At 38.5% G+C, this 70,695-nt stretch overlaps 2 protein-coding genes and 1 long non-coding RNA gene across 3 annotated transcripts; 1 reads left to right on the top strand and 2 right to left on the bottom strand.

Moving 5' to 3' along the window:
• Positions 1–25,372: 25,372 nt before the first annotated feature.
• On the bottom strand, positions 25,373–25,711 carry LOC138898851 (uncharacterized). Its single transcript, XM_070184957.1, has one exon. The coding sequence runs from the start codon at positions 25,709–25,711 to the stop codon at positions 25,373–25,375; it is 339 nt and encodes a 112-aa protein (XP_070041058.1).
• A 21,414-nt stretch (positions 25,712–47,125) lies between these two features.
• LOC104093793 (uncharacterized) lies at positions 47,126–57,271 on the bottom strand. Its single transcript, XR_685713.4, has 2 exons — positions 56,229–57,271; positions 47,126–48,223 (listed from the first exon to the last, which is right to left on the bottom strand). It is a non-coding gene; the product is annotated as an uncharacterized lncRNA (long non-coding RNA).
• Positions 57,272–57,973: 702 nt separating this feature from the next.
• On the top strand, positions 57,974–58,309 carry LOC138898850 (uncharacterized). The gene has a single exon (XM_070184956.1). It carries the CDS (start codon positions 57,974–57,976, stop codon positions 58,307–58,309), a length of 336 nt encoding a protein of 111 aa, XP_070041057.1.
• Positions 58,310–70,695: the final 12,386 nt, after the last annotated feature.

The raw sequence follows: 70,695 nt of genomic DNA, 5'->3' as shown, positions 1-70,695 counted from the left end.
AAGGTTAGCCAAAAGACTTACCCTTCCTCGGGCTAGCTTAAGCCTAAAATCGCGTCAAAACCTCGTTTAACCCTCCAATCATGCAAATCCCAACCCAACATCATCCAAGAAAGTCAAAAAATGCTAGAGGAAGCGATCGAAACCATAAAGTGTCACGACCCAAAATCCAACTAGTCGTCATGGCACCTAACACAACCCGTTAGGTAAGTCAATTACCAACTATCTAATTTCAATGAAATTAACGGGGCAATTAATTAAAAAAAAATATCTAAAACCAATACTTTTCCCCAAGAACTGGTAGTACAAATCATGAGCTTCTAAGAATAGAGTATACAAAGTTGGTATGAAATAAATACATCATCTGTTTGAGAAGTACATAAACAGAGATTTATGAATCTAAGGCTACCATGAACAAGAGGCAGCTACAACCGGAACGCAGATACATCTTCAAATCCAGCTTCCATCGAACGCAGCAACATCGACAGCCAACATCTGCACGTAAGGTGCAGAAGTGTAGTATCAGTACAACCGACCTCATGTACTGAGTAAGTAACAAACCTAACCTTAGGTTGAAAGCAGTGACGAGCTTTTACCAAGGTCGGGTCCAAAACTAATAGTCCACAACAATATCCAGAAAATAAATCTCATAATAACAGAATTGAGGCAGCACAATGAATAACTCAATAATAAAGTGCTCACTTCGTTCACAGTTCCGAAAAAATAAACATTTTTCTTTTCAAATATAATAGTAAAACTCAATTATTTTCACTAAAATTACCAAAATATGAGTAAGTCTGAAAACTGTGATTTTTCCAAAATCCTTTCAATAATAAATGGGATGTTTCATTTTCTTTCCAAATAACCCGTATAAAACAATTGCATCACTATGCCCATCTGTCAACATGTGTGAGAAATCATGAATAATGTGATACCGTACAGCATGAGGAAAACACATCTCTATGCATATATGTCATGTGTGCATGTCAATGCAATGTATCTCAGAGATTGTACTCATGTACTCACACTCTCAGAGTACTCAATCTTAGTGTCTCGCATTCTCTCTCACTATGCTCAGCACACTCAATCACTCAGCGTTATACAATACCTGCTGCGGCGTGCAGCCCGATCCCTGTTTATAGTCGACTGCACTCACTGGGGATGTGTACAGACTCATGAGGGGCTCCTACAGCCCAAGCGCTATAAGCACGGACAACTCACGTGCTGCACGGATGTCTCACATGCTATAATATTATATCTGGATCTATACGGATAACTCACGTGCTGCACGGACAACTCACATGCTATAATAATATCTGGATCCGCACGGACAACTCACGTTCTGCACGGCCAACTCACGTGAAATAGTATAATATATGGATCTACACGGCCAACTCACGTGCAATAGTATGATATATATAAAGCCAACATGGCCTGCTGCAGCGTGCAACCCGATCCCAAACATATCCTCACAATCAGGCCCTCGCCCTCCCTCAGTCATAAATCTCTCCAGTCTCTCTCTCATGGGCTCACAACGTCATGAGAACAGCCCAAAATGATGATATGATGTATCAATAAATAATAACAGAGACTGAGATATGATATGTAATGACATGAATATGACTGCGTATAAATTTTTAATTTAAAATAAATAATTCACAACAATATGACCTTTGTGGGTCCCAATAATACTGTCACATAGCCTCAACATGATTTTTAATATGCTTTTCAGCTCAATTTCTTTAACTCATAAAACCGCATGGAAAATGCCAATATCATTTAACTACAAAATTCCACATAAACAACTATGTCACAATTTCTATTGTGCACGCCCACACGCCTCTCACCTAGCATGTGCGTCATCTCCCAACAATTCACGAAATACATATATTCAGGGTTCATACCCTCAACTCCAAGATTAGAAGAGTTACTTAACTCAACCCATGTAAATTCTTTATTCCGCTATGCCCTTGCCACGAGAATTGGTCTCTGAAAGCCTCGTATCTAGCCACAATTAATTCTATTCAATCAATACCAATTATTGTAATTAATTCCATAAGGAAATACTAATATTTCCAATAAAATCCGAAATTAACTCAAATATTGCATGTGGGGCCCACATCTCGAAACCCAACAAAAGTTATAAAATATGAACACCCATCAAACCACGAGTCCAACCATATAAATTTCACCAAATTCCGACATCAACTCGACCCTCAAATCTTCAATTAAAGTCATTGAAGATTTTACCATTTTCAACCCAATCTTTACCCATTTGAACTCAATAATCTTTCCATAAACCTTATTGATATGTATAAATAATACTATTACACCCAAGAATCATACTCTTAATCACCTATCTTTACCCTAACTCAAAATTGAAGACTAGGGGTTAGAACCTTACCTCTTGGGTAAAGATCTTGTGATATTTCCTTGTTGGATTTCCAAGCTTGAACAAGATCTTGATGAACAAAGCACTTGAGCTTCTTCCTCTCTATAACACTCTCCTTTCTCTCTAAAAATGTTAGTTTTTTGCTCCAAAATAAGTCCCAAAGCCTATTTATCAAAATGGGACCGGGTTATGAAAATAAAAAAATTAACCCTTCGAAAACAGGTCTGCGGTCGCATAAATGACCGCATAATGGGTATGCGGGCCGCAAAATTGATCGCAAAATCGGTACCCAGAACTGGGCTCTTCTAGTCCATTCTGCTACTAGTTTGCGGTCGCAGAAGCAGTTTTGCGATCGCATAACTGTTTTGCGATCGCATAACTGTTTTGCGATCGCATAATTGGTCGCAGAATTATATTTTTCCAGCCTTTGGTAATTTGGTCATAACTTCTTGTACAAATGTCCAAATGATGAACGGTTTAAAGAGTTAGAAACTAGACTCAAAGATCTTCCGTTTTATAGGTAATACACCATATAAAACTTCGTATCATGAGAGTTATACATATTTGAAGTTAGGTCTTGTGTGAACTCACTTGAAACTTTAGTCTTATGAAATTTCCAACTTCTACATTCGATGCCGAAACCTATCGAATCAAGTCCGATTGGCCTCAAATTTTGCACACAAGTCATAAATGACATAATGAAGCTATTCTAATTTCCATAATCAGATTTCGACCTCGATATCAAAAAGTGAACCCCCTGGTCAAACTTTTCAAAATTTAATTTTCGGCATTTCAAGCCTAATTCCACTACGGACCTCCAAATAATTTTCGGACACGCTCCTATGTCCAAAATCACCATACGGAGCTATTGGAATCATCAAAACTCCATTCTGGGGTCATTTACACATAATTCGACATCCGATCACTATTTTAACTTAAGTTTTTAATTATGAGACTAAGTGTCTCATTTCACTCTGAAATCCTTCCATACCCGAGCCAACTAACCTGATAAGTTATAAATCAATTGTAAGGCATATATTGAGCAGTAAATGGGGGAACGGGGCTATAATACTCAAAATGATCGGCCGGGTCGTTACATTCTCCCCCACTTAAATATACGTTCGTCCTCGAACGTTCCATGAGTTGTTTCCAAGCCACCTTATCACTGTTCCATCTTACTACGCACGTACCCGGGGTGTTCCACGCCACCCTATTTCATGTAAATTGTATAGGCCTGACAACACAACATAATTAAAAATTATTACTTCAACCTTAGCCCAGAAACCTTGGAATTCAATTTCCAACATTCAGAATTTCTTTTCAAGACCTGAATCTCACATCAACACGTTGTATGAGTCTGAACAAGTTGTATTGAGCCATAACCATAACCCCAGATATAATCACTTAACATACTACACAACTCGCATGCTCGCAACACTATTTTCTATCACATTAACTACTCCAAAGTAACCCGGTAATAGTATTAAACCCAATATCAAACAAAACCTCGTTCTAAAACTTTTGCACACTGCTGGTAATGAAAGAAACACGCAGAAATCTCAAGACCCCTTATCAGATCAACAAGTAATGGAGCTCTCTCGCTCCAACCAGAACCATAATCACTTCCTAAGCCGAATTTCAATATTATCTTCCCGAATATACCGTTTTAAACCCGATAGTACTCATTCTAGGTCCAATGACCTTATATTATTAAACATAACTATCCCACAGACACGCCACATCAATATAGCTCCAGCCACCACTGCGTAAACCGTGTACCCAAATATGAGAGTTTTCTCAAGGAAGAGAACCATATTGCAAGTTCAACAAGCACCACCATAACCACAATGTTACAATCAACTCCTCAAATTTTGTGAAGAGGATAACCGTAGGTGCATGTGCACAATTGTAGAGGAAGGAAATTAGAATCAGATAAATTATCATAGAAATATGGCACGGACAACTCACGTGCCAATAATATGAATCACCCGGCATGGTCACAGGCTTCTAGTCCCAGCATATCATACAGGAGCAATTAAACAATTACACTTGTATATGATAATGAAATAAGATTCTCATGCTCCTGGACTAGTAGAAATAGCACGCCATAGTGTAAGCACGTACAAAGTCTGCTATCACACTTCAAATCGGAAATAACGCATAATCAGCAACTATCCCGTTTATTTAGGGAATCATCTTCTTTATAACCTCAAGTATAGCCCAGATAGTTCTCAACAAAAGTACGAATACTAGAAACGTTATGACTTTACGCTTAACAGTCAACTTTAGGCATATAATAGCCTAAGCATTCTTCTGAGTATGAATACTTGTTCTAATGACCGCAAATGGGCTCAAACCTTACATATATGCGCACTCATAGCGCATAGCTATCACAAATAATTAACGCAACTAGTGCCTCCACCGAATTTTAAATAAAATAGTCACCTCAAATAGGTCACAACCCTGAAACAATATACTTCTGAGAACTCCCAGTCTACAAATTCATCGAACACATGAATCACCGTAACTGATCCCAACTCCAGCACTAAAATGACTAACACATCTTCCATTCACAATAATCCCATGAGGAATACTTTTATAATTCTTCCGTGCCACATAGCAATAATTTGAATATCAGCAGTTTATCAACCAGGTGAGTACTGCAATACCGATGAACATCCGTAAGTCAAAACACAACGCGCCTTCTAAAATGCGCACCCTTCTTAGGAATTACCAAGCAGTTATAACACTCATCGAAATATTTGAAACTGACCATGTTGTCCAACATTCGTTACCTTCTCTTCAAGACTGAATTGTCACCCTGTACATATAAATTCTAATCCCGCACAACACATCACATCTATTATGCCATCATGTGAAAAGCACAAGAATCTTATTATCAACTTTGAGTCACCAACAATTTACATACCCTATTAGTTAGAAACTGTTCTCTTGCTTCTTTCCAGGTGGAAATCACAACACACACCACGTTCTCCACACCGGTAGAAAAGTATCCGATTCAAACCATGGTAGAAACCATCAAGAACACTTTGAAATCCATCTGCACATAACCAAGTTATTAGAACTAAATTCCTCTAACTCGACCAAACCACGTAGGTCACCAAAACCCAAGAATATTGCCACCAAAACACTCGTAAGGCCTCATTATAAGACATCCTCACTTAGAACCACACCGCCCTAAGGATCATAAGCCGTTGTATTCCTTCTTAAGCACTATATAAGTACCACCACCGAGACACCCACTCTGAAGAGACCTCATGTGAACTTAAAATTGTTCTTTTACCTTTCTTATACTGGAATGTAGAATCCATAGTCATACAAAATTACCGCGAGTCCCGATACCATCAAACGCAAATCTCAGATTCTATCCATACACAAGTCCTAAACAAAATTTCAATTGTTATATATAAATCTCGGACCCATTAGAACCTTCTCAAGAGTCACCCACTCGGCTCAAAATTGAATTGCACCGCCCAAACGGGCCAAAAGACACATGCCCCATTAGCACAACATCACTTAAAGAAATAACCATGCCTTAACACCACTGGCCAAATTCATATTCCATGAGCACTACATTCTTCGCAATTTATAACTTAATAATTCCATGATTTTTCATATTTTCGTAAGTGCATTATATCCCGTATTCAAGAAATTTCCTTACTCGAGTCATCCTCGATCTCAGCCTCTATAGTCATAACTGCTCCACAAGTATGTCTCGGACCAAAACTTAATTTAACCTATAACCATGAAATCGAATTATCAATAGTAGGCTCCCACACTTGGCTCAAAGCCATAGATCAAGACATTCAGTAATTCACAATACCCATATTCAATTATTGCCATAACATCGTAGTGAGATTTAACTAAATTCTTCCCAAGCTCCTGCATCACAACCTATGTGGTACCTAAAATTGTCTACTAAGCTCGCCTTCATTCTCGTGACGGTCAGGTCAACTTTCTTGACTAATTCAAATTCAAATCGCAATACATCTGCCCTAATGGTAGAAAAGAAGATTCTCCACACAACATTATAAAGATCACACCTTTGTAGTTTATTTCGCAGGTGATAACCCGCATGATTAGCCTCAAACTGCATCTTTCTATACCCTTTTTTATTGCCACAACTCCTACGTAAGCACTTAACCTTCATGAGTTTGAACTCATCAACAAGACAGGAAAATTTAATTTGTTCCACAATTACACCACGTAAAATATCCTTCAACACATTCATAACTCGAGACTCTATGTCAAATCGAGACAGAAGTCAAATACCCAATAGTCCCTCTTTATATCCCTTTTTCCCGTCACTTTTAAACCATCTGAATACATCACGCGGTCACAATAAAATCATCATATGGTCACCCAGATCGAGCTACAAATTGCACTCACAGGGACACTACCGGACATATGAGTCCAGTTGTACAAGTTCACACAACTGAAACTACCGAGCCTAAGCTTCGGTCAAATCTTGGCCTCAAGTCCTCCAGACTGGCCCATCACCAAAACACAGAATACACAGTTCGAACCACATTCATGGAATAGCAAGCCGACAATGCACAACTGATACCGAGCGCCCATGTGCGCATACGAATACGTGGGAGGAATTCAAAGAGTTATACTTCAAGCTGAATCAATTCCGCACGATAAAGAAAGAAAGATGGAAAATTATCCTAAATGCCCTGTAGCCTCTCGAAGATAGGCATGGACGTCATCATACCGGTCTGCAAGACTCTACTAGACACTTGCTCATGACTTGTAGAACCTATGAACCTAGAGCTCTGATACTAAAGTGTCACGACCCAAAATCCAGCAAGTCATGATGGCACCTAATCCAACCCGTTAGGTAAGCCAATTACCAACTATTTGATTCCAATAAAATTAACGAGGCAATTAATTAAAAGAAAATATCTAAAACCAATACTTTTCCCCAAGAACTGGTAGTACAAATCAGGAGCTTCTAAGAATAAAGTATACAAAGCTGGTATGAAATAAATATATCATCTGTTTGAGAAGTACATAAACAAAGTTTTATGAATCTAAGGCTACCATGAACAAGAGGCAGCTATAACCGGAACGCAGATACATCATCAAATCCAGCTTCCATCGAACACAGCAACATCGACAGCCAACATCTACACGTAAGGTACAGAAATGTAGAATTAGTACAACCGACCCCATGTACTGAGTATGTAACAAACCTAACCTTAGGTTGAAAGCAGTGACGAGCTTTTACCAAGGTCAGGTCCAAAATCAATAGTCCACAACAATATCCAAAAAATAAATCTCATAACAACAGAATTGAGGCAGCACAATGAATAACTCAATAATAAAGTGCTCACTTCGTTCACAGTTCCGAAAAAATAAACATTTTTCTTTTCAAATATAATAGTAAAACTCAATTATTTTCACTAAAATTACCAAAATATGAGTAAGTCTGAAAACTGTGATTTTTCCAAAATCCTTTCAATAATAAATGGGATGTTTCATTTTCTTTCCAAATAACCCGTATAAAACAATTGCATCATTATGCCCATCTGTCAACATGTGTGAGAAATCATGAATAATGTGATACCGTACAGCATGAGGAAAACACATCTCTATGCATATATGTCATGTGTGCATGTCAATGCAATGTATCTCAGAGATTGTACTCATGTACTCACACTCTCAGAGTACTCAATCTTACTGTCTCGCATTCTCTCTCACTATGCTCAGCACACTCAATCACTCAGCGTTATACAATACCTGCTGTGGCGTGCAGCCCGATCCCTGTTTATAGTCGACTGCACTCACTGGGGATGTGTACAGACTCATGAGGGGCTCCTACAGCCCAAGCGCTATAAGCACGGACAACTCACGTGCTGCACAGATGTCTCACATGCTATAATATCATATCTGGATCTATACGGACAACTCACGTGCTGCACGGACAACTCACATGCTATAATAATATCTGGATCTGCACGGACAACTCACGTGCTACACGGCCAACTCACGTGAAATAGTATAATATATGGATCTACACGGCCAACTCACGTGCAATAGTATGATATATATAAAGCCAACATGGCCTGCTGCAGTGTGCAGCCCGATCCCAAACATATCCTCACAATCAGGCCCTCGCCCTCCCTCAGTCATCAATCTCTCCAGTCTCTCTCTCATGGGCTCACAACGTCATGAGAACAGCCCAAAATGATGATATGATGTATCAATAAATAATAACAGAGACTGAGATATGATATGTAATGACATGAATATGACTGCGTATAAATTTTTAATTTAAAATAAATAATTCACAACAATATGACCTTTGTGGGTCCCAATAATACTGTCACATAGCCTCAACATGATTTTTAATATGCTTTTCAGCTCAATTTCTTTAACTCATAAAACCGCATGGAAAATGCCAATATCATTTAACTACAAAATTCCATAGAAACAATTATGTCACAATTTCTATAGTGCACGCCCACACGCCTCTCACCTAGCATGTGCGTCATCTCCCAACAATTCACAAAATACATATATGCAGGGTTCATACCCTCAACTCCAAGATTAGAAGAGTTACTTAACTCAACCCATGTAAATTCTTTATTCCGCTATGCCCTTGCCACGAGAATTGGTCTCTGAAAGCCTCGTATCTAGCCACAATTAATTCTATTCAATCAATACGAATTATTGTAATTAATTCCATAAGGAAATACTAATATTTCCAATAAAATCCGAAATTAACTCAAATATTGCATGTGGGGCCCACATCTCGAAACCCAACAAAAGTTATAAAATATGAACACCCATCAAACCACGAGTCCAACCATATAAATTCCACCAAATTCCGACATCAACTCGACCCTCAAATCTTCAATTAAAGTCATTGAAGATTTTACCATTTTCAACCCAATCTTTACCCATTTGAACTCAATAATCTTTTCATAAACCTTATTGATATGTATAAATAATGCTATTACACCCAAGAATCATACTTTTAATCACACATCTCTATCCAAACTCAGAATTGAAGACTAGGGGTTAGAACCTTACCTCTGGGGTGAAGATCTTGTGATATTTCCTTGTTGGATTTCCAAGCTTGAACAAGATCTTGATGAACAAAGCACTTGAGCTTCTTCCTCTCTCTAGAACACTCTCCTTTCTTTCTAAAAATGTCAGATTTTTGCTCCAAAATGAGTCCCAAAGCCTATTTATCAAAATGGAGTTGGGTTATGAAAATTGAAAAATTAACCTTCCGAAAGCAGGTCTGCGGTCGCATAATGGACCGCAGAATGGGTATGCGGGCCGCAAAATTGATCGCAAAATCAGTGCCCAGAACTGGGCTCTTCTGGTCCATTATGCGACCAGTTTGTGGTCGCGGAAGCAGTTTTGCGATCGCATAACTGTTTTGCGATTGCATAATTGGTCGCAAAATTATATTTTCCCAGCCTTTGGTAATTTGGTCATAACTTCTTGTAAGAATGTCCAAATGACGAGCAGTTTGAAGCGTTAGAAACTAGATTCAAAGATATTTCATTTGACATGTAATAAACCATATAACACTTCGTATGATGAGAGTTATACTCATTTGAAGTTAGATTTTGTGCGAACTCACTTGAAACTTTAGTCTTATGAAATTTCCAACTTCTACATTCGATGCCGAAACCTATCGAATCAAGTCCGATTGACCTCAATTTTGCACACAAGTCATAAATGACATAATGAAGCTATTCCAATTTCCATAATCGGATTCCAACCTCGATATCAAAAAGTCAACTCTCCGGTCAAACTTCCCAAAAATTTAACTTTCGGCATTTCAGGCCTAATTCCACTACGGATCTCCAAATAATTTTTCGGACATGCTCCTAAGTCCAAAATCACCATATGGAGCTATTGGAATCATCAAAACTCCATTCTGGGGTCGCTTACACATAAGTTGACATCCGGTCACTATTTTAACTTAAGTTTTCAATTATGAGACTAAGTGTCTCATTTCACTCCTAAATCCTTTCGGACACGAACCAACTAACCCGATAAGTCATAAATCAACTGTAATACAAAAATTGAGCAGTAAATATGGAAACGGGGTTATATTACTCAAAACGACAGACCGGTTCGTTACATAAAACTTCGATCTTTGATGCATTCTGAAAAGGTCAACAAGAATTAACCCGTTCCCGCGTTACCGAAATCCAAAATCAATACCAAAATCCGATGACCCATAACCTGCCACGTCCAAATATATAATTAGTTTTCAAATTTGGGTTCAAATTGATGGTCAAAACCCCAAAATACACTATGTTTAAGTGTAGACGAAAATCCCTAAATTCCTTTTGAAAACTTCATGTTTTAGGTGTAGAAATCCGTGTAGATTCTTCTAATATAATCACAAATAGGTAGAAGTCACTTACCATCTTGCCTTGTATGAAAATCCCGATGAAAAATTGCCCCTCTCCAAGTCTAGGGCAAAAAATATGAAAGAATGGGTAAAAATCCCAAAAATAAAATCTTAAGTATTCTGCCAGAGGTACCCTTCGCGAACGCGGCATAAGCCTCGAATTCGCGAAGAACAAATGTTGCTTCCCCAAAAAATACACCACGCGATCGCATCTGAGCCCCACGATTGCGAAAGCCAAGAAACCAACACATTGTGAATGCGTTCTCAATCTCGCGAATGCGAAAGCCAACGAGCCCCTCCCCCACCCCTGCCTGCTCCGACTCTATGCAAACATGACCACTTACACGCGAACACAGAGGCTTTTCTTCCAACAATTTCGTGAATGCGAGAATACCATGCGAATGTGAAGAATAAAGCTCCAGCTTCCAAACACACTACGCGAATGCAACCCTCCCCGCGAATGCGGAGAACAATGAGCTCAACTCAAATCCTTCTCCGTGATCGCGAAGCACTACAATACACCAGCAACTCAGCTGCTCCAAAACACATAGAAGTGATCCAAAACCACCCCGGATCACTCCCAAGCCCCTCGGGACCCCATCCAATCATACAAACAAGTCCAAATACAGTATCTAAACTTTTACAAAGGCTCGAAACACCGCAAATAATACCAAAACCATGAATCAAAGATTAAAATTATTCTCTTAACTTTCAAGCGTTCCAACTTCGCCGAACGCATCTGAATCACATTTAGACATTCCGGATCACAGCCAAACTTTGGATACAAGTTACAAATAACTAAATGAACCTATCCAAGGTTTCAAAATCATAATCTAAGTACGATAACACCAAAGTCAACTTTTGGTTAAACTCATGAACTCTCTAATTTTTCAAATTACCAACTTTCAGTAAATAGAGCTAAAACCTTCTAGGAACATCAAAATTCAAATCCGAGCATAATATTTTCGATGTCATTTACTCAAAGGTCAAATCTCGGTCAACACTATCAACTTAATGCTTCCAAAATGAGATTCATTCTATCAAATCAACCCCAACCTTACGAACATCAAAACCAACCATATAAGAAAGTCATAACACATAATATTAAGCTACTCAAGGTTTCAAATATTCGAACACAATGCTAAAGGTCAAAACGACCGGTTGGGTTGTTATATTCTCCCCTACTTAAACATATATTCATCCTCAAACGTGCCAAGAGTCGTTCCAAAGCCGTCATATAACTGCATAAGCTCATCTTACATAGACCCCTAAGCATTATCATGCCACCTAAATCCATATAAGTCCATTAACACAATCTGACTGAAGATTCTTCCTTCCACCTTAGCTTAAAATTCTTAGAACCAAATTCCAACATCAGGAATTTCCTCTTAGATCTAATTCTTGCATACATACACTGTATGAACCCCGGCGAGCTATATCAACCATAAATGTACTCCCAAGGTATAACCACATGACATACCCCAAAGCTCATGTACTCATAACAATATATTCTTACCATAATAACTGCTAATTACCAAACTTGGTACCAGTATTATACTCCATATCAAACAGAACCTTGTTCCAAACCTTCGCAAAACTATTAATGATGAAAGAAACCTATAGAAACTTATAACCACCCTTCAAATCAGCAAGTCATGGAGTTCTCTCAATTGATAAGAACTACTGCCAAATTTCGAGCTGACTAATGACATCCTTCTTCCAAACAGACTTTATTCAAATTCAATTGCACTAATTCCAGGCCCAATAACCTCGTCTCAACCAGTAAAAACTTTTCGGTCGACAAGACACACCAAATTCCACCTAGAACCACATACAATGCCATTCGTGCACCAAACAAGTAACCACTAAAATATAGCCAACAATGACAAGAGAACGAAATGAGAGAACTGTCCAACAAACCAAACATATACAATCACAAAAGCGAAATGCTATGAAGATTCTTCCTTCCACCTTAGCTTAAAATCCTTAGAACCAAATTTCAACATCAGGAATTTCCTCTTAGATCTAATTCTTTCATACACACACTGTATCAACCCCGATGAGCTGTATCAACCATAAATGTACTCCCAAGGTATAACCACACGACGTACCCCAAAGCTCATGTACTCATAACAATATCATCTAACCACAATAACTGCTCATTACCAAACCTGGTACCAGTAATATACTCCATATCAAATAGAACCTTGTTCTAAACCTTCGCAAAACTATTAATGATGAAAGAAACCTATAGAAACTTATAACCACCCATCAAATCAACAAGTCAAGGAGTTCTCTCAATTGATAAGAACTACTGCCAAATTTCGAGCTAACTAATGACATCCTTCTTCCAAACATACTTTATCCAAACTCAATTGCACTAATTCCAGGCCCAATAACCTCGTCTCAACCAGTAAAAACTACCTGGTCGACAAGACACACCAAATTCCACCTAGAATCGCATGTAATCCCATCCGTGCACCAAACAAGCAACCACTAAAATATAGCCAACAATGAAAAGAGAACCAAATGAGATAACTGTCCAACAAGCCAAACAAATACAAACATACACACTGTATCAACCATAAATGTACTCCCAAGGTATAACCACACGACGTACCCCAAAGCTCATGTACTCATAACAATATCTTCTAACCATAATAACCGCTAATTACCAAACCCGGTACCAGTAATATACTCCATATCAAATAGAACCTTGTTCCAAACCTTCGCAAAACTATTAATGATGAAAGAAACCTGTAGAAACTTATAACTACCCATCAAATCAACAAGTCAAGGAGTTCTCTCAATTGATAAGAACTACTGCCAAATTCCGAGCTGACTAATGACATCCTTCTTCCAAACACACTTTATCAAAATTCAATTGCACTAATTCCAGACCTAATAACCTCGTCTCAACCAGTAAAAACTGCCTGGTCGACAAGCCATACCAAATTCCACCTAGAACAGCATACAATACCATCTGTGCAACAAACAACAAACCACTAAAATGTAGCCAACAATGAAAAGAGAACCAAATGAGAGAACTGTAAGGCCCCGTAAAAGTTTACCTAAAACTCGGGGTTTCGTGGTAACAAAGTAGACTTATGTGTTGACGATTGTAGAGATTTTTCGTAGTGAGATTTCTCACTGCGGTTCAGACTTTTTGGATTGAACATTGCATTAGAGAGTTAAAGAAAATTTTTGGAATTGCAGGGCGTTTATGCAGTCCATTCTGGGGTCGCAGAACTGATCTGCGGACCGCAGATCTATCGCAGACTAAAGCAGAAATTTATGCAAAATATTTGGACCATTATGCGGTCGCATAATCATTTCGTGGGCCGCACAATCCATCACAGATCCAATAATAAAAAAATTCCGTAGGAAAGTTCTGTGGCGCATTATGCAACCGTAGAATAGATCTACGGACTGCAGACCAGTCGCAGAGTGAGACAGGAGTGCCCAGTTCCGGAGGGCCATTATGCGGTCCATTCCATGTACAGCAAAAGCATTATGAGGTCGCATATACAACCGCAGATCTTCATCGGGGCTTCATTTTTTCTTACTTTTTAACCCGACCCTATCTCGATAATTAGACGTAAGGGACCATTTCTGAAGGGGATATCTAGTATTTTTAGAGAGAGGGAGTGCCCTAGACTGAGAGGTGAAATCCCTAAGCTAATTTTTCCTCTAAAATCTTGCTCAAGCCTTGAAATTCAATAAGAAAGCTCACAAGGTTTTCAACCAAGAGGTAAGATTCTAGCCCTAACCCTCAATTTCAAAATTTTGTTTGGGAATAGGTAATGGGGAGGAAGGTTTTGAGGATGAGGGTTGTTGTTTATGCATGCATGTACATTCATGAGTTGTGGGAAGGTAGTTGAACTCAAATGGGTAGACCTTGGGTTGTGGGGTGAAGGAAATCCTCCATATGAGCAGCTAGAAATAATAATCCCCAGCCAGTGTTTGATAAAATGCTCAAATGAGCTGGAAACATGAACTACTCCCTAATTTGTGTTCAATTTTGCCATATCTCTAAATAGATCAAAGTTACTGTTATTTTCGGAACAGTGTAGTGAATTAAGGAAAGCTCAAAGCGAGGTATGTTGGCTAAACTCCTCTTTTAGAATTGAACCCCACAATGGCCTTGTAAGTCCTGTGATGGTCATTATAAATTGATTATATCAAATAATCCTTGTGTCAAAATAAATATACGTTCAATATATATTCCAAAGATTCTTGTTATGTTGAGTTACTGTTTGAGAATGTGTTTTAAGTTTGGTTGTGTGTTCTTATGTTATGATTTAAAACGTGATTCTAATGAAAGATATCATGCCAAATTGTGTAAGAAATTACATGTGCCTAAGACCCTTAATTAGTTGCTCACATGTGTATTTAAAGTCTTGAATAAAAATATTTATTGTTGACGATCCGTGATGTTGTTTGAAAGTGAAACAGTAAATATAGAATATGAAATATGGCCAACGTGCCAACAATGACTTTATATTTGGGGCCATTAGTGCCAATGGAACAAAGAGGCGAGAACAAGATATTGAAATGAGTTGTGAATCCTTTTAAAAATAAATGCTTTGGGAGTATCGTTTAGTCACCGAGGAAGGGTAGGTCAAAATAACCTAACCCCGAAACTACACGTGCTAGTATAGGAATGATTGAGGGTTAAATCCCCGTGTTAATGTGATGAGGTTGTTTCCCCTTATATGGGATGAGAATGATGTATTGAGATGTTTCCCCTTGAATGGGATGGGATCATTTCTAATGAGATGTGATGTGATGTCGACCCACACGACATTGTGGTGAGACGGCTTAGCCGATCGGGCTGAGATCAGACGCCATGTCGCGCACATGGTGGTATTATGAGTGAATGTCTTGGTGTGAGACGGCTTAGTCGGTCGGGCTGAGATCGGACTCCGTGCTAAAATAACGGTGGTGTATCGGTGCGAAAGATCTCCCAACTTAAAATACTGAAACTCACTTGAAATTTACCTTTCCCTAACTTGACACCTTGATACTGTTTCAGTCTCTTATTGATTTCATATTTTCTTCTCTGTTTACTGTTACTCGTTCTATTGAGAGGGTGTTTAGTTTTACATACTAGTACTATTCCATATGTACTAACGTCCCTTTTGCCGGAGGTGCTGCATCTTTAATGGATGCAGGTGGTTCCATAACAGGTGGTATTGATCAGTGATAGCAGCACACCCTCTCCTCAACTGACTTGGTGAGCCCCACTTCATTTCAGGGTTATGTATCTCTTGTCCTTTGTACATAGTGTTTTGAGGTATAGGCAGGGCCTTGTTGCTAGCACGGTCGTAGCACTCTTTTGTTCCTATTAGAGGCTCCGTAGACATAGTGTGGGTTGTATCTGTTTTTGGGAAGGTGAAACTAAAAATGTTGTAATCGTATCATCTGTTCCACTTTAACTATGATTGTACAATGTACTGTTTTGGAGACTTGTTAATGACGTACTAATGGAAATGAACTGGTGTTATTCACATGACCTCTTACTGTCTAATTAACAAAATATATTCTTCTCTTTATTTATGGGTGAGTTGAGTAGACGACACTGTGCAGGCTTGCTCGACTAGGGTAACTCTGTTGAGCGCCGATCGCGCTCCTCGAGGTCTAGGTCGGGTAATGTGTACAGATGTAGTAGTTAATCTGCTCACCACGGTACAGACTTTTAGGGTTGAAGAATGCATCGAGGTGTTGGTGAAAACGTTTTGTTGAAGGGCCAGTTATGTGGTCAGATTTTTGACTGTAGATCCATTATGCGGGCCGCATACCCATCGTAGAGTTTAGCAAAAAAATGGTTGAATTTTGAAGGTCGTTTTGCGGCCCATTATGCGGTCGCATATCCATTTTACGGTCCGCACATCCATCACAGATTTTGTTTAAAGAATTTTGTTGGGTGATTATGTGGTCCATTCTGCGGCCGCATAAGTGGTCTGCGGACCGCAGACCTGTCCAGACCATTCCAATTTATGGGCATCACTTTTGCAGTCCATTTAGCGGACCGCATATCTGTTATGCGGTCCATTCTACGACCGTAGACCTGAGTTCGGAGGGTCCATTTTCCCTATTTTATAACCCGACCCCATTTTGATAAATAGCCTGTGAGGCTTATTTTAGGGCAATTATCTGATGATTTTAGAGAAAGGTAAGAGCATTTTAGAGAGAGAAGGAGGAAACCTAGCATTCTAATCACCCATTTTCCACCAATCTTCAAGAATCAAGGAAGCCAATCACTAGATTATCATCTATCCGAGTATGTCCTACTCCTAAGCTTTCACGCAATAGGTTATGAGTTCAAGTATATTGTGGGGATTGGAAATAGGCTATGCATGTGACAATAGGTTGTAGTATGTGGGATTAATAAACCATTTTGGTTAGTTTCTTGTTGAAATTGGTAGAGGGAGGAAGGGATTACCATTGTAGAGCTTTATAGTTTATTTTGCATAATAGGTGTTTGACAAAATTCCTAAGAGAGTTACACCATGTGAATCCTTCTGATTATTATCTGATTTTTGCTATCTTCCTATAGATTGTTATTGCTAGAAGTGTTGGGACGTTGTAGTAACTTAAGGAAAGCTCAAACAAGGTATGTTGGCTAAACTTCTCTTTTAGAATTAAACCCCACAATGGCCTTGTAAGTCCTGTGTTGCTCATTATAAATTGATCATTCTGAATAAGCATTGTGTCAAAAGATATATGCGTTGAATTTATATTGAGTTACTATTTGAGAAGGTGATTAAGCATGGGCTGTGTGTTAATATGTTATGATTTGAAAATATGATTCTAATGAAAACTAGCATGTCGAATTGTGTAAGAAATCACATGTGCCTAAGACCCTTAATTTGGTTAGTTGCTCAAATGTGTTTTTAAAGTCTTGAGTAGAAATGCCTTGTTGTTGATAATCTATAAGGATGCTTGAAAGTGAAAGAAGTGGGTTGGAGATATAAAGTGTGGCCAACGTGCCAGGAATGAAAGTTATACCTGTGGTCAATGGTGCCGAAGATATAAAATGATGTGAGAAAGGTTATGAAATAGGCCTTGATTCAACTGTTCCAAACTAAAGGTTATGAAATAGGCCTTGATTCAACTGTTCCAAACTGACTTTGAAAATAGAGTTTCCTAAAAGCTTATGTACCCAAGTTATGCCCAAATGTGTCTGTTTTAACTAATGTTATGCTTTGTAAGTATTTCCAATGTGTTTTGAGCTCTTATATCTTCATGAGTTGAAATTGTGTATTGCCCTTTTGGGGAAAAGTATTTCAACAATAAATTATGTGTTACTCGTTTATGATTTTAACTTGTGCTTCGATTGCCTATGATTTTAACTTGTGCTTCGATTGCCAATCATTTTACTCCATTTCTTGGAAAGAAATCCATTGTGTTTAAAGTCTTCGTTACTAATAAACCTAAAGTTGTGATTTCCAGAATATTCTATTTGTTGATATTTATGATGATTATCCATGAAAGTAAAGAAATGAAAATGCAGAATATGAAATACGACTAACGTGCCACAGATGAAGAATCATAAGTATGGCCAAGAGAGCCAAGGAAATAACGATGTTGTGAATGGTTGAAAGTACTAATGAAGATATTTATAGTGTGAAAGATAATGAAGTGAATATAACATATGTAAGGCCCCGTAAAATTTTTGCAAAAAAAATAATGTTTCGTGGTGCCGAATTGGTTTTACGTGTTAAGTATTATAGAAATTCTTGCGGCTCAGATTTTTTGGGGTTGAACAATGGACCGAAAAGTAAAGGAAAATGTTTGGCGGAAAAGTGCATTTCTGCGATAAACTATGCGACCACTGAATCACTCTGCGAACCGCATAATGGCCGCAGAGTGAGGCAGTTAATTGGGTAAGTTGGAAGCAATTATGCGGTCGACTATACGACCGCATAACTGTTATGCGGTGCACTATGCGACCGCAGAATAGTTATGCGGACCGCATAGTGACCGCAAACTCAGGCAGATTTTTGGTTATTTTGGATACCAATTATGCGGTCCGCATAACCATTATGTGGTCGCATATGCGACCGCAGAACCTGTTCCGGAGCTTCATTTTTGGATTTTTAAAACCCGACCTTACTTCGTTAAATACACGCTTTGGGCCATTTTTGAGATATAATCTGACATTTTAGAGTGAGAGAGAGTGCCCTAGAGTGAGAAAGTGTTCTTCCATAATTGTTCTTCAATTCTTGCTCAAGTGTTGAAAGATTAAGAAGGCAAGCTCATTAGGTTTTCATCCTAGAGGTAAGATTCTACACCCTAAACCCTAATTTCGAAATTATCTGAAAATGGGTAATTAGCAAGATAAATTTTGGGCATGAGAGTTGATTATTTTACATGCATGTGATATCAAGGGGTGTAGGAATATTGTTGAACTAAGCATGGTAAAGATTGGGTTGTGGGATGATGGAATCCTCCATAAAAGGACCTTGAATATTTTGCACACCTAGTGTTTGATAAAATACTCAAATGAGCTAGAACCATGATCATCATCCTAATTTTGATTCAATTTGTTATATTTCTAAAATAGATTGAAGTTGCTAAGAATTCCGGAATGTTTTAGAGTTTAAGGAAGCTCAATTGAGGTATGTTGGCTAAACTCTTCTCTTAGAATTGAATCCCACGATATTCATGTATATTATTTATGTCCCGAGTGATTCATTATAAAATTGGCTATTCCGAGTAAGATTGGGTTGAAGGATATATATTCAACAAGAATCCCAAATGCTCTATTCATGTTATGTTACCAATTGAGGATGTGTTAAAATATGGGCAGTGCATTAATAATGTTTCGACTTTAAGTCAAGTTCAAATGAAGGCTATTATGCCAAATTTTGTGAAATATCTCTATGTGCATTAGACTCTAAATTGCTTACATGTGTACTACACACTTTGATTTGAATTGTGTTTGTTGATGATGATGAGGATGATATTTGAAATTGATAAGGTGAGCATGAAATACTGAATATGGCCAACGTGCCAAGAATAATTTTATAATTATGGCCACTAGTGCTAATGAAATGAAAAGATGTGAAAGTATTATAAAATGCAATGATTGATATAAAAAGGTTGATGTCTCAAATAAGACAGCCTAGCCAATCGGGTCGTGATCGGTCTCCGTGTTAAAGACGATGGTATTGATATTGAGAGTAATTGTGGTTGATGTCTCTAATGAGATAGCCTAGCCGATCGGGTCATGATCGGACTCCGTACTGAGAATACGGTGGTACTGGTATTGTGGACAATGGTATATCGATACTAAAAATCTCCCAATGTGAGATATGGAAATTAATTTGAACACTGTCTTGATCCTAAATTGAGGTTTGATGTTAATTAAGGCTTTCATTGATATTATGATAATCTTGTTTGTATTATTTGTTATTCTATCGAGAGGGTATTTAGTTATACATACTAGTGCTATTCGACAGTACTAACGTCCCTTTTGCCGGGGGTGCTGCATCTTTCAATGGATGCAGGTGGTTCCACAGCAGGATATATTTGTCAGTGATAGCAGTGCACCTTCTTCCTAGCTGACTTGGTGAGCCCCATTTCATTCCAGGGTCATGAATCTTTTGTACTTTGTGTATTCTGTTTGAGGTAAAGCTGGGTCCTTGTTGCCGACATTATCATTGTACTCTTATTTATCTATAGAGGCTCCGTAGACATAGTGTGGGTTGTGTATTGGTGCTGGGAAAGACAAACTATGCTATGTTGTGGTTGTATTACTTGTCCATTTGAGACTTTAAAAATGGTGAAACTTATGGTAAGAAATTGGTAATTTCAGACATGACCACTTTATTGTTTAATTAAGGTTAACATATATTCTCTTTATTCATGAATGAGTTTGGGTAGAAGGAATCTAATAGGCTTGTTCGGTCGGGTTCACTCGGTTGAGCACCGGTCACGCTCCTCGGTTTTGGGGCGTGACAACATATGCTTGTACTTTTGTTTCCCTTGTGTGAAAAATAAAATGTTTTTGGGTGTATCATTAGCAAACCGAGGAAGGGTGGGTCGTAAGGCCCACACCCGAAACTACACGTGCCGGTGTAGGAGTGAATTGTGATTATTCGCCTTATTTGGGATGAGATTGAAATATTGATGTGATTGTGATTATTCCTCTTAATTGGGATGAGATTGTTGATAGCCCTGGATTTAATGTCGACCCACACGGCATATGTGGGGAGACGACCTAGCCGGTCGGGTTGTGATCGGACTCTATGTTGCGCACATGGTGGTACTACTCTTGGTAACACCTTTTTTCGTATTACATGTCAAACCATATTGTTCGTGGGGAGATGGCCTAGCCGATCGGTCGTGATCGTACTCTGTGCTAAAAATATGGTGGTATATCGGTGCTAATGATCTCCCAACCAAAAATATATATTATTTTCATATTTTAAAAATTGTTATGTTTTAACTGGGCATTTGGATATTGTTGATTGTGACTTGTTATTTCTATAGTTTTCCCTTTCTTATATTGGAATTCTATTTTGAAAGAGGGCATTTAGCTTTACATACTAGTACTATTCCTAATATCCCTTTTGTCGGGGGCACTGCATCTTCAATAGATGCAGGTGGTTCGTCACCGGGCGGTTTTGATCCTCGTTAGAAGTTACTCTCTATTCAGCAAATTTTGGTGAGCCCTACTATGTTCTGGGCTTCATGTCATTTGACGTTATACTTTATGTTTTGAGGTATAGCCGGGGCCTTGTAGCCGGCACTTCCATACTACTCTTCTGTTGTATTTAGAGGCTCCGTAAACAGGTTGTGGGTGGTGTATGATGTTCGGAATTAAACTAGTAAGTGTTGGTATTTGGGAAGACATGTTTTTCATCATATATATAAACTTGTAATATTTTGAAAATCATAAATGAATATCCTTTAGTAATGGAAAAGAATGTGGAACACTTGACTCTTCTCATGTCTATCACTTGTACTGATTCTTATATTGTTAATGGGCAATGCTGGGTAGAAGGCATCTAGCAAGCTTGCTTAACCGGGGTATCTCGGTTGAGCGACAGTCGCGCTCCCCGAGGTCGGTGTGTGAAAAATTGTCCAACAAGTCGAACAGATACAATCACAAAAGCAAAATGCTATGAATCCATCCTACAAGGTAGAAACAAACACATGGAGTACGCACCAAAAATTGTATCCAAACATAACACCGTTACAGCGTGCAACCTGATCCTATCATCATGCCCCTTCGCGTGAAAATGATTATTGAGCCAAACTCTTCATGCTCACCAGCAACATGTGCATCAACAACAAGCATGTACCATGCATAAACATAACCACGGGAAGACTGATAACATAGAGCGCTATGAAAAGGCAAGCACAACTATGGTGCAACAAATAAATTAACATCTCAAGAGCCATCTCGCTCTCATGCTGCCACAAGGCCTAAAAAGGCCACCACATGCATGTGAATAATCAAGTCATCTCACAACCCATCATAGTATAAGAGAGTAACACATGAAATAGATCAGGGTAGGAATAACATCCATTCATCTCAATAACACATCCATCCATAATTTGCGTTAAGTAAGAAAATCTAATCTAGTATAGAATACTCATATTTATTATCCCTACCAATAAGCCCCCAAACCAATTCAGATCACCTAAAATAGGTAGATAACCTCCCAAAATATGCAATGATCTCATCAATGACACATACAATCAGTTGTCTAGCCCTTAATACACTTTTACAGTCGGAATACAAAAGAATAATCTGGCTCCACAAAGATCAAATCTCTAAATCGCGAGAATACAAAAATCTCAATATCTGATCTCTATCTCTCCTGCTTAAATGACTGATATATTACGCATACACAATTGCCTCATGAGAAATACTCCCATAAACCTTCCGCACCAAGTTGCAAAAAGTCCGAACATCCACAGTTACCACCAACACGATCTCTTTAGTACTAGTCAAGTGTCATGACCAAAAATCCCAACCCACGGTTTCATGATGGCGCCTAACACCACTTGTTGGACAAGACAACACAATGCGATAAATACGAGAGAAATGAAACTAACGGTTAACAACAAAATGATCATACAGAGTAACAATAACTCAGAAGCATACATAATAGGTTTAAATATCATCACTAGCGGTCAACCATCCCAAGACGTGGAGTCACGAGTACATGAGCTACTAGAGTATACTAAATACATGGTCTTGAAAGAGATACAATATTGTCTGGCAAAAAGAAGCAGTATAGAATAAATGGAAAGATGATTCTAAGGCCTGCGAATGACATGCAGCTCTACCTCGAGTCTTCTATCGGTTATCACTAACCACCTCTCAATACTCAGCTGGTACCATTGTCTGTATTTGCACAAGAAGTGCAAAAGTGTAGTATAAGTACAACAGACCCAATGTACTCCGTAAGTGTCGAGCCTAACCATGACGAGGTAGTGATGAGGCTAAGACAAGACACCTATATAAACATGTGCAGTTAAGTAACGAGAATAACGAGATGACAATTAAAATATCAGGTTAAATGACAGGATAACAACATGTGAGAGAGTTAACAAGTACATAAGTAAAGAGATATAAAACGAGAAAATAAGAAAGGTGCTACTAAGTAAACCACCCCTCATACTTCTACAATAATTCGAAACAAATCTTTGAAAGATGATTACGAAGCAATAAGACCAAATCCTCAGTCTGAATAGAAAAATAAAGAACACAAGACCAACAAATGGCACGACATCACCCTTCGTGATTTTACTCTCATTCTTATAACATAATATAATAGCTAGCACGGAAACACCCTTTGTGCATATCCTCTCCTCCTCTCAAGCACGGTAACACCCTTCATGTTATGATATTGATATATGAAGAAAGCACGAAACACCTTTCGTGCACAATAACTCTTCCTTACAAGCACAGTAACACCCTTCGTGCAATTCACTCTTCCTCACAAAGCATCACATATAACATAGCACCAAAAAATGTGTGAAGCATAAACAACATCAAGGATATTTTTTGAACACAACTCGTCATATGGGAACTTCCAACACATTTGCACCAATAACCAAATCAATAATTCAATAGTCTTAACACACAATATCTCAATAAGCTCAACACGGATGATAAAATGGAAAAGAGAAATCAAAGAGTTTCACAATCTATCTAAAGCATGGATGGCATAATACATAAAGTTATATGGTACAAATAAAGCTAAGACTACCCACATGCTTATCCCACGGCTAACACATATACACTCGCCACCTTGAATATACACCGTCCCCTCTGAGTCCAAATATATGATTTGTTTCGAGATCCAACCTCAATTTGAGGTCTAAATCTAAAATTTATGAAGTTCTAAATTTCTACGCAAAACCCTTGTTTCTATTCTATGAAATCGTAGATTTAATAGAGAAAATCCATGAAAAAGTAATGAAATTACAAAATCAAGTTAAAATTACTACCATATGAAGTCGAGAAGAATTTTCTCTCCAAATTTTCTCTATGTGGGGTCTAGGTCTAAAAAATGGAGTAAAATGAGCTAAGTACAGAAGCCCCAACCTTTTACCCAGCTACAAATATTGCTTGTTTGCAATTGCGACGTTCACAAATGCGAATCACCGATCGCAAATACAAACAGTGTATGATCCCCTCTGATGTTGCAAATGCGACTATGCCTTCATATTTACGAAGGACCAGTCCCTCGCAAAAGCGAATAAAGCTTCGCAAATGCGAATTTGTCCCTCTACTCCTAGTGTCGCAACTGCGATATAAGGCTCGCAATTGCGAAGCCCGACCACCTCGCAAGAGAGACCAGAAATTTGCAAATGTGAGCAGCCCAATCCCTACCTAGCATCGCAAATGCGACCTAGCACTCGAAAATGCGAGGCTCGCATTTGCGAACAGACTCTCACAGATGTGAGGCCTACTGCACGAGCAATCCTATTCCTAGCGAATCAGTCAGGGAAATATTCAAAACTCACCCGAGCACCTCGAACTTCAATCTGAACATCCACGCAAGTACAATAATATTATACGAACCCGCTCGTAAGCTCAAATCATCAAAACAACATCTAAATTTAAGAATCAAACACAAAAACTCAAACAGTTTTATAGTTCAAATTAAAAAATTTAACTTTCCAAATCAAGCGCCGAAATGGCTCGGGTTACCCGAAACCCAACCAAACATGCGTACAAGTCCAAAATTATCATACAAATCATACAAATCTAAAAGAATTATCAAAATACCGATCCGTGATCATTTACCAAAAATGTTAACCGTGGTCAACTCTAGCCATTTTTAAGTTCAAAAATCAAGTTTTCTTTAAAAATTCACATTTAGACTTTTCAAAAATTAACATGGACCATGCACGCAAGTCATAAATCATCAAATGACGCTATGAAATGTCAAAAATTAAAGAAAGGGGAGCTAGTACTCAAAATGACCTACCAGGTCATTACATTCTTCACCTCTAAAAACATATTTGTCCTCGAACAGACATTGATGTGTACTTGAACTGGCAAAAGGATACATATATCTACTCCTCATGTCGGACTCGGACTCTCATGTAGCCTCCTCAGTTGGCTGACCTCTTAAACACACTTTCACATAAGGAATATCCTTTGATCTCAACTTTCGAACTTGACGATTTAGAATAGCCACCGACTCTTCATCATATATCAAATTCTCATCAAGGTGCACTGTGCTGAAGTCCAAAACATTTGACCTATCTTTATGGTACTTCCAAAGCATGAAAACATAAAATATCAGATGTACCCTTACAAATATAGGAGGCAATGCAAACCTATAAGCAACCTCCCCAACTCTCACCAAGATCTCAAACGTGCCAATAAACCTTGGGATCAACTTGCCCTTCTTCCCAAATTGCATCATGCCCTTCATAGGCGAAACTTAGAGAAGAACCTTCTCACCCTCCATGTAAGCCACATCACAAACCTTCCTATCATCATATCTCTTTTACCTGGACTGTGTTGTACGAAGTCACTCCTCAATCAATTTGACCTTCTCCAAAGCATCACAAACTAAATCTGTGCCCAACAATCTATCCTTACCGGGATCAAACCAACCAATCGGAGAATGACATTGCTTCCTATATAAGGCCTTGTATGGAGCCATCTGAATACTCGATTGATAACTGTTGCTATAGGCAAACTGTACTAGAGGTAGAAAATGGTCCCACTGACCCCCAAAATTAATAGTGCATTCCCTAAACATATCCTCCAAAATCTGAATGGTCCGCTCGGACTGTCCATCCATTTGAGGGTGAAACACGATACTCAAATCCACCTGCATGCCCAACTCACATTGCACCACTCTCCACAAGTGGAAGTGAATTGTGTGCCACAGTCTAATATGATAGAAATTGGCACACCGTGCAGGAAAATAATCTCCCTGAAGTAAATCTAAGCCAACCGCTCTGAAGAGTAGGAAGTCATCACCGGGATGAAATGTGCGGACTTGGTCAACCGGTCCACAATGACCAAATAGCAACATACTTCCTGAATGTACATGGTAAGCCTACCACAAAGTCCATAGTGAGGCGCTCCCACTTTCACTCTGGCATCACCAACTTCTGAGTCAAGCCACCCGGTTTCTAATGTTCATACATCACTTGCTTCCTAAATGTCCCAAATAGCAACATACTTCCTGAATATCCATGGTAAGCTTACCACAAAGTCCATAGTGATGCTCTCCCACTTTCACTGCGGCATCACCAACTTCTGAGTCAAGCCACTCGGTTTTTGATGTGTTCATACATCACATGCTAACAATTCAAGTACCGAGAGACATGTCCAACAATGTCTTTCTTCATCTTCCGCCACCAATAATGTTGCTTCACACGATACATCTTCGGGACACTAGGGTGAAAGGAATAATGGAGCTCTGAGCCTCATTGAGGATCAACTCTCTCGAGCCATCAATATTCGAAACACAAATCCGGCCTTGAAGCCGCATACCACCATCATCCCCAATCACAGCCTTATTGGAACCACCCCATTGCACCGTGTCTCTCAACACCTACAAGTGTAGATCATCAAACTAGTGAGCCTTAATACACTCCAACAAAGATGATTGCACCACAACACAAGCAAGAATCCTAATAGGCTCTGAAATATCCAACCTCACAAACCTGTTAGCCAAGGTCTGAACATCCATGGGCATTGGTCTCTCCACTGCCAGTATAAATGCCAAGCTACCCATGCTCTCCACATTCCTACTCAAGGCATCATCCACTACATTGGCCTTCCCCGAATGATTAAGTATGGTGATATCATAGTCGTTCAATAACTCCAACCATCTCTGCTACCTCAAATTAAAATCTTTTTTCTTGAATAGATGTTGGAGACTCCGATGATCAGGGTAGACCTCACATGGCACACCGTATAAGTAATACCTCCAAATTTTGAGCATGTGCACAATGGTTGCTAACTCCAAGTGATGCACAGGGAATTTCCTCTCATGGATCTTCAACTAACGAGACACGTAGATAATCACTCTACCATCATGCACCAATACCGCACCATGTCCAATATGCAATGCATCACAATACACTGTGTAAGACCCCAAGCCTTTGGGCAACACAAATACTAGGGATGTAATCAATGCAGTATTAAGCTTCTGAAGGCTCTCCTCACACTTGTCAGACCATTTGAAAAGAGCACCCTTCTGAGTCAACTTAGTCAATGGGGCTAAGGTAGATGAAAAACCCTCCATGAAACGGTGATAGTTGCCCGCCTAACACAAGAAGCTCTGAATCTCTGTAGCTGAAGTAGGTGTAGGCTAGTTATGAACTGCCTCTTTATTCTTGGGATCAACCTTGATACCATTAGAAGACACAACATGACCCAAGAAGGCAAGTGAGTCCAACCAGGACTCACACTTAAAAAACTTGGCATATAGCTGATGATCCTTCAAAGTCTGAAGTGCCATCCGTAAATGCTGATCATGCTCCTTCTTACTACAAGAGTAAACTAGAATACCACTAATGAAGACAATCACAAAGGAATCCAAATAAGGCTTGAACATTCGGTTCATCAAATCCATGAAGGTCGTTGATGCATTAGTCAAGCCAAATGGCATCACCAAGAACTTGTAATGACCATATCGGGACCTAAAAGTTGTCTTAGGGATATCTAATGCCCTAATCTTCACATGATGGTAGCCAGATCAAAAATCAATCTTGGAAAATACCTTGGCACCATGAAGCTGGTCGAATAGATCATCAATCATAGGCAACAAATACTTGTTCTTGATGATAACCTTGTTCAACTGCCGATACTCAATGCACATCCTTATCGATCCGTCCTTATTCTTAACAATCAACACCGGCGTACCCCAAAGTGAAACACGCTGTCTAATGAATCCCTTATCAAGAAAATCCTACAACTGCTCTTTTAGTTCCTTCAACTCGGCTAGAGCCATACGATACAGTGGAATAGTAATAGACTGAGTGCCCGAAACTAAATCAATACAAAAGTCAATATCCCTATCGGGTGACATACCGACAAATCACAAGAAACACCTTTGGAAACTCCCTCACCATTGGCACTGAATCCACCTAAGAAACCCTCATACTAGAATCCCGAATGTAAGCAAAATACGCTAAACACCCCTTCTCATTGATACGCCGAGCCTTCAAATATGAAATCACCCTGCAAGTGGAATGACTAAGGGTACCTCTCTACTCTAATCTACGCAAACACGGCATAGCTAACATCATAGTCTTGGCATGATAATCCAAGATAGCATGTGTTATACCCTATTTTGCACAGGTCAAAACAAAATATAACTCGTGGTTTCCCTGAAGGTGATAAAAGAAGAGTCGCCACCTAATCTTTAAAGGTATACTATGGTACCTATAAGTGAGAATCCCAGTAAGGGTTATAGTTATTCTAAGTGGAAGGTGATATGTACCCCTTAAAATCTACCTGAGGTAGTTCCTGAAACATAGGTTAGGTTTGGGGGGGGGGGGAGAATGTTTATATCCTAGTTGATTAATGATTAAAATTGCTAAATGTGTTTCTATGAAAGTCTTGTATAGGTGAAGAAAACATTTTTATTCATTTTGAGAAAAAGATTTGTATCCTTAGATATGGTAATATTTGTTTTCAAGACTATATAGTAGAGTTTGTAATATAAGGGAGAGGGATTATTTGAGAGAATGAATTTTATACTTACACCTTATATTTATCAAAACAAGTGTAACTTGTTTGTTTATTGGGAAGCTATTTTGCAAAACCTGTATGTTTTCCAAAGGCTACTTGGCATAGTTTTTGTAAAATGGGATTCGGCTATGTGTGGCGCAATTGCCTCTTTTGATTCAGAATTCAGATGTTAAGTTGCCTAGTCCACTTGTTTAAAACTTTTCAAAGGGGCATTATTTCTTAAGCTTATTAGAATCCTGTAACTACCTAAAACAAATAAAACTCACTAGAAAGAAAGGTATGTAAATGGAAGAAATATTAGTTTCTAAATAATTAGTTTTAAAGCGTTTAGATTCCAGAAAATGTTAAGATTTTTAAAGCGATAAACCTTTTCGATTACCTTTTATCTTATTAGGTTTGATTTACCTAAAGTCCATCCTAAATAATCAAAGTGAAAATAAATATCCAATACCAATGTTAGTTCCTCAAAAACATTTACATAAAAAAAGACAATAACAATAGTAATTATTTCAGATAAAGGGAAAGGATGCTAGACTCTCATATTGGGTTGATGAATTAGTCAGGACCAACTAGGCTCTAAACAGCAGCATGCTTCGATGGACGACACAGGAGGTACTGAACCAAACACTCTTAAGTACTGAACCTTACTCTTCTATAGAGGTTTTAGTACAAGAGAAATCTCAACCTAACAATCAACCAAAACAAGTGCCCAGGCAGTCTTACATAATCCACATGAAACAAACTAGCACAAGTACAGGAGGTCCATTATGATATCTCATGACATATTTCATAATTTCAATCATAAAGAGACACCAATAACTTAGAACAAACAAATTCAGTCTTCAGGAATGCCACTCTAAATGTTAAGACATTATGTAGTTTGCAAAAGACAATGTCACGACTCGAAATCCGAACCGCGGGATCGTGATGGCGCCTAACACCAAATGCCAGGCAAGCCAACATAACAAATAATACAAAATAAAGAAAAGAAATAAATATCTAATAACCAGTCAATGATATAACATAAACCACCCCAAAATCTGGTGTCACAAGTACATGCGGTTTCAATAGAAATACAACACTATCCGAACTAAAATGGTAATAACAGTAAAAATAGAAAAGTGACTCTAGGGTCTGCAAACAGGGTGTAGCTCTACCTTGAGTCACTGACTGATATCAGCTACGTGCCTCTCAGAACTCCGCTGGTACCAACGTCAAAATCTGCACAAAAAGTATAAAAGTGTAGTATGAGTACAATCGACCCAATGTATTCCGTAAGTGTCGAGCCTAACCCCAACGAGGTAGTGACGAGGCTAAGACAAGACACCTACTAAAAACCTGTATATATATATATATATATATATATATATATATATATATATATATATATATATATATATATATAAAATAACGGGGAGAGGTATAAAATGGGAGCAACGATCAGAAAAATAAGTGCAAAATCGCCAAGTAAGTCTCTTTCTGAAATGAGCAATGAAGCAGCCAAGTTAAATTCACAATCCAAGAATCGAGTAAAGCAATGAAATCATCAAATTACGGCATCACCCTTCGTGCTTTTACTCTCATTCTCACCATATAATATAAATATAATTGCACGACATTACCCTTCGTGCTTTCACTCTCATCCTCACATGATAATAAAGCAATCAAGTGCACGACATCACCCTTCGTGCTTTTACTCTCTTTCTCACATGATATGATATAAATATAATGGCAGGACATCACCCTTCATGCTTTATCCTCACGTTCACTCAAGCAATGATATCAATATATAAATATGGCACGACAACACCCTTCGTGCTTTTCACTCTTCCTCACAAAGAAACAATAACAATCCATGGTACCAAGCAAGGTGGGAAAAAAATTTCAACTTTCAATGTCCCAACAACTTCCAAAATTAACAATAAACATGAAATAGAACAATTAAAGAAATAGCAATCTAACTAAGGCATGGAAAGCACAATAAATGAAACAACATGGTATAATAAGACAATTTCCACGCGTATGATTTAACCCAATGACAACGCATATACACCCGTCAGCTTATCTATACACCGTCCCCACACATAATTCACGTAGCAAATAGAATAAAAAGTCCTAATTCCCTCAAGTCAAAGTTAACCACAACACTTACCTCACTCCGCAACCAAATCAACATTCAATCACGGCCTTGCCTTTCGACCAAGCCTCCAAACCAATAGAATCTAGCCAATTATCGATCAAAGAATTCAAAATAAGCTTTATAAACTACCCATGAATGAAAAAGGTTCACTTTTGATCATTTTTTAAAAAGTCAACTCTGGGTCACTTGGTCGAAATCTGAGATTCGGAACAAAACTCAATTACCCATTCACCCCCAAGCCGAGTTATGTAATTTATTTTGAAATCCATTTGACGTCTAAATCTCATTTTTATAAAATTCTTAAATTCTACCCAAAACCCCTAATTTCTACCGTAAAATTCATAGATTTGATGTTAAAAAACTCATAAAAAGTAATTGAAATTGATTGAAATCAAGTTACAGTTGCTTACCAATGAATTTGTGGAGAAAGTTCTTCAAAAATTGCCTCTAGACTATTTGGCAATTGAGAAATGGTGTAAAATAAGCTAAGTCGCGATGTTCCCCTCATTTACCCATCTACAGACGTCGCATTTCCGAATGAGTTATTCGCAAATGCGACACGTTGATCGCAAATGCGATCAGTGCATTAGGCAGTCAAACATCGCAAATGCGACAAAAATCTCACAAATGCGATTAACCATCCATCACAAATGCAGTTAAAAGCTTCGCATGTCAAAACCTACCAGAGTTCAGAAAAATGGCAAAATGTTCGCAAATGCGGACCACACCTAGTGCGCAAATGCGATGTCCCGCCCGCGGTTCCCATTTTTCAAATGCGATCATTTGACTGCAAAAGCAAGCCTGAAAATGCGAGCCAAACCTTGCAAGTGCGAGATTTGCAGACTTGCACCAGCAATTGCTGAGCGTTAACAGTTGCAAACCCATCTGTAACACTCTCAAAACTCACCCGAGCCCCTCGGGATCTAAACCGAACATGCATGCATGTAATAACATCCTACAAACTTTCTCGCTACCTCAAATCATCAAAATAACACTAGATAACAAGAATCAATCATCAAAACTCAAGAATTACAACTTTAAAACTCATTTTCACAATTTTTTATATAACACGCCGAAATGCGCTCGGGTCGCCCTAGACCCCAAGCAAACGTGTGTACAAGTCCAAAAATATCATATGAACCTATCGGAATCGTCCAAATACTGATCCGGGGTCGTTTACCAAGAATATTGACTGTCATCAACTCTAGCCTCATTTTAAGTCAAAAATTTCATTTTCTTCAAAATTTTACGTAAAAGCTTTCTGGAAAACTAATTAATAAACATCAAATGAAGTTATGGGAGGTCTCGGAATAAGAAAATTAAGGCTAGTACTCAAAACGACCTATCAGGTTGTCACAAAAAAATACATTGCATTTATTCACTGCACTTTCTCATAAGGATCCCATTAAATAGAGTTTCTTTAAATAGCTTTAGATTATTAAAGCAAGAAAGAACATGAGAACAATCTCAAAGAAGTCCCTCAACAACAAACAAACACATAGTTGTATGCCTCATTATATACTAAAGAATCCAAGCCCAAGTACCTTAACTTAAAATTGGCCTGAGGAGTCATACTAATTGTTAGAATAACTGGGACATTAAGCATGAATAAGAGGTTCAACTTCCAGTCTCACTATTTAAATCCTATAGGCATGACATCTAAACATAATAATGCACATTTGACAACATTTTGTTATACTTCTAAGCTATCAGAATCAACACTAATCAAATCATATTAGTGAAAACCTTCTGGATAGTGTCCTTAAACATCAAATGATCATGAGACAACAAGAAACACTTATGTACAGCTAGCCAAAACAAGACATGCATGTGATTGCAATTCAGGCAAACATGATCACTTTTTGAACTCTAAAGTAAAAGCAGGCCAATCTAGGTGGACAAAGTTTGGAATATTTAGATTATCATGATAAACAAATGTCTACTAACATTTACCATTTCACCTAGCTGAGCAGAACAACATAGTGCCATAACAGGACTATTAACTGGAACCACTTAATTAAACAAACAGATAAAGATGATAACATAGGCAGGACTGAGAGTCATTCCATCAATTAAACAAAAGCAACATGATACTATAAGCATGGAGATCATTTGATCAGGACAACATAATGATGAAGGCATGGAGATTTTTCAGTTAATTAAATAGGACAACATAAAAGTTTATGAACATCATTCAATCAGCTTAAGCAGATGGTAATGACTATCAACAAGGATCACTCAAAACAACACAAACATAAAACCATTCAATTGGTTAAGCAATACACCATGATAATATAGGTATGAGAAACAGAGTTCAACGACCACCATAAGATGTTGATTTAAACAACAACACATGGATAAACACAACTATTAGTAGGAAGTATTAGTTGATTAAGAAAAAAATAACACAAATATCATAACATAATAGAATGTCACATACTTGACTAATGATTATCATGAAGAAAAATAGGCAAGTGATTAACAGAATACATCAAATAAACGAGACAACATGATATCACATAAAATGACTGAATAATTAAAAGGGGAGTCAGTGGTCTACTGACCTTTTTCGGAGCAACAAACCAGGTAATCTTTCTTAGCCATTTAGGATCCAAAGTTCCCGATCAATTCTCAGTGGTTGAACTCGAGCGGAAACAAAAAGAAAGAAAGGAATACGAGAAATTCTCTAAGTATTTAAGTAGATAGCATTTTCTAGACTTCTTAAGGTAGTTTGTGTTTGGTGAGTGCATTAAAGCCCTCTATTTATAGTGGAAAATTGATCCTTAGGTTCCATTTGAATTTGAAAGAATTAATGGAAGGTGACGATGAGCACTGATCAAAGCAACATGGGAAAAGATGAGAAAAATAGAGGGAAAAATCAGAAGGAGAGTTTACTTATTCGAAATGATGAACGGGTTAGCCGTTGATGCCAAACAGACCGTCGATTAAAGAAAATGTCTAAAGATCACTGCGTTTGATCTCTGGACCATCGACCATCATGATGCGGTCTAGATTTTCACGAATCCATAGCTGCATGTAACGATTTTGAATGGGCGAAAGATGAAATGATTATATTCTTGCACTTTCATATTTTGGTCTAGGGTATCGGGGCTTGAAATTCAAAATTGGGTGATGATTATGGTAGGCTCGGCTAGATTCGCGGTTGAAAGAGTGTCATGACTCAACTCCCACCAGCTGCTGCGAAGGCGCCTAACACTACTTGCTAGGCAAGCCAACAATTCCATAATAACAGTAAATTTATATACCGAATTTAATAAACTCAACAACGGAGATATCATGAAATAACATCAAAATAACAGTAATACTTCTACAACCATCCCAATGATCTGGTGTCAACAAGTACATGTGCACTACTGAATATCAAAATACAAGGCCAAATCCTCAATGCATTATCTGAACAATAGAACAGTAATAACATAAATAAATAAAAGAGAACTTCAAGGTCTGCGGACGACATAGCAGCTACCTCGCAATCTGCCAAAGCTGGTACCAACACAACTAGCAATCACCACATCCGGAAGTACTTAGATCTGCACACAAAGTACAGAATGTAGTATGAGTACAACCGGCCCATGTACTCAATAAGTAACAAACCTAACCTTGGGCTGAAAGCTGTGATGAGCTCAGAAGAAATACTTAGAGACCAATTTTATAACCAATAACATGTCGGAACATAAAGGAAACAGTATAAGCAAACAACTTAATAATATCATGTTCAGCTCGTTCACATTTAAGGAATTTAGACATGCTTTCCAAGTATAACAGTTAAATCCCAACACGGATAAAATATTTTATTTGCTAGCTAGCATGAGAAAAGTACATCTCTATGCCTACTTATCAAATATACATATCAACTCAATATCATCACAGTGAAGCCATAAAGAATAACCACACTTAGCAAGTTCACGGTGCCTGGCCCAAGGCCTTTACCATCACACACAACAACACTTAGCACTGTAGTGTGCCTGGCATAAATTCCCCTCACCAAAGCATGTATATATATAACACTGTGCATGCGCTCACTGCTGGCATGTCAGACTTCGGAGGGGCGAATCCTGGCCCAAGTGCTAATCAAAATCACATAGCCCAATAGTGGGGCCTGGTGCACATGTAGCCTCAAAATTAGTACCACTTAGCCCAATGTGGGGCCTAGCATACACGCCACCTCAATATCAATACCAAATTAGCTATATGGCCTAAGCTAAGTTATCAACTGCTCAAGACTAAGTTAACCACATCTCACAGTGCTCCAATTCAACAGTGTTACATATACGAGGAATCAAATAAGAAGGTACGGAGACAGAGATATCATACACGGATATAGTATCATGATTGAGAGTATATGTACAATTAAGGCAAATAGCTCAGAAACAACAAGAATAGCCCTATCATATCTCAAACAAATAACACATAGCCTAGACATGATTTTTAACATGAATTAGAACTCAAATAATCATACAGGTTAAGAAAATACGGATATAACGAGGCATGATAGAAAAACAAATTCCATAATAGTCTAAAAGCCACTTCAGATCATGAATACTCCAGTGCATGCACACACGCCCCTCACCTAGCGTGTGCGTCACCCAAATATATCTCATATAACATGGATCCCAGGGATATTTACCCTCAAATCCAAGTTTAGATATGTTACTTACTTTAAAACGCGGGACTTAATACTCTAAAAAGCCCTTCCCACATGAATTGGCCTCCGAACGACTTAAATCTAGTCACAAACAACTTAATATCATCAAATAATGTCGTAGGAAACAACTCCAAATAATAAATCTGCATTTTTATCAAAATCAAAAAGTCAACCCCGGGAATGCACCTCGGAACCCGACAAAACTCAAAAATTCTGCACACCCATTAAAATACGAGTCAAACCATACTAATTTCATCCAATTATGACATCAAATCGACGTTCAAATCATCAAATTTCATTTAGAAACGTTTTTACTAAAATCACCAATTTCTTCACTTAATTTCACCAATTAAATGCTAAAAATAAGAATGGAATCATGGAACATAAAAAAATCCGAGTAAAAAATACTCCCAATCCAAATCATGAAAATCCCCTCCAAAATTGCCCAAAACCGGGTTCTCTAACTCAAAATGTGATATAATAACCAAACCCTCGAATTAGAGATGTTAAATAGTCTGCCCAGGCATACCCTTTGCAATCGCGGAAATGCCTTCGCAATCGTGAAGAACATAATCCTCCAGCTGCCAAAACCTCCTTCGTGAACGTGACATCCTAGTCACAAACACGATGACAAACTCCACCATGCCTACGCGAACGCGTACATTCTCCGGAAAACGTGAAGACTTAAGTCCCGATGCCCCCATCCGGCCTCCCTTCTACATGAACGCGTCGTCCATCATGCAATTGCGGAGGCCACTGCCTTCCAAAGCTTCGCCAACACGTTCATCAACTCGAGAACACGAAGAACAATTTGCCTTTCAACCAAGAAGCCCTCCACGAATGCGACCACTGTGTTGCGATAGCGAAGAAGAAAACACCAGACATCAGAACAACAATCCAACACATAGAGGAATGGTCCAAAACCCATCCGAAACATACCCGAGGCCCCCGAGACCCGGTCCAAATACACCAACCAATCCCAAAACACAACAAAAACCTACTCGAGGCCTCAAATCACATAAAACAATATCAAAACAACGAATCGCACCACAATTCGAGCCTAATGAACTAATGAACTTTAAACTTCCAGAACACATGCCGAACCATATCAAATCAACTCCGAATGACCTCAAATTTTGCATTCAAGTCCCAAATGACACAATTGACCTATTCCAACTCTCAACTTTCCAAAATCCTAACCCGATATCAATAAACTCAACTTTCGGTTAAACCTATCAACCTTCCAAACCTTCAACTTTCGCCAAAAAGCACCAAACCAACCTACAGACCTCCAAATTCAAAATTGGACATATGCCTAAGTCCAAAATTACCAAAGGAAGCTATTGGAACCATCAAAAATCCATTCCATAGTCTTCTATACAAAAGTTAAACTCTGATCAACTCTTTCAACTTAAACTTCCAACCTTGGGACTAAGTGTCCTAATTCATTCTGAAACTTTTCCGAAACCAAACCAACCACCCCGGCAAGTCACAAAACCTCAAATAGATAAGTAAAGCATTAAATAGGGGAAACAAATCTAATGTACATAAAATGACCGGCCTAGTTGTTACAAAGGGAGAAATGATGAAACTCTTAGTTGGATTTGAGTGACTTTGCATGATTTTGTGCTAGGTTTCAGAGATAGTAGGGCATGAGAGGATGAGAGAACAGAGCGAACAAAGGGAAATGGGGTGGCTGCATTAGGGGAAATGGTTCTAGGGTTTGGGGAGGTTGGTTAATTAAAAATGGGGAATTGTATGGGAGCCGTTAGATCATTCAGATTAACGGGTCTAGATTTTTGGAGATAAAAAAGAGAAGAAATTTTTTTGTGGGGATAAAATGGGGGCCGTTGGATCACTTTGATCCAACGGTTGAGATAAGTTGGGGGCCTTAAAAATTAAAGAGGAATTACATCTAATTCTGGACCGTTGATGATTTTGATTAATGGTCCAGATGAGTTGTGTTTGTTATGTGAGTGGTTTGGGGAGGTGACATGGCGCATTGTGATTGGTTGAGAGTGAGTGGCAAGGATCGTCAAGTAGGATAGGTGATGGGGCTGCTGGACCGGGTCAGAGGTGTTGGGCCAGTGCTTTTGCGTATTAGGCTGGATTGGGTATTTAACTCATGGCCACTCGAATTAAAAATCAATCAATTGCTATTGTAACCTTTTAAAGTTTTAACCCCCTTTTACAATTAAATTAATTAAACTTATTTAATCCCAATAAAATATAATAAAATTCCATTAAAAGATGTATTATTAATTAGCTACTGTAAGATAATTTTTATATTATCAAAATAATTGTAGTACTCGTCTATTGATTTGTAAAGGCTAATTGTTGATTAATTAAAGTAATAGAGGTAATATAATTATAATTATTTAAGACAAAATTATCATAAATTAATATTATTAACTATAATTATACTTATTATCACCTATTATATTATTTATATTTGAAAAAAATAGATGCAAATATTTTTTTAAAGTACTCCACTACATTTATTGCTAATCAATAAGCGTTAAAAATTTATTTAAAAGGGGCAGGATCAAAATTGGTTGTCAACAGTGTGATACAGGGACAACCAATTCGTACCAAGAATGACCTCAAAATCCACCATATTCAACAACAAAAGATCAACTATAATATCAAAACCATTAATAGTAACAACACAAGACTGGTACACCCGATCAACTACAATGGAATCTCCAATCGGTGTAGACACCAAAGCATGGACATCAAGAGAATCACGAGGAATACTCAAGTTTGAAGCAAAATATGATGACATATAAGAATATGTAGAAGCCGGATCAAAAAACACATAAGCATATCTATGACATACTGAGATAATACCTGTAATAACAGCATCATGCGACTCCGAAAATGCATAACAACGAGGCTGAGCCTCACCAACTTGACATGTACCTCTAGGACGACCTCATACTGACTAGCCTCCACCTTTAAATGGCTGGCCTCCACCTCTGGCTACTTGAGCCCCGCCTCTAGCTAGCTGAGCGGGTGGTGAGCAACCAGTGCCGAAATCATGGCATGAGTAACCTGTTGTGGCATACTGCTTACTGACCTAGGGTAAAACCTGGCGACCTGCCTTAGATCCCGACACACCTAGCAAGCCCTCTGCTGACGTGACTACTAAACTATAAGGACTCGTAATATAAGCAATTATATGTGAAAATGGTTTTGGAACTATTAAGGAGGTTTATATGGGGGGAGGATTTGTGTGGAACAAGTTAGATATATTTGTCACGCCCTAACCTCGTGAAGCGTGACCGACGCTCAACCGAGTGAACCCGATCGAGCAAACTTGTTAAATACTTTCTACCCAACTCACCCATGATCAAGAAAAGACATGATTTCATTAATTAGACAGTAGGAAGTTCATACATACAACAGTAACCCGTTTCATTAGTTACTACACTATTAAGTCTCAAAATACACAACATAACTTGTTTGACTTTTCTAGCACTCATGTACAACCCACATAGTGTTTGCGGAGCCTCTAAAAGATACAAAAGAGTGTTATTATAGTGCCGACAATAAGGCCCCGGCTATACCTTGAGATATGATAATAATATGAACAAAAGATACAATACGTGACCCCGTGATGAAGTGGGGCTCACCAAGTCTACTAGGAAGAGGATGTGCCACTAGCACTGATCAACACTACCTGCTATGTAACCACCTGCATCCATTTAAAGATGCAACGCCCCCGGCAAAAGGGACGTTAGTACCGTCGAATAGCACTAGTATGTATAGCTAAACACCATCTCAATAGATTGAATAATAATACAAGGGAAACAGTTAAGAATTCAATACAAGCTTCAAATAACATTAAAACACCAAGTTTAAGATCACATAAGTTTTCAAGTCAATTTCCATGTTATTAAGTTGAGTGATCTTTAGTGCCGATATTCCACAATTCACAATACCACTGTATTCTTACACGGAGTCCGATCACGACCCGATCGGCTAGGTCGTCTCACTTGATACATCAACCATAACCACAATTTCAATTATCATTTTCAGCACAGTCACCACCATGTGTGCGGCATGGTGTCCGATCACGGCCCAATCGGCTAGGCCGTCTCACCCAAGACATTACCTTTTTCAGTCAATCATCTCACGTCATTCTTCTTTCATATCCTTTCAATTTATTGGCACTAGTGGCCCCAATTATAAGGTAATTCTTGGCACTTGGCCATATTTCGTAATTCCAGTTCCCTTTTCAACATTCAAATATCATTATCATTATCAACAACAATAGGGCTTCCCCTTCAAGACATTTAAATTCACATATGAGCAATTTGGGAAATCTTAGGCACATAGAGGCTTTTCATACAATTTGGCATAACAACCATTATTTCGATCTTGACATGAAGTCTTAACATTTCCAACACATATTCCACATTTTGAGTACATCCTCAAATGGCAAGATAACATGATGAAGCATTTAGAATAAATATTGAACATACATCCTTCAACATAACCACATTAGGAATAATCAATTCAATAATGATCAAGGACTTACTCCAATTACATGAACACCAGGGGATTTGATTCTAAGAAGAAGGGGGTTTAGCCAACATACCTCAATTGAGCTTCTCAAACTCTAAAATGATCCGGAATTCTTAGCAACTTCAATCTATTTTAGAAATATAAAAAGTCGAACCAAAACATAGGAAGATGATCATGATTTTAGCTCATTTGAGCATTTTATCAAACACTAGGTGTGCATTAAGGTTCTAAGGCCCTTTTGTGAAAGATTCCATCATTTCCCAACCCATTCTCTTCCATGTTTAGCTCATAACCTTCCCACATACTTCAAGGATACATGCATGCATGACAACAACCCACACACCCAATAATTGCCTCTCTAATACTTTCTACATGCATAAAGTCTTCCTTTGTTAATCCTCAATGGTTGAGCAAGAATTAAAGAGTAATTTGATGAAGATCACTTTCTCCCTCTAGGACTCTCTCTTTCACTCTAAAGTATCAGGTTTTGCTCAAAAATGGCCCCTTACATCTATTTTAACGAAGTAGGGTCGGATTTTAAAAACCTAAAAATAAAGCTCCGGAACAGGTTCTACGGTCGCATATGCGACCGCATAATGGTTATGCGGTCCGCGAAATGACCACTAAATTGGGGTACTAAAACTGAAAAGGAACTGACCAGTTCTGCGGTCACTATGCAGCCCGCAGACCTGTTATGCGGTCGCATAATGCCAAGAGAAAAGGCCATGGTCTTATGTTTATAAATCCCCTCTTTTAGTTGTGCCAACAATGGATCGTTGTACTGTTTCTCTTTGACTTCCACAACAAGTGATGATTCAATACTATTTTGTACAATCACCCTTCATTCACTAGAGTCCGCAAGATGAACTCCCAAACTAGGCAATCGATGAACTTCCTTGGCCAATGGCCTTTGATATGTCTCCAAGTGTACTAAACTACCCATAGATTTCCGGCTAAGAGCATCCGCCATAACATTGGCTTTCCCCGGGTGATATAGAATATCGATGTCGTAATCCTTGAGTAACTCAAGCCATCTTTTCTGCCTCAGATTCAGCTCATTTTGTTTGAAAATGTATTGGAGGCTCTTATGGTTCGTGAATATATCCACATGGACCACATGGTACAAAATGTGGACATATTCACGGACCATAAGAGTTTTCAATATATTTTCAAGCAGATGGGGGTTGAATTTGAGGCAAAGGAGATGGCTTGAACTACTTAAAGACTATGACATCGACATTCTCTATCATCTAGAGAAGGCTAATGTTGTTGTGGGTGCTCTTAGCCAGAAATCTATGGGTTGTTTGGCTTACTTGGAGGCACACCAAAGGCCGATGTCACGCCCCAAAACCGAGGAGCGCGACCGGCGCTCAACCGAGTGAATCTGACTGAGCAAGCTGTTAGATTTTATTCTACCCAAATTTATTTGTGAATAAAGAGGAGATGTACTCCGTTAATCAAATACTGAAGAGATTTCATTAACCGCTTCCATTTCATTCCCATTAACAGCATCATTCAATATTTCCAAAATAGTACGAGTTTATAGATTTAATGAAACATGTTGCCAAATACCAACAGTTCTAATCCAATTCCCAACATCAAATACCACTCATAACCTGTCTACGGAGCCTCTAAGTACAACTGAAGAGTAATATGGACATGCCGGTAATAAGGTCCCGGCTATACCTCAACCACAAAGTACATGAGAAATAAAAGATACATGACCCCAAAATGAAGTGGGGCTCACCAAATCGGCTGAAAGGAGTGTACTGCTATCACTGATCAATGCCATATGCTGTAGAACCACCTGCATCCATTAAAGATGCAGTGCCCCCTGCAAAAGGGACGTTAGTACTGTCGAATAGCACTAGTATGTATAGCTAGAAATCCTCTTTCAAAATAGAATGCCCATATGATCTATACATGGAACACATAATATAATGTAATTGAAACAACCTGTACAAACAAGGACAACAAAAGGGGCACCTATTGTCTGCATTAATAATGTGTCTCATTAGACCGTCCTTAGTGTTTACATATCATATTATACACTTATGTATTTCATAGACCGTCCATAGTGTTTATTTATACCGTACATTTATACCTCTTATACACAATGCACCTATGCGTTTCATAGACCGTCCACAGGATTTCATAACACAATATACATATGCGTTCATAGACCGTCCACAGGATTTCATATAGCAATGTACCTATGCGTTCATAGACCGTCCACAGGATTTCATAACACAATATACCTATGCGTTTCATAGACCGTCCACAGGATTTCATATCGCAATGTACCTACGCGTTCATAGACCGTCCACTGAATTTCATAACACAATGTACCTATGTGTTTCATGGACCATCCATAGGGTTTCATAACACAATATACCTATGCGTTTCATAGACCGTCCATAGGGTTTCATAACACAATATACCTATACGTTTCATAGACCGTCCATAGGGTTTCATAACACATTGAAAATAAAAGTACAAATACGTACATCTCATAACATTTCACACCACATATCACCTAATCTGTACTTTCAACCACTTACAACATTATTATTTCATTGGCTCTCTTGGCCATACATATGATTCTTTATTCATGGCGCAATGGCCGTATTTCATATTCCACACTTTCATTTCTTCCCTTTCATAGATCATCATCATAATTATCAACAAGTAGAATATTTCGGAAATCACAACTTTAAATTCATTAGTAATGAAGGCTTTAAACACAATCGATTTCTTTCCAATAAATGGAGTAAAATGATTGGCAATCGAAGTACAAGTTAAAATCATACACAATTTTCACTCACGAATATGTAAGAACGCAAAACATATTGAAAATTACTTGCAAAGCATAGCATTAGCTAAAACAGCCACATATGAGCATCACTTGAGTTCATAAACTTTTAGCCGATTATATTGTCGAAGTCAATTTTGGAATAGCTGAGTCAAAGCTCATTTCATAATCTTTCTCACATTATTTTATTTCATTGGCACCATTGGTCACAAGTATAACTTTCACTATTGACACATTGGCCACACTTTATATTCCCAATTTACTGATTTCACTTCCAACCATCTTTATAGGTTATCAACAATAAGACATTCTCAATCAAGACTTTTGGTACACATATGAGCAATTAAGAGTCTTGAGAATATTGAGATTATTTCACACAATTTGGCATACTAGCTTTCATTTGAAATACGATTCAAGCCACCACATTTTAATACGCAACCCATACTTTGAAACTCACGGAAACACTATGGAATTCAATTCCAAGAGAGAAAGTTTAGTCAACATACCTCAATTGAGCTTCCTTAAACTCTAAAATATTCCGGAATTCTTAGCAACTTCAATCTATTTTAGAAATATAACAAATTGAATCAAAATTAGGAAGATGATCGTGGTTCTAGCTCATTTGAGCATTTTATCAAATACTAGGTGTGCACAAGGTTTCAAGGTCCTTTTATGGAGGATTACATCATCCCACAACCCAATCTTTACCATGCTTAGTTCAACAATCTTCCTACACCCCTTGATATCACATGCATGTAAAATAATCAACTCTCATGCCCAAATATTATCTTGCTAATTACCTATTTTCAGATGATTTCGAAATTAGGGTTTAGGGTGTAGAAAATTACCTCTAGGATGAGGACCTAATGAGTTTGCCTTCTTAATCTTCCAAAACTTGAGCAAGAATTGAAGAATCAATTATTGAGGAACACCTTCTCACTCTAGGGCACTCTCTCTCACTCTAAAATATCAGATTATCCTAAAAATTGACCCAAAGAGTGTATTTAAAAAAATAGGGTCGGGTTTAAAAACCCAAAAATGAAGCTCCGGAACAGGTTCTGCGGTCGCATAATGGTTATGCCGACCGCATATCCGCCGCATAATTGGTGTCCAAAATGACCAAAAATCTGCCTGAGTCTGCGGTCACTATGTCGTCCGCATAACTGTTCTGCGGTCGCATAGTACACCGCATAACAGTTATGCGGTCGCATAGTTGACTGCATAATTGCTTCCAACTGACCCCAATTAACTGCCTCACTCTGCGGCCATTATGCGGTCCGCAGAGTGATTCTGCGGTCGCATAATGGACCGCAGAAATGCATTTTTCCGCCAAAAATTTTCCTTTACTTAAACACGTAATCCTAGTCCGGCACCATGAAACATTATTTTCTTTGCAAAGTTTACCGGGCTTTACACTTAAGTTCTTCAAAATTTTCCGGGGTGTTACAGCCGATGGTCAAGGAAGTTCACCAGTTGGCTAATTTGGGAGTCTGACTCGAGCACTCAAGCAAAGGAAGGGCGATTTTACAACACAGAGCCAACTCATTACTGGTAATGGAAGTTAAGGAGAAACAGTATGACGATCCATTTTTGGTACAATTGAAGGAGGGAATCTATAAACACAAGACCATGGCTTTTTCTCTTGGCACGAATGATGGTATGCTAAGGTACCAAGGGAGATTGTGTGTTCAAAATATGGATGGTCTCCAGGAAAGAATCATGACCGAGGCTCGCAGTTCCAAGTATTTTGTGCACCCTGCTCTACGAAAATGTACCATGACCTCAAGGAAATCCACTAGCGGAATGACATAAAAAGGGATATAGCGCACTTTGTGGCTAGATGCCCTAATTGACAACAAGTGAAGGCCGAGCACTAAAGACCTGTCAGCTTGGCACAAAATATAGAGATTCCAATTTGAAAGTGGGAGATCAACATGGACTTTGTGGTAGGTCTACCTCGCACCCTTCGTACGTTATACTCAATTTGGGTGATTGTGGATCGACTCACGAAGTCAGCACACTTATTGCTTGTTAAGGCCACTGACACAATGCTCAGTTGTATATAAATGAGATAGATTGCACGACACTTTAGTTTTCATCATCTCATATCGAGGGGCGCAGCTCGCCGCTAACTTTAGGTAGAAATTTCAACAAGGTTTGGACCCAAGTAAATCTTAGTACGACTTTCCATCCACAGGCAGGCGGATGATACGGACTATGAATGAAAACACAGATATAGCAAAATATGCGAAATAAAAAATAAGAGCTAGACCTACAATTGATTAGAAGAACAAGAACCAATTAGAATATGAAGCCTAATTACCTCTATGAATTCAATTACTTGTATCCCGTAAGCTATGAAAACCCTTAGGAGATTGGCAACTCTTGAAAAACCCGGATAAAGTAATTAATCAATTAAGCATTCACTACTAATTGCTCACCAACTAAGACTAATTTAACACTAATGAAAGCATAAACAAAACGATAAAGGAATTGAAGGCATAAACTCATAAATGCATTAATTAAAAGATAAGGAAAGAGTGTGAGACTTGCATAGCCTTCAAGCTTATCATTCATCAAGTCTAACTCTAAATACGCTAATGCTTAGCTATTAATACCAGCGTGCTATTTAGGCTAAATAACCAAAACACCCTTAGGTAGTAAAGGAAGCTAAGTAGACCTAAATTATAAGACAAACCTAAATTGCTAAATTGCCAAAATAGTCTTCTTGATCTTGACTCCTTTAAAACACTCCAATGATATGATGTTGACTTGAAAATCATCCTCGTTAGGCATGCTCATCCGGTGTGTATCAAACTCCACCCCTACATAGACCACAAGTTTACACTCCACCAGCACAAGTACCACCAATGAGGGACAATCTCCCTCATCCACCACTAATACCACCTCAAGAGCCTGGAATGGTGAACAACTCACATTTTCAACATAATCAAGAGGACACCTTGAATGAGTTGGACAATATCAAACAAGTTTTCAATGAAAAATATAGGGAGGATGAAGTGAACCAAAGGGGAAAAGGCCAAATGAGTTTGAGAACATCCTTGAAAAATGCAAAGAGAAAAAGCAAGGATGAGAGACAAAAGATAGAGAAAAGTGAGGGAGAGAAAAGTAACAACTCTAGAATGAAAAAAGGAGAGGAAGTGTGGAGGTGAATGAGTTGTCACAAGAAAGGAGTGAAGATCTTGAATAGAAAATGAGAGAAAAGAAAGAGGGAAAACAAAAGGAGAGTGAGGATTTTCCTTATTCTAATGATGATAAGGTTGTAGTTGAGGTGCTTGTGGTGGTTGATGTTTAGTTGGGGGTTGTAGTTGGTGTTGGTAGGGTAGGTGGTCGGCAGTTTGGTGGAGGAAAATAAGTTCCCTTTGTAGTCGCTTTGGTTTGAAGCATTTGTCACACTTGTGAAGGAGAGGGTGCAGTAGAAGAATTAGTAAGCGTCATACTACTATCCCTTCCTCGATGCCTCAATTTAGATTCCCCCAATATGGAATTCAACCTTGCATTCGTTTTGTGTTGCCATATGGTAATATTGGTAACCTTCTCACTTATGTCATAAAGCATAGATACAACTTCATGCATCGGAGTCTTACTCCTTGGATCACAATTAGGACTAGAAGTTTGTTCGTACTTCATGATACCTACAAAACGAGAAAGCAGACTAGTAGTAAAGTCCTCACTAAGCTCACTCGATGTCGCTCAACCCTCGTGTATCACACTTTGCACCAATTGGCTTTTGTGTGCTTCAAGTCCTATTCACTCTTGCCTTTTTCCGCTCAAGTAGTAAATGTCAAAATTGCTAGCAAACTTAAGTTTCAAGGTTTCACAACATGTTCCAACCGTCTTCGGGGTGGAGTGGAAGTTGTGTATTCACAAGTACAGACAATTAAAAGAAAACATACTTGAACCAAGCAATTCACAACGAAAGTAAAAGATAAACGCACAAAACAATTGGCAGGAAATAAAATTAAGCACGCAAGAAACTAGATTAATACTTAATAAGAACAATTATCAAGTTTAGAGTTTAGTTTACTACAAATTGGAAAGAAAGAAAAGAAAAAAAACTACAAAACTAGATACATTTGCAAAATGTTGTCATATTCGCAAAACTGGACATATTTGTAAAACTGGTCATATTTGCAAAAGTAGACAGGTTTGTAGAGCTGCAACTTCAATTTCCAGACAACTTGCTCCAAAACTTCAATTTGCAGAAGTCAACCAACTTTTCTCTATAGTAGTAGACAGGAGTTTCAATTTCACATAAGCCTCAACACACAAGAACAACTTAGATGAAATTTCAGATGGCAGAATTTCAGTGCTCAGATTGCCACTCACAGCTGCAAGAACTTATGTTGCCCAGATTGTTTTATTGTGTCATAGCTTTAGTTTCCAGTCAAAACAGCTCCAAAACTGTGTAGGTCTTAGCTTCAAGGAACACAAACTGACTGCTAAGAACTGCAGAAAGTAACTTTCAAAAATACTACTGCAACCAAGCAAACTTGCAGCTTGAGTGTGGTCCAAAACTGGTTCAATGACTGCCAAAAAACTGCCCAATTCAGTAGCTATTTACCCCCGTTAAAATCTGAATTTTTCTGCTCGCAATCTCTTCCTAGAACAGTTCAATAGGAGCCAATTGAGGGCCAAACTGCTGAAATTTACATGGTGCAAAATACTGAGACAAAATAGGTGTAAAAACTAGTGTAAAAGTGTTGTGAAGTTGCTGCAGTTTTACTGTGGAATTGCTGCTCAAATACTGTCCAAACTGAGTCCCTTCTTTGCAGATATTGTGCAGCCAACTGCTGACAAACTGGTGGAATAATACTGAGGAGACAGGTACACAACCACAGGTTTCCAATCCCTGAAAACCAGGCAGAAACTGCAGCTGGAACTAGGCCAAAACTGCAGCTCAAAGCTGGTCAAATGCTCAAGTTTGCAGTCTAGCTTTACCCCAAACTGACTCCATTCTACCCTTCGTTCAAGTACCCCTTCAGACAATACCAATACCAACTAGGAAGCAACAACCAAATAACTGAAATCCAGTTACTAAACTGCAGAACTTGCAGTCCTACAATGCAAAAGAAAAAAAAAAAAAAAACAGCTGTGCAATCACTAGACAACTGATGCAAAAACTGCAGATTTTCAAGGCTGTTTCAACAGCTTTCAATAGCAGCCAAGGATCCAAACTTTAGCAACAATTTCAGTAGCCTAACCAGTGCAGAAAAATGCAGATTCTATGCTGCAGACAAAACACTGCAATTTAACGGCTGAAACAGTGCAAATTCTAAATTTAAACTGTGCAGTATTTACTGATAATGCAGCCTCAAGTCGAACTAGGAATGCATCTCAATCAATTTCACAGAACAGAGGTGAATTTCAGTGGTCGATTCGATTAACCAATCCCAAGTCATTAAGAAATTCAGAAATCAAAACAAGTTTAAGCTCAGAGAAATCAAAATTCAACCCCAAAAGGTTCATATTGTTAGATATACGTTTACTTTAATGATGCAAAATAACACAAATTTTATGTGCAAAAATACTCCGGAAGCAATGGAAAGGATGACTATCAAAGAATAGAGATGAAAAAGGAGGAGTAGCGGAAAATCAATCAAGGATTTGACAGCAGATTAACGGAGAATATTATAGGAAGGACCTAAATTAAAGAAAGTCAAGATTGCAGAACTATGCACTAAAGATTCCTCCATCAAAGGAAGACAGTTAAAAACCGGAATCAAGGGATCTAATTTTGATTGATAAAATAAAGGAAAGATCTACTTAGCAAAGGAAAAGTCCAATCAAGACCACAAGTCAAGGCAAATCAACAGAAGCAACACCTTATTCTTGGAAAGAATCACTCTACGATTCCTTTCAAGGATCAACTCCCTTGGGTTCGCAATCTCTCAAGATTCATATCAATCAAGAGTCAAGAAGACCTCACAGAGTATATATACATATGTACCAGTCTTGAAGCTATATACTTTGATCAAACAAACTTCGTGCTCTTTATTTTACTCTAAATAAGCATTGTAATATAAGTGAAGTTTACCATGTAATCAGTAGAGAGAAAAAGAGAGAAAAACATTGGTGAGACATTGTATCGAAAATATCACGAGCGTACTTAAATCCAAAAGTGAGTTGGTGTCCGGAGATAACATCAACACGATTGTACGAAATTATTCAAGGAACTTAGAAGAGAGAACACCCTTGCAACCCAAGGGGACTGGAGTAGGATTCACATTGAATCCGAACCAGTATAAAAATCTGGGTGTTTTTAATTCCTGCACTTTACTTCTGCTTTTAGTTATATTCTGTTTTTATTTTCAGCCGACTAATTGGTAAAATGGTCAACTACTTAGGATACAAAAAGAAAAATCGACAATTCACCCCCCTCTTGTACTTTCAATTGGTATCAGAGCAGGTCTCGCATATTTATCTTTTGCTTAACAGCTAGTGAGAAAAGATCATGTCAAACCAAGTAACTATTGGAGCACTCTTTCAAGAAGGGACATCGCAAGTAAGGCCACCATATTTCAATGGACATCACTTCTCTCATTGGAAGGTGCGCGTGGAAATATATGCAAAGTCCTATGATGTCAAACTATGACGTGTTATCAAAAAGGAAAACTATCCACTTCCAGCATCAACATAACCATCCACTGATCCTGAAGACATAGATGAGTACTCTGATGAGCAAATGGCAGTTGTTCAAGTTAACGCTAAGGCACGAAATTTGCTCTATAATGCTATAAGTGAAGAAGAATATGAGAAGATTTCAAGTTGTGATACCGCCAAAGAAATGTGGGACAAACTGGAAGTTACCTATGAATGAACTAGCCAAGTGAAAGAAACAAGGATAAATCTGTTGGTTCACGACTATGAACTCTTTCAGATAAAAGAAGGTGAAACCATTGAATAAATGTTTGCATGATTCAGCAAAATCATTGGCGATCGGAAAGCTTTTGGTAGATCGTACTCAAGTGGTGAGCAAGTTCGAAAATCCTAAGAAGTTTGCCCACCGCATAGCGGACAGAAGTAGTTGCACTTGAATCTCAACATTTTGACAAATTGTCATATGATGAACTGCATGGAGTTCTCATAGCATTTGAGAAAACACGTCTCAAGAAAACGCATCAGGAAGAGAAGAAGAAAACAGTTGTCTTCAAAACCACAACAGAAGGATCTGAGAACGATATTGATGATGACGTAGAGGCTCTTGAAGAAGAAATTTCGATGGTTTCTAGAAATATGAATGGATTGATGAGAAGATACAAAAACACAAAATAGGGAAGAACCAGACAATACAATGAACAAGACAAAAGGATGGAAAATATTTTGAATGCCGAAGATATGGTCATGTTCAAGTTGAATGCCCGGATCTTTAAAGAAAAGTCTCCAGAAGGTTCAATAAAAACAAATCCTTCGGAAGCTGGAGCAATGAAGATAGCTCAGAACATGAAGAAATAGCAAACATGTGCTTTATGACTATTCTGGGAAATGATATGAACAAATATTCTGGTTATTGGACTAATGAAGATGTATCAGACGATGATTGCAAAGAGGAAACTGAAAATTGCTTCATGGCACGAGGTGAAACAAGTGGGGTAAGACCCTATAACTGTGATATATGTAACGAATTGCTGGATATTCTTGATCTTATCCTAAAAGAGTTCAGAAAAATGCTAAATGCATTAAGGAGATTCAATAGGAAAAAGAAGGACCGGGAACTCAAACTTGAAGTTTCTGAAATCGAAAGAGATGTTTTTCAAGAAGAGGTTCAGGAATTACAATTGCAACTTAATGGCATGCGCAAATCCACTAGTCACAGTTCTGTCAAGTCTAACCAAGCGACTTACAAGTCAACTAGAAAAAGACTTGTTAGAACTGAGTCCACAAATACTGACACTAGTGGTAGATCAAAAACTGGATCAACCCCTGTGTGTCATTACTGTAACAATGCTGGGCATAAATATTCATTTTGTAGATTTCGTAAATCTAATATTTCAGGATGTATTTGGAAACCCAAAAACAGTCCTGATCCAAGTAGAACTAACCAACAACGACCCAAACAAGCTTGGGTACCTAAAAGAAGTTAATAATTCAATTTTGCAAGAACATCACAGAAAGAGTCATAAAGGGAAATGTTATTTAGATAGTGCGCGTTCCATCCACATGATGGTGACAAAAATCTGTTCAAAGAAGTCATAAAATAAATGGAGGAAATGTCAAATTTGGTGATGATTCAAAAGGAAAGATCGTTGGTACCGGCACAGTTCCATTCAGCATAACTGTGATATTACAGAAGTATACCTTGTGGACAGACTCAACTATAATCTCTTGAGCATAAGTCAACTATGTGATCCTGGGTATGATGTGAAATTCAAGAAAACAGGTTGTGCCATTGAAGATGAGTCGCGTAAAATCATTCTGCCAAGAAAAAGGTATGGAAATGTATACATTCTAGACGACATGTAAAACCTAGATGGTCATATTTGTTTAGCATCCATATCTGATGATCCATGGCTATGACATAAAAAACTTGGCCATGCAAGCATGCATTTGATTGAAAAACTTTCCAAACATGATCTAATTATTGTCCTTCCCAAACTCAATTTTTCTAGAAATCATGTTTGTGACGCATGCCAGCTTGGCAAACAAACTAGAAACTCTTTCAAAGCCAAAGACATTGTGTCCACAACCAAGCCCCTACAATTACTTCACTGGACTTGTTTGGACCTACTAGAACTGCTAGCATTGGAGGTAAACGATATACTTTTGTTATTGTTGATGATTACTCACGTTTTACATGGGTAATTTTCTTATCTCATAAAGATGAAGCCTTGAAATGTTTTGAGATTTTATGTAAAATAATTAAAAGAGAAAAGGGGTATCTCATCTCAACCTACAAAGTGATCATGGAGGAGAATTTGAAAGCAGAGCATTTGAAGAATTCTACAATGATCAAGGATATACTCACAATTTCTCGACCCCAAGATCACCCCAACAGAATCGGGTAGTTGAACGCAAGAATAGAACTCTGCAAGATATGGCCAGAACAATGATAATAGAACATTCATTGCCAAATCATTTTTGGATCAGAAGCAGTCAACACATCATGTCATATCCTCAACAGATGTCTCATAAGACCCATCCTAAAGAAGACTCCATATGAACCATGGAAAGGTAAAATGCCTAATATAGGCTACTTTCATCCGCTCGAAAGCAAATGTTTTACTCACCACAATGGTAAGGATATCATGTTCGGTGTTTGTAAATGTGTCAGGGTTCAGTCAGCTCCTAAGGAGTCACACTTAACTGCAATAAAGCGAATAATTCGCTATCTTATTGGAACCACTTCTTATGGACTATGGTACTCACGTTTTAAGAATTTTAAACTTGAAGGATTTTTTCAGATGCTAATCTTGCAGGTGACAAAGAAGACAGGAAAAGTACAAGTGGAACGTGTCAATTACTGGGAAAGGCAATTAATTTCCTGGAACAATAAGAAATAGGGAGCAATAACTCTTTCTACAACTGAGGCAGAGTACATTACAATTGGACAATGTTGTGCTCAATTACTCTGGATGTCGCATCCATTATGACTATGAAGTATCCTTTAAACCTATTGAATTTTTTTGTGAAAATTTTAGTGCTATATGTCTGTCAAAAAATCTCGTGCATCATTCTAGAGCCAAGCATATAGATATAAAGCATCATTTTATTAGAGATCATGTCCTTAAAGGAAGCATGGAATTATCGTTTTTAAGCTCTATTGATCAACTGGCGGATATTTTTACAAAACCCCTGCTCGAGGACAGATTTTGTGCATTACGAGACTCTTGGCATTATTCCTATTAATTCAAAATTTAGGACCTTTGTGGTAATTTTTTATTTTGCCGTCTCTTAATCTGCGTGTTTCCTTGTTTGGGTAAGTAGCATTAATTATGTCTCTTACTTTTATTTTTCACATCTTTTCAATAACTTTTCAGAGGGAAGTAAATCATCACGTCGAATCCCTGACACCCTTTCCTTCTGTACTCGTCCGTCAGTTTTCACTCTTTTTAATGGTTTCATCCTCCTAATTCCTTCACATTGTTTGTCTCTCCAAACCCCTGTTATTAACCCCTACAATGGCGAAAGATTCCAAAAATCCTTCTGCCTTAACTCGCAAAAGCACTCGTTCCCGAGCAAAACTCTCTTCTCAACCTCCTGAACAAGTCAATTTAGGATCAGACCACTCTGAAGATTTTGCCTCTTCTCAGGAACTCTCAGATGATGCATGTAGCCTCAATAAAAAATCTTTAGGGAAACGACCTATGGAAGATATCCTTGAAACCTTCACACCCAGAAAGCCCAAAACTGACCTCTCAAGCTCTCTCGAATCAGACCTCAATTTCGGGACACACCCAACATGGAAGCCTTCATAGCCTTCAAAGACAAACGTGTAGCCCATGGTAGAGTCATTGATCTAAAGATCATAGAGAGCCTCAACTGCAAGGTCAAGGAACTCTTCGAATTCCTGGGGTGGAAAAACTTTCTTTGCCCGCCTCCTCCAAAGGTATATGAATATCTTGTTAAATTTTCTATTCTAACTTTCGCTCTACCAAACCTGACAAATTAGAGTCCTTAGTTCTTGGCAAACGTATTGTGTTAAAGTTTACTCTATTTGACTCAATTTTTCAATGCAAGTGTTCGGGTTTCTCTATGCTGTTTAAGAATACGTCGCCTGAGGATTTTGAGATTTCTTTTGATCAAGCAAAAAGCTGTATAGCTGAGTCACCCTCTAATTCCCTTCCCAGTCAATTAGGACCTAGTGATGTCTGTTTTGAAACCTGTGTCCTAGCACACATTGTGGCAACCACTCTGCTCCCAAGAACAAGATCTTTCTCCACCTTTTCCCAACGTGATACCTTCCCGGTTTATTGTCTTTTAACTAAGCATAAGGTCAAACTATCTTCTTGGGTCATCAATTTCATGATAGAGAGTGTCGATGATCCTACGAGTCTTCCATATGGTATGGTCATTACCCATCAGTTAGAAGACCACAATATATCTCTTGCTAACTATCCCTATGTCACTGTCAATAAGTCATATAACTCCATAGCGTTCGCGAGCATGTGATACATTGTTGTAAAAGGAACTTGGGTAAAGAAGCAAGACGGTGAAGCCAGGAATGCGCCTACAGACTTAAAAGCAAAAGCCTCTGTGTCTCTTCCCAGTGCAGGTGATCCTGATCTCTTGAAAAAGTTAGCCTTCATCAATGACAAATTGACTGTCATCAAGGACTCTCTAACCTCCATGCAAAGCACAATTGAAGATGTCCATGGAGTGTCAAAGGACACAAGCTCTGATGTGTCCAACATAAGAGTGAAAATTCCCAAGAGAACAAAGAATGCAATAAAGGCTTTTAAGGAGGTACACGACATGATCGAGTGAATCTCAGTCATAATCAATGCAAGTTTTGAACGCCTTAAGGAGGCTATCTGCAATACTCTTACCTACTTTCTGTGTCATTGATGCATGGTTGTTAACAACAATTTCTTTTTGCTTCTTTTGAGACTGATGTTTCAGTCATGGGTTGTATTGTTAAGACAATTACTTACTTTTGATCCTGCATGCTGAATTAGATAGTTATAGACTGCTATAATGCTTCGCCTTATACTAACTTCTTGTTGATGCCAAAGGGGGAGAAAAGTAGTAGTTTTTTTTTGGTATTTCCTTGTGGTTGTCTTGTCTCTAGGAACTTGCAGGTAAATTACAGTTCCAAATTGAGGGGGATTCGACTACAACACCTGACATATAGGATGCCAAGCTGAGGGGGAGTCGACTAAAAACAACTGACAGGAAACACAAATGGAGGGGGAGTCAACTACAAAAATTGCAGAACTCAACTGATATACATGGAAGTAAACCGGTGTTATAACACTATTATTTTTTCATCATCAAAAGGGGGAGATTGTTAGATCTACATTTATTTTAATGATAAATAACACATCTTTTATGTGCAGAAATACTCCGGAAGCAATGGAAAGAAAGACTATCAAAGATTAGAACTTAAAAAGGAAGGAGTAGCGAAAATCCGAATGGAAAATCAATCAAGGATTTGACAGCACATTAACAGAGAACATTATAGGAAGGACCGAAATTAAAGGAATTCAAGATTGCGAAACTATGCACTGAAGTTCCTCCATCAAAGGAAGACAATTAAAAGACGGAATCAAGGGATCTAATTTTGATTGATCAAATAATGGACAGATCCGCATAGCAAAGGAAAAGTCTAATCAAGACCACAAGTCAAGGCAAATCAACGGAAGCAACACCTTATTCTTGGAAAGATTAACTCTACGATTTCTTTCAAGGATCAACTCCCTTGGGTTCACAATCTCTCAAGATTCACATCAATCAAGAGTCAAGAAGACCTCACGGAGTATATATACATATGTACCAGTCTTGACGTTATATACTTTGATCAAACCAACTTCGTACTCTTTGTTCTACTCTATACAAGCATTATAATCTAAGTGAAGTTTACTGTGTAATTAGTAGAGAGAAGAAAGAGAGAAAAACATTTGTGAGGCGTTGTATCGAAAATATCACGAGCGTACTTAGATCCAAAAGTGAGTTGGTGTTCGGAGATAACATCAACACGATTGTACGAGATTATTCAAGGATCTTTGAAGAGAGAATACCCTTGCAACCCAAGGGGACTGGAGTAGGATTCACATTGAATCCGAACCAGTATAAAAATATTGATGTCTTTAATTCCTGCACTTTACTTCTGCTTTCAGTTATATTCTGTTTTTGTTTTCAGTCGACTAATTGATAAACTTGTCAACTACTTAGGATACAAAAAGAAAACTCGACAGTTCAACACCCCCCCCCCCCCCCCGTACTTTAAATGACATTCAGTTTGAACTCAAGAAGATCAACTCAAAACTCGACCAAGCTTCCGAAAATTGTTCAATGATGTTACTTTCTTAGGTATCCAGAAATTGACTCATACAAACAAGACAAAATTTCATCTCACACAATCAAGTTCAAATTCAGAAGTACAATCTTCAATTTAGAAATCAAACCTGTGCAATCTTCAAATGATGAATCACTGAAATCAGCTAAGGCGTCGATGTGTAGGGATGTTGTGTAGGATAGAACTCAATCCTAGAATTTTGAAGAACACAACAGCAAGTTCTTCGACTGATTCAAGAAATTTTCAATCCAATCTCGTCCAAATCTTCACCAATCGAACTCAAACTTTGGATTCAACATCCAAATAACTTTAGGAACAAACCCCAGAAACCAATTTTGTTCAAGGCTCACGACATCGACAACCCTATGTCGTCTTATTCTTCAAAACCAGGTTCTATATTTCGAACCCTAAACCCTAGCAAACCAGCTTCAAACCGACTCCAAGCTCCAGATTAAGCTTCAAAATGTTTCTTTCAAATTAGAATCATGAAGATCCTATCGATTTTGAGCCCTAATTTTCGATTTGGAGCAAAACCCAAAACTCAACAGTCGACAATGGATTTTCGGGATGGAATTCAAAGTTTTAACCCAAAGTAACCAATGATTTCAACTCATATCATTCAATTTCAGAGGATTTGAACAACTTCCGAACTCAAAATTCGATAGAAACACGGTTTTTGATTTTTTTTTTCCAGTTTAGAAACTTCACTCAATGAAACATATACGGATAAACAGTAGCAATTTTTCATTTGGGAGTTTTTGATTTTTTTATTTATTTTCAGATTTTGATGATAATCAAAACATAAACAAGGAATTGGAAGAAAAACACCTTGTGCTCTGATACCAATACCAAGATGATACGGACTATGAACGAAAACAGGATATAGAAAAATACGTAGAATCAAAAATCCTCAAGAGATTAGGATATGAAGCCTAATTACCTCTATGAACTCAATCAATTATATCTCATAAGCTATAAAAACCCTCAAGAGATTGAAAACTCTTGAAACCTTCGGATAAAGTAATTAAGCAATTAAGCATTTATTACTAATTGCTCACCAACTAGACTAATTTAACACTAATGAAAGCATAAACAACACGATAAAGGAATTGAAGAAATGCATTAATTAAAAGATAAGGAAAGAGTGTGAGACTTGCATAGCCTTCAAGTTTATCATTCATCAAGTCTAACTCTAAATACACTAATGCTTAGCTATTAATACCAGCATGCTATTTAGGCTAAATAACCAAAATACCCTTAGGTAGTAAAGAAAGCTAAGTAGACCTAAATTATAAAACAAGCCTAAATAGTTAAATTTCCAAAATAGCCTTGTCGATCTTGACTCCTTTAAAGCACTCCAATGATATGATGTTAACCTAATCATACTCGTTAGGCATGCTCATCCGACGTGTATCAGCGGATAAGACAAGCGACCATACAAACACTTGTAGATATATTGCGTGCATGCGTTCTTGACTTAAAAGGTAGCTGGGATTATCATTTGCCGCTCATAGAATTTGCCTACAACAACAGCTATCATGCCAACATCCAAATGGTGTCGTTCAAAGCTCTATATAGTTGGAGATGTAGATCCCCCATCAGTTTGTCTAAAGTTGGAGAAGCAGAATTGATAGGGCCAGACCTTGTGCATCAAGCTATGAAAAAGGTCAAGGTCATCAAAAAGCGGCTGAAAATCGCTCAGAGTCACCAGAAGTCCTATTCAGATGCGCGACACAGAGATCTAGAGTTCAAAGAGGATGACTGGGCATTCTTGAAAGTTTTTCCCATGAAGGAATAATTCGATTAGGGATGAAAGGAAAACTAAGCCCAAGGTACATCAAACCTTATAGAATTATGCGGAAGGTTAGTCAAGTGGCGTATAGGCTCAAGTTACCTCCAGAGTTATCTTTAGTGCGCCCTATTTTTCACGTATCTATGTTGAAGAAACTGGTTGGGGATCCGTCATTTATTATCCCCGTGGAGACTATTGAAGTTAATGAACGCTTGACTTATGAAGAGGTTCCTATTGCCATTCTTGATAGACAAGTTCGTAAGTTGAGAAATAAGGAGATTGCCTCCGTCAAAATGCTATGGCGAAATCAACAAGTTGAAGAGTCCATCTGGGAAAAAGAGGAAGATATGAATAAAAGATATCCCCATTTGTTTGTAGAGCCAGTTGGCCATGAGTAAGAGAGGGTAGAAGTGTCTTTCATATGGACTGTGTTTTGAATTTGTAAAGTTTATGCTCTTGTGATCTTAATCGTTGTGCAATGAATATAATGCTCAGGTTGATGTTGCCCCGTGTTTGTAATTCCTTATCGAGTATGGTTGTGATGTTAGGATTGATTTATGTGTCCATCTAACATGTGGATAGGCCCAAATACAAGGGAAACTCTACCGAAATTTCTAAAAATTTGGGGAATTAGCCAAATTCGGACCCACTGAAATGAGGAGCTAAGTCATGTTCGGTGTCCATGGAGGACTCTAATCCTCATTCGAGGATGAATGATCCTAAGCGGGGGAGAACGTAAGGATACATAAAAGCCCGCAAAGGGTTTGAGGTTTTATAGTGCCAAGGTCAAGCTAATAAGTGCAGAAGGTTGCAGGATATGGGTTGCACAATGCGTCGCGAAGTGGGTAGAAGAATTGGCATGAGAGGGCGATTATGTGGTCAACTATGCATACCGTGAATCGATTTTGCTAATCGCAAAATCATCGCGGATTGGGGAAGAAACAAAAAAAAGTTTGACGGCCTTTTCGCGGTGGGTCATGTGAACCATATATCTGTTTCCCGGACCGCAGATCTATTCCGGAATCGATAGGGCCACCTAGGGAGATATTTGAGGTAGATCTTAAGGTCAAATGTGCATGTCACAGAACTATTATGTGGACCACAGATCCACCGCATACCTATCCAGTTCTAATTCAAACTTGGAGAACTATTTCGTGGTCACTTTCGTAGACCACAGAAGCATTATGCGGTCCATTTCGTGATTGTAGATCTATTTTGGATGTGTATTTTTGGGAATGTTTCTACCCGATTCTATTTTAATAAAAGGTTTTGAGGGGAGTTTTATAAGGAGAATTTTCATCTAATTGAGAGGGAGAGCATCTTAGAGATAAGAGGAGGTCCAACACTTCAACACTTTTATCTTTGCTCAATTCTTGGAGATTCGATGGGAAAAAATTACAAAGTCTTCTTCTATCAAGGTAAGGATTCATCCCAAGCTCCTTTGCAATTTTAAATAATGTAATTGTAGGTAAGGATTTGGGTATTAGAGCTTATGGGATAGTGATTGGAAGCCATAAGCTCCCATACTTGAGATTGGGTGTTGTAAAGAATAGGAAGATAGGGTTATTTGATGGAATTTTGTTGGTTGGATGTGGATGGTTGGACATGCATGTGATGCTGAGAATTATAAACTACTTAATGATGATAGTCGCATAAATGGTTGGTGAAAAAGGTTGTAGTTGGATGAACAAATGCTATGGTTAACATTTGTAGAGATATATGCCTATTAGGTATTTGATAAAGTGCCTAGATTACCTAAATTGTGGAATTTGCTACCAATATTGGCCCCATTGGATGATGTTATTGTAGATTTAAGTTGTTTAGTATGGAGGATCATCGTAGTATCATTAAGGGGAGAATTCGAGGTATGTTTGGACTCCTTCCATAGAATTGGATTCCATGAACTCCTTATAAACTCCAAGTATGGTTTGTTCAAGTTCCTATTCCTATTGTTTTGAATTACCTCAAAGATTGAATTTTCAAATGCTTATGATCTCGATTCATTTTACATTTTCCACCATTATGCCCTTCTCTTTGAAATTTATCTCAAATGTTTAAGCTTTCATGTACTCATATGTTTATAGCCATAACATTTTAAAATTTTGAATTACACAATGCTCATGAAACTCTACACGTCTTATTTGCTATTTCCATGCTCTTTTCATTGAAAATGTTTTAACTCATTCTTTCGAGTTTTCATATGCACATGAATATGAAGTTTTGGACTTCCAACAATTTGAATACACCTCTATGATTTCCAATGACACTATGCATATGGTAAAAAATGGAAGATTTTATGAAAGGCTATGAGATGAAGTATTTATACAGCAAATAGTTTTGGGAGTATCGTATGTAACCGAGAAGGTAAATGTCGTAAGAGCCTATACCCGAACCTACATGCGTCGGGGTAGAACTATGGTTACCCTGAGATTGTAAGATTAGATAGTTACCCTATAATGGGCTAATGTATTGCTAGCATCAGTCCACATTTCTACGCCGATCCACACTACATTGTGGTGAGACGGCCTAGCTGATCGGGCCAAGATCGAACGCCATGTTGTGCACATGGTAGCTCCACCTTCCTTTTTATTATATCGGTAACTACTGATCTCCCAACTAAATTTCAAAGAGGTATGTTTGAAAATTTTACTTATATCGTGTTTTCTATTACAACATGGAACTTTACATTTGCATACGTCTATTCCTCTTCTATATTTTTATTTACTTATGTTCTTGCCCCACTTCATGTGAGGGAATTCAACTGTTCATACTAGTACTATTCCATGTTACTAACGTCACTTTTATCGGGGATGCTGCATCTTTAATAGATACAGGTGGTACTACAACAGACGGTGCAAATTTCCCATAGGCGTTCCCTAACATTCCAGTAGTCCATTGGTGATCCCCATTCATCATCCGGGGTATCCGTGTTGCTACTTTTGGACTTATGTTCTATTTTAGGTATAGTTGGGGTCTTGTCACCGCCGTCTTTTTATTATAGTCTCAGAGGCTCTATAGACAGTTATGGGTGATGTTATGTATGTGATTACATTATTACTTTCATGTTCTATTATTAAACTTACGCATGGCATGTGATAGTTTTATTCCATAAACTTTGATATATTTTCTATGTAATTGAAGGCAACTATTTTAAAGCGGTTCATTTTGATGTTCCAATCATTCATGGGAACTAATGGGAAGGATATGGAATGAAGGCTTGCTTGACTAACGCAAGGGTATTTGTGCGCCGACCCCGCTCCCCAAGGTCAGGCCATGACAAGCTTGGTATCAGAGCTTAAGGTTTTAAAGTGTCCTAGGATGTTGCAGAGCCATCTTTAATAGAGTCCCTCTTACCGGTGTGTTATCGACCACATCTATATAGGGAGGATACCTAGGAATTTAGGAATGTTACTCTGATCTTCTATTTTAGATCGTGCCATAGATCGCAAGGTAGGAAACTAATCCCCCCCCCCCGTTGTGTCTTCTTTTTCAATTGAGTAATTCATTAGTTTTAGGCGGTGTAAAGGAAGTGACCTCGCCATTGAATATGGGAGAGATTGCAAAAGAGCTCGTTGGGAAGATGGGTCAAGTCTTGGAGGAATTGGAGGCGCTAGTTGCTCGGGGATACGCCCTTAACCCCATTTCTGGCAATGTCCCCATGACATCAAACCATGCAGCACAATCACTTAGGCAACGAAAGAGGGTTGTTCATGGCAACAAACCAGAATAACCGATTTGTGAGAAGCATCACCTAAGAAAATGTTACATGAGTCTTGAGGTATGTTATGGTTATGGAAAGAGGGCCATAAGAGGAACAAATGCCCCAATCTGGGTACACCCAACCAAGTCTGCCAAACGTGCAGAAAGGAATATTAGGCGTCGTGCCGCAAATATACTCAAGAGTGTTTTAGGAGCGGCGGGCTCAGGCACTTCCAAAGGTAGTGCCCCCAGCAACAACCGGGAGTGGCGCCAACACCCACACTGCTAGCCAATAAAGAGATTGTTAACCCTCCAATTATGAGAGCCAAAAAGAAGGGTAGGGAGGATGCACATGGTGTAAGAAAAAAAGATAGTACCAAAGATCTCACCACTGGGGTGAGCCAGCCTAGTGGATCGCATCTTTGTTGTGAGAAGTGTAGGAGGTGTCATTTGGTGGTGTGACTCTATGGTACTGATTCATGTTATGGGTGTGGAGTCAAGGGTCATCTGATAACGCACTGCCCCGACAACCAAAGGACTGCAAGTAAGTCCCTCAACCTTCTCCACCTTATTCTATGATGTGTTTGAATGACTGTGACGATAGAGTTTCACACCCTGTATGTTTGACCACAGAATGATACTTTTTACATGTTTGAACCTTCAACCCGGGTAAGTTTAATTCAAATAGGAATGTCGAGGTGTGATGCCATTGGAGTTGAGAATTCTGGGCGAGGCTCGAGATTGATCTAGAATAGTTTTCTGAGCCATTCTTTGTATCTACTATGGTAGGAAAGCCTATAGTAGGCATGTATATTTATAGGAATTGTACTATCACACTACGTAGTCGATACACCATAGTCAACCTCGCTAAGTTAGTGATGATAGACTTTGATGTGATAAAGGGAATGGATTGGCTGTATTCATGTCATGTGAAGTTAGACTGCCGAGCTAGGATTGTCAAGTTCAAATTTCCAAACGAGTTGGTTATTGAATGGAAGGGAGATAATGTGATGCCAAAGGATAGATTTGTTTCATGCCTTAAGGCAAAGAATGATTACCAAAGGGTGTATCAAGCACCTAGTTCAAGTTATGGATGCCGATTCTGAGACCCTAACTCATAACATGGAGCTTTGCATCGATGGTATTTTGCATTACACATTTGGCATCATTACTTGTATAGTGTCTATGTTGATATATTCACCGAGAGCCTTTAATATATTTTCAAGTGGAAGGAATCAAATTTGAGGCAAAGGAGATGGATCAAGCTACACAAGAACCGCGACATTGACATTCTCTACCATCCAAGAAAGGTCAATTTCATGGCAGATGCCCTTAGCCAAAAATCCATAAGGAGCAAACAACACAACATACCCAAAAGACAGGGGAAGTATTCAAAACGCATCACGAAAGTTAGAAAGAGTGGATGAACCCTTGCTACGAATGAGGCATATTTTCCACAACAGTTCTAAGCCATAATACCAGTCAATGTCATTGGTAGCTACAATATTGTAATGAGGTGAGCCATTTATCAAGGATGGGACCAGGTAGACTAAGTGTTACGCTCAGAAGGGAGGGAAAGGTTATCCTATAAAGAATTTGGGAGGGTCTCAACTAGCCAAGAAATTCCTACATGGACAAATGAGCCTTTCAAATAAACAGATATATGGCGGGTGTTGAGATGTGCTTTGAAGGTGTTAAACAATGAACGTGGTTCGTGAGAAGGTTCACAAAGGAAGTGAAATGATTCCTTAAATCTAATGAGCCATGTAAGAAGAAAACAAGGTGTCCCAAGAAAGGCCTCAACCCCAGGGTTGTTTTATATTTGGATCGACGTCATGCAGGTTAATGTTATGAGGGTGTGTGCACAACCCATCAAATGCTATTAATTTGAACAGAAGGTCCTGTAAGATACTTGTCAAGGAAATTATGGTAGGATGTCTAAGAGGGTATATGTAAGAGAAAAGTGTGTAAGAAGGTAAATGCCTTTAGTCACTCTCTAGGTACAATTACATAAGCATTCACATGTGAGAAAACCCAGGTTGTTTTTTGTTATGTTCAATATTCCTATTTCATCTTCCAAGCATATATAAATGTGATAATTATTTCACGAATTCTACAGGAGGCTCCAAGATGATTCTAGAAATTTAAAGATCATGTTTAAGGCTAAGAATGGTTACGACAATGTGTTACGAGGAGTTTAAGGCCAATGAAGGTCGTGGTTGAGATTTTACCATGTAATGGGCTATTATCGTGTTGTATGGTGCCTTTTATAGTAAGATATATTGATATCTTTTGGGATGATTCGAAGTTGGTGAAGCAAAATTGATTGGTCCAGACCCAGTCGATCAAGCTATTTATAAAGTCAAGATCGTCAAGGAACAGTTGACGAAGGCTGAAGGTCTCCAAAAGTCCTATTCGGATGTTCGGGGATAAAGATTTGGAGTTGAGGAAAATGAATGGGTATTCACAAATGAAGAAGTTATGTGATTTGGTAAGAATAAGAAAACATGTCCAAGGTATATTGGGCCTTACAGGATCTTGAAGAAAAATAGGCCAAGTATCCTATGAGTTTGAATTGCCCCGAGAGTTATCGCATGTGCATCCTACATCCCACATTTCCATTTTGAAGAAAGTGTTAGTGATCTATCATTCAATATTCCTCCGGAGAAGATAAAGCTTGGCATGGGAAGAAGTGCATGTTGCCATCCTAATTAGACAAGTTCGTAACTTGAGAAATGAAGATATCGTCTGTGTCAAAGTGCTATGGCAAAAACAACAAGTCAAAGAGGCAACCTAGGAAGTAGAGGAAGATATGAAGAAAAGATATCCCCATTTACTGTAGAGCCAGTTGGCCATGATTAAAATGTACTAGAAGTTTCTGTGGCTCTCTGACAGGTGAATATGCCTGAATACGGAGGAAACTCTACCGAAATTTTGAGATATTTGGGGAGTTAGCCAAATTCCAAACCATTGGTGTCTGAATGAGGAGCAAAGGCATGTTCGGTGTCTATAGTGGACTCTAACTCTCATCTGAGGATGAATAATCCTAAGTGGGGGAGAATGTAAGGCCTCGTAAATATCCGCTAAGGATTTAAGGTTTTATAGTGCTAAGTCAAGCTAATATGTTCGGAAGGTTGTAGCTGCGGTACCGATTTGAGGAATGAACAATGCATCACGAAGTAGGAAGAAGGATTGGCATGAGAGGGAGATTTTGTGGTCATATATGTGGACCACGAATTAGTTCTGCTAATCGCAAAATCATCACAGATTGGGGTACAAGCAAACCAAAGGTTGAGGGCCTTTCATAGTGGGTTATGCGGACCACATATCTATTTCACGAGCTGCATATCCATCGTGGAATTGGTAGGGCCACCTGGGGAGATTTTTGAAGGAGATTTTGCGGTCCGATGTGCGGACCGCAAAACTATTATACAGACCATAGATTTGCCGCAGACCTGTCCAGTTCCAATTCAAACCTTGAAGACCATTTCGTGATCACTTTTATAGACAACAAAAGCATTATGCGGTCCATTTCGCGACCGGAGATATGTTTCAGAGGGATATTTTTAGGAAATTTCCTACCCGATTCTATTTTAATAAAAGGTCCTAAGAGGAATTTTAGAAGGGTAATTTTCACCTAATTGAGAAGGAGAGCATCTTAGAGAGAGAAGAGGAGATCTAACACTTCAACACTTTTGTCCTTGCTCAATTTTTAGAGATTCGAGGGGAGAAATTTACAAGGTCTTCTTCTATCAAGGTAAGGCTTCATCCCAAGCTCCCATACAATTTTCAATAATGTAATCGTAGGTAAGAATTTGGGTATTGGAGCTTATGGGATGGTGATTGGAAGTCATAACTCCCAAACTTGAGATTGGGTGTTGTGAAGAATAGGGAGATGTGGTTATTTGATGGAATTTTATTGGTTGGGTGTGGATGGTTGGACATGCATGTATGTTGGGAGTTATAAACTACTTAAATATGATAGCGGCATGAATGGTTGGTAAAAATGGTGGTAGTTGGATGAACAAATTTTATGGTTAAGAGTTGTAGAGATTTATGCCTACTAAGTATTTGATAAAGTGCCTAGATCATCGGAATTTTGGAATTTGCTACTTATATTGGCCACATTGGATGATGTTATTATAGATTGAAGTCGTTTAGTGGGGTGGATCATTGTAGTATCATTAAGGGAAATTCGAGGTTTGTATGTCTAAACGCCTTCTTTCACGATCCAAAACCCACTGTAGGACGTGATGGCGCCCAACTTCACCGTTAGGCAAGCCAACAGTGAACTATCACGTCAACTGTTCATTTTATTACTTTCAAAATTATAAATTTTATTAAGTAAAGAAATTTACGCATTTAAAATCATGGGTACATACATAATTAGTAAGCATAAAAATAAAAGGTGATAATAATATGCAAATCCGTAAACATCAACTAGAATATCCCAAAACCTGGTGTCACAAGTGCATGAACATTTGCTAAGGAGTACAATAATAATATAGCATCTGTCTGGAATGTAAATTAGACAAGATAAAGTAAATAATACGATAGAGACTCTGTGGGCTGCGATACGTAGCCCATAATATAGCTCACCATAAAGTCTCCTCAGCAGCTGGGCCGACGCGCCAAGATGACCACCAAATGAACCTATCAGATCTTGCACATTTAGTGCAGAAGTGTAGCATGAGTACGTAAATCAATGCGTACCCAGTAAGTTTCTAGCCTAACTCCGGAGAAGTAGTGATGAGGGGTCGACATCGACACTTGTGGTCTAATAAATCAGTATGACAAATCATAAACAGATATGAAGCGCAACAATAATAATGAGGTAAAATGGTAACTAACATAATCCTCCAACATTTCTTTTGACGATATAATTCTCTCAAATCTCCTATGCTATCTCAATAGATAAGGAATATCAAATGCAATCTCAAAAGAATAAGGAATACCTTATAAATGTCAGGCCTCAATAAAAGTGGAATCTCATGAATATCCAGATTGCTAGCGGTATTACGCACGATTATGCCGAGGTCGTAAAGCCCGATCCAGAGTGGTGTGTACACTGCTGAGGGTCGACTGGCGTAAACTAGAGATGCATCTCAATATACTGCCGATGCGTTCGGCCCGATCCACAGGAAAGGAAGAAACTTATCGAATTACGCGTCACGTGCTTACAACATAGGTACATAAGCATAAAGTAAACATGAATTTTACAATTTATCAAATATCTCGCCAAACAACTCAAGGTGATAAAGCTCGGCCTAATATATTCCCAAATTAATTTCAATTATAAATTCACTTAATTAAGCTAGCAAAATGAGTTCAAATAATTCAAATATTACATGATAAAGTAAGTCTAGCCGAACATAAACATGCTTTTAGCTAGCACGGACTCTCGTCACCTTGTGCGTATATAGCACCCATAACTAGTGGCACATAATAATTTGAATACCTACGGGGTAGTTTCCCCCTCACAAAGTTAGACATGAGACATACATCGCTCTGAAGTTCCAATAACCGGCTCCAATGCCTCTCTAACTCCTCAATTCAAAGTCAAACAATCTGAAACTTGTCAAACAACATGCAAACCAATAAAAATATACTCCAACACTCATAGTTAATTAATTTATAACAATTCCCAATTTTCCTCGAAAAGTCAACAAAGTCAACCCTCGAACCCACGTGCCCAGATTCCAAAAATTCTTGAAGATAATCATTAACCATAACACCACAAACTCAAATATATAATTTATTCCTAATTCTATGTCCAATTTCGTGGTCAAAATCCAAAAATACCAAATTTTAGGTTTTCTACCAAAAGCCCACAATTTCCATAACGTTTCATGTTTTAAATCCACATATAATCCATGTATTTTAACTTACAATGTGTAGAAATCTCTTACCTCAAGATTGATGATGAAAATGGCTCCTCCAAATTGTCTATAAATCGCCCAAACAAGAGAGAAAGGAGTTGAAAATGAGAAAATCCCGACCTTGCAAGCTTATAATCTGCCCAGGCGCCCTTCTTCGCGAACGCGGCAAGTCCCTCGCGTTCGCGAAGCACAACAAGCTTCTGCTCCCAAATCCTTCTTCGCAATCGCGAAGACAGTCTCACGAACGCGATGCCGTACTAGGCCTGACCATTACAAATGTGATACTATCCTCGCGAATGTGTAGGCCAATACTCCCAGGCCCAGTTTCTCTTAGGCGAATACGACCAGGCCATCGTGAACGCGGAACACCTCTGCCCAAACCTTCGCGAATGTGACCGCCTTATCGCGCACGCGTTGAACAAAGGCCTCTAGTTCAAATCCTTCTTCGTGAACGGGTCTCTCCCCCCGCGTTCGCGAAGAACAAAACCAGCACCAGCAAACCAGCAACAACAAATCATCCAAACTTGGTTTGAAACCATCCCGAAACACACCCGAGGCCCCTGAGACCCCGTCCAAACTCACCAACTAGTTACAAGACATGACACGAACCTACGCGAGGCCTCAAATCACACCAAACAACATCCAAACTATGAATCGATGATCAAAACCCTTCTTTCAACTTTCAAACTTTGCCGAACGCGTCCGAATTACACTTAAATATTTTGGAATGACGCTAAACTTTACGTGCAAGTAACAAATCATGACACAAACCTATTCCAAGGCTCGGAACCCAAAACGGACATCGATAATACCAAAGTCCACTTCAAACAAAACTTAGGAAATTCTAAAACCTTCAAAATGCCAACTTTCTACAATAAGCGCCGAAGTGCTCCTGGACCACCCGATACTCATCCCAAACATACGCCCAAGTCTGAAATCATCATACGAACCTATTGGAACCTTCAAATCCTGATTCCGGGGTCATTTACTCAAAGGTCAAACCTTGGTCAACTCTTCCAACTTAAAGCTTCCAAATTGAGAATTTTCCATCCGAATCAACTCCGAACTTCCCGAAATTCACCTTCGACTATGCGTACAAGTGATAAAACATGAAGTGAAGCTACTTAAGGTCTCAAACCACCGAACGAAGCGCTAGAGCTCAAAACGACTGGTCAGATTGTTACATTCTCCCCTACTTAAACATACCTTCATCCTCGAACGTGCCAAGAACTATTTCGGAGTTACTTAAAATCGTTGTTTAACACCTTGTGCACATACCCGTGCCACCACAACCCATGTGAGCACATTAGCTCGAGCCCGACTGAGGATCCTTCCTGCTACTTTAGCCCACAAGCCTTAGAGACAAATTCCAATATCCGAAATTGTCTACGAGACCCAATTCTAATATACGAACACCGTATCAATCTCAACACACTGAACCTATAACATGATCATTCACCCATGTTGTAATCACACATTTCACCACATGACTCGTATGCCCAATATAACATCCTCCAACCACAATAGCTGCAAATTCACAAATCCGATGGCCGTAGTATATATCATAACACATATAGGTCCGATTCCGACCCTTTCTATAGTGCAATGATGAAAGAGATGTGTAGAAACTCATAGCCACCTGCCAAATCAATAATTCATGGAATTCCTCCTCTTAACAAGAATCCTTGGCTCATTCTGAACTGAATAGCGACATTTTCCATCTAATATACCTTATATAAATCTAATTGCACTGATATCAGGTTCGACAACCTCGTCTCACCCAGTACAAGCTGCTCGACCGACAAACCATATCAAAAACCACCTAAAATCTCATACGATGACATCAATGCGTCAATAACCCACAACTCAAATATGACCAACTCAGGAAAAATGAACTCGGGTAAAGAACTATCCAGCCTATGAAACGAATAAAATGGCCAAATAGATGCTATAAACCTACCTCAGAGATGAGAAACAAGGCACACAAAATAAGTATAAGGAACTGTACTCAACATCTCATTGTTGCGGCATGCAACCCGGTCCACACATGATACCATTGCGGAGTGCAACCCGATCCAAACATCACACCCGTGTCGGCGTGCCACCTGGTCCATACATAACAATAAATAAGGAAATACCAATTAAGCCATAATGCTCATAGCCACGAAATGCCCGAATATCGACCACCAGCACGCCAAGTGCATAAATATAACCCTGGGGAGACGGATAGCACCATACACCACAAAAACTCAAGCACGACTAAGGTTCTATAAACAACCTACATCTCGAGAGTCATCTTGCTCATATAACACTACAAGCTACATGGGATCATAGCACATGTGCAAATAATCAAGCCGTCTTATAACCCACATGGCACAATAGAGTATTACATAGAATAGCTGATGGCAGGAATAACATCCAATGCCCGAAGACTCCTCCATAAGTAATGCTATGCTGAATGAACACATCCGACCTAATGTAGAGCACACATTCACATTAGACCTACCCACGGACCTCAAGCCAATTCCGATCATCCCATATTAGGCGAATAACCTTTCAAGGATCAACAACGACCCTATTTATGACACACACGAGCAGTCGTCCAATCCAAAACAAAATCCCACAGTCCACAACCAAAGGAAAAGAGTGTCTTTCGGGCATAAACTCTCACATTAGCGACAATACTAGAATCTCCATACTTGGTTTCAATTCTACAATAATCAAGTGACTAATATGTCACACTTATACGACCTCCTCATGGGATATAATCCCACAACCTTCCGTACCAAGTAGAAAAGTATGCACATCCATACCACCAACCGTACTAATTCTATAATGCAAGTCAAGAATTTGCAAATCAATACACAATGCCTCTTACACAGAACACCGTTATCAGGCAACACTAAGATGGCACCGACATACTCTGAACATCTGAAATCTTCTCCCACTCCTCCGAGCTCGTGACATTCTTATCAACACTGAACCGCAACTTTGTTCCTCAACTTCCAATTTCCATATCGCTCACTGCACCTATCATGCCATTACGCGAGAGTACAAGAGTTTCATCATAACCCCTGAACCACTAGTAGAATAAACACATCATCGGATATAACCCTTTCACTCCACTTATTTTAGAAGAATAATTGCAACACACAACCGAATTCCCATAACTGCAGAAAATACAAACCTCAAGTCGTGGTCTAAAT

This window comes from Nicotiana tomentosiformis, chromosome 9 (genome assembly GCF_000390325.3).
Source record: "Nicotiana tomentosiformis chromosome 9, ASM39032v3, whole genome shotgun sequence".
NCBI lineage: Eukaryota > Viridiplantae > Streptophyta > Magnoliopsida > Solanales > Solanaceae > Nicotiana > Nicotiana tomentosiformis.
This window is presented reverse-complemented; position numbering and strand designations above follow the sequence as displayed.

What these genes read in the sequence shown, in the direction of transcription:
- LOC138898850 (XM_070184956.1), top strand. Translation starts at nt 57,974, where the DNA reads ATGCGGAAGGTTAGTCAAGTGGCGTATAGGCTCAAGTTACCTCCAGAG.
- LOC138898851 (XM_070184957.1), bottom strand. Translation starts at nt 25,711, where the DNA reads ATGAAGGGCATGATGCAATTTGGGAAGAAGGGCAAGTTGATCCCAAGG.